Source organism: Hemiscyllium ocellatum, chromosome 31, assembly GCF_020745735.1.
Source record: "Hemiscyllium ocellatum isolate sHemOce1 chromosome 31, sHemOce1.pat.X.cur, whole genome shotgun sequence".
NCBI lineage: Eukaryota > Metazoa > Chordata > Chondrichthyes > Orectolobiformes > Hemiscylliidae > Hemiscyllium > Hemiscyllium ocellatum.
Window position 1 is genome coordinate 21,711,228 of NC_083431.1, and position 72,089 is coordinate 21,783,316.

The window sequence follows — 72,089 nt, forward strand, 5'->3', positions numbered from 1 at the left end:
TATATATTGAACACTCTCTTGAAATCTCTTATGGAATCAACCTCTGCCGCTTTCCCAGGCAGCACATTCCAAATCCTGACAATTCACTGAAGTTTCTCCTCATCTTTCTCTCCCAGCTGTTGCTGACAATCTTGAAATTGTGACTCCTAGTCACCGACTTACTAACTCATAGAAATAGAATATCCTTCTTTTCTCTGTCAAAACTGTTCATAGATTTGAACCCCTCAGTAAGGTCACCTGGTAATCTTTTCCGCTGCAAAGCGAACAAGCCCAATCTGGCTAATCTTGTATCTAAAATCCTTCATTCCTGGCATCATTCTAGTAAATCTCCTTTCATCTGTCTCCAGGACTTTTAACACACTTCCTTAATTATGGTGCCTAGGACTGAACGCAATACTCCAAATGTGGTTTGACCAATGATTTATTGAGGTGCAGGATCGAAAAGGATGGTGCTGGAATAGCTCAGCAGGTCAGGCAGCATTGGAGGAGCAGGAGAATCGACATTTTGGGCATAAGTTCTTTATGGTGAATGTGGAGGGAGGAAGGGGGATGGGAAATAAATAGGGATTGGGTCTGGATGGAAGCTAGGCTGGAAAGCGATATTTGAATGCAGGTGGGTGGGGTAATTGTGATAGGTCGGTGGGGAGGGTGGAGCAGATAGGTGGGGAAGGAGATGGACAGTTCAAGAGGGTGGTGCCAAGTTGGAGGGTTGGATCTGGGATGAGGTGGAGGTGAAGGGAGATAAGGAAGCTGGTGAAGTCAATGTTAATGCCGTGTGGTTCAACGGTTCCAAGGTGGAAGCTGAGGCTTTCTTCCTCCAATCGTTGGGTGGCTTGGATTTGTTGGTGGAGGTGCAGTATCACTTCCTTACTTTTATACTCAATGCCTCTGTTTATAAAATGCAAGTATCCTATAAGTTCCTTAACAGCTGTTTCAACTTACCTGGTCACCTTCAGAGAATCATGTATGGAAACACCAAGGTCCGTCTGCTCCTGTACTCCCCTTAACATTGTACCATTGAGCCTGCCTTGTCCCTCTGTATTTCTTCTACAAAATGGTTTGCCTCAAATTTCTTTGCATCGAATTTCATCTGCCAGGTCAATGTCCCTCTGAAGTCACTCAACATCTCCTCCTCACTATTCTCCCCAGCTTAGAATCTTGTGCAGATTTAGAGATTCCAATAAACTTACACTGCACTTTCAATAATTCCCCAACAAATGTTGACATAATTCTGAACTCTTCAGATCTGTTTGCACTCATTCATGACAATGTGTTCCAAAGTGTTAATTTGGTTATTGTTTAAGAACTAATAGTGATGTATTGAAATCAGTGACCATGAAGTGACATCATACAGTGCTCAAACTGCATCAGTTGCAGTCATTATTTGCTTTAAAATGATCAGCAACTTCTAACTGAAATCATAGAAAATGAACTGGCAAGGAATGAAGGTAAAAGAAAGATGTGGAAACAACTTCTCCACCTCAAAGCGATTATGGAATAAACTCTTTAAGCTTGAGATCACAAAGGATTTCAGACATTTTTCTAAGTCCAGCTGTAGTGACATGGTGTGTGTGATTGTTTGACATAGATAACTTACTCTAATGATCCTTATATATGTTAATGTTATTACATAGGATCATCACCATTTAGTTATTAAGGTGTAATATAGTTGCATTATAAGGTTATTGTTATTGTGCTTCTCCCTTGGTTTCAATCTCTCCTCTTCTCCCCTGCTGTACTAGTCCTCTCTTATTCTCTTATTTCCTGTTCTTCCCCACAGTCTTCCCACTCTCTCCTCTCCTTCCATTTCCTCTCCAGTTCATCCCTTCCCCAACCTCATCTCTCTTGCCCATTCTCCTCCTGCTCCTCATCTTCCTGTAGTGAAATCTAAGCATGTTCTTCTGTTTCTTTTAACAGAAAGTTAATAGTTACCCTTTTAATAAAAAACTTAATTATTCATAGCACAGAAGGTCCAAAATAAATAAGAAGTAGGAAGAAGGAGTTGGATGTTTAATCAGACAAACATTGGGTATAAAAGTCAAAAGATTTGATTTGAACCATTCCTTTTTCTCCAAGAGGTCCCTCATTCTGACAGTCACTTTATTGAATGCTCTGTGGCAAATGTATTTTTTTTTTCCATTTTGATGGAAAAAGGCTATCTTCAGAGCTTTGTTCTAAAAGGGAGTGTTTCCAGTCTTCTAGACTAAATGTTTAACTATGGTCCTATCGGTCTGTTCAGCTCAACTTGAAGGATTGAATTGACTATTTGATGAGAAACAAGGAACTCTGCAGTGTTCTGGCCAGCATCCACCCCTCAGTCATCAAAAGGTGATGAACTAATTTGCTATTAATGGAGCCTTGCTTAATGCATATTGCTTGCGTAACAACAGCAATTGAATTTTTAAGGAAATTAACTGACTGTGAAGCAGTTTTGTTTTGGACATTGAGATCTTGATAATGGGCATTATGAATAATGCAAGTTCCATACCCCTCTTTATTCTAATTTCTACTATTTTGGTGTAATATAACTTGAGAAAAAATAGACCCATAAGTGAATAATTACTTGGCCTTTACTAATATTAATGGTTTAGCATTTAGAAAGAAACATCTGCAGCTTGCAAGTAGAAATCTAATATGATACTGACTGCATTCACTTGGGGAATTTTGCTGTTGTTCACTCATTGTTCTCTCCTACCCAACTTGTCACATTGCGTGTCACTGTGGGCACTTACCATTTTCATCTGGAGATAGGCTTTTTTTCCCCCCATGGCTCTAGCAAGACCTGCTCTGTGACCAGCTGACAGATTTCATGTAGAACACTCTTTGAATTTTTTTTTAAATTATCTCTTCCTTTCTAAAAATGCAAAGCATATTTTTTAAAAAATTCAAGATCTCTGTTAACCAACCTGATTAAGAGCACTGGAGTTGAATATATTTTAGTCAGGATTCTGAATTATGGGCCAAAGTCACCTGATTCAGCAAGTTAATGGATAATCTAGTGCTATTTTCAGTGTCTTAACTCATGCTCTTGATTGAAGAGTATCCAACAGATATTGTGGCACAATTACCCAAACACAGTGATGCAGTAGGTTGTCTACATATTCCAGTGACGTCTATTAATCTCGACCTGAAGAAAGAAGCAATAATAGAATGAATTCCAGAATTGGTAGTACATTTTTATTTAAAACTCTCTTATCCTGACACTCAGATCTCTATTGAACTGTAAGAACATTTGCCAGCATTGAAGATGAGCTGAAGAAGCTTTCAACTTAATTTGTGACCTACTAGCAGTCTTCTTTAGAGTCACTGCATCTTCCACAGCCCCTGTTAAATTATTAAAACTGCATTTCCTACACTATTTTCTTTTCTATGTCGAGAGTCTCATTTTAATGAGTGCCTGAAAAGAAACTCAAATTCTGCCTCACTTTTTAATTTTAAAAAAATTGTTCATCTATTTTTGGAATTTGCTCATTATCAGGTGATTGGTTGCTGTTGTTGCGAAATGTTCAGCATATCTCCTGCGATGAAGTTGTTGCATTTTAATTGGTCAATAAACAAGTAGGAAGATATGGAGTTGTTCTTTTTTTCCCTCCAAACTGCCTTTTTACAAAATTCCTTAATTCCTAACATTAAAAAAACTGTATAGAATGAGCGAATGTAAGATCCGGCATTGGTGATCTTCCAAAGGAGGCTCCTCAACTTCCTCAGGTAAAATAAAGGGGATTTTACGAAGAAAACAAGCTCCTATCTTAAATTATACTTCGACATTTTATACAGAAACCTACAACAGTGTAAATGTCCAAGTCTTACTTCTGGCTTTTTATAGCTCTGCGACTGGGGAATCTTACTTGTGGGAGCATTGACCTACCTTGAACAGATGTAGAGTTTTGCTGCTGAACTTATGCACACCAATTTTCTTCCAATCTTCCTTTTATATTAGATTAATCCAGAGTATTAAACACGAATGTGTTCACCATCCAGCACGTGGTGGATGACGAGCTGTTAAATGTTGTGGGTTGTTGTTTCACGTTCTCTCCCTTTCTCTGACCACTTAAGGCAAAAATGGGTCACAAGCTTGTTCTGCTGTCCTGAGAGCATTTGAAAAGGAAACTGTCAAAATCTCACTGTTTCCAAATGGTATACCAATTCCATGGTGAAGCTATGGACTAGGGCTCTTTACAGGACATGCTTAATTCAAGGACACGAATGGAATTGGCAAAATTAAATATCCATTTTTAAAACTTTTATGTTTCATTTGGGATCGGCTTTCTTTAATTTTCAGTCCCGGAACATTGCTGGTGATGATGCTTTTTCCTAACTGGCCTTGAAGGTGGTTGTGGGTATTCTCTTTGAAGATTAAGTACAACCTACTGGTTTGTTAAGCCACTTCAGAGGATGGTTATGAGTCAACTACTTTGGTATGGGACTGGAATCATATGAAGAATAGCAAGTGCCCCGAAAGGATATTAGTAAATTGCTTTTGTAATGATGATCTAATAGGTTATTTGTAACTTCCATGAATACCATTCTAGTTTTTGAAGGGTCTTGATTCTGGAACTGAATCCAGACTGCCACTGGGAGTTTGAAACTCATTCTCCAGATCAGTAATCCAGTGACGGGACTACAATACTACCTGAATGCATACACAAAGCTGTGAATCCTGCCATCCCATAGTATTCTTATTGACAAGTTCAAAAACGTAACTGACTGAGTGGCTATTTGTATTACTGCTGTGAATTTTGTAAAATATAGCCAAGACGACAACAGTATCAATATCTGTAATTTGAGGTTGCAGAAAACATTTGCAGTTTCTCAAGTGCTTTTAAAGTTAATCACTGGAAAGTGACTTCAAGCCAGGGGATCAACTCTTGGGATCAATGAAGAGTGCAGGAGGGCATGTCAGGAGCAGCACCAGGCAGACCTGAAAATAAGGTGTCAACCTGGTGAAGCCACCAATCAGGACAACTTATATAGGAGATAGTGAGGACTGTAGATGCTAAAGAGTAAGCTTTGATAAAGTGTGGCGCTGGAAAAGGCACAGCAGATCAGGCAGCATCTGAGGAACAAGAGAGACGACTTTTTAGGCAAAACCCTTCATCAGGGCTACTTATATAGCAAACTGCATAAGCAGCAAGTGATAGAGCTAAGCAATCCCACAATTGATGGTTCAAATCTAAGTTCTGCAGTCCTGCCACATCCAGTTGTGAATGGTGGTGGACAATTAAACAATCCACTGGAGTAAGCGGCTCCACAAATATCCCCATCCTGAACGATAGAGCCTTGCACATTGGTGTAAAAGATAAGGCTGAAGCTTTTGTAGCAGTCTTCAGCTAGAATTGCTGAGTGGATGATCTATCAGTGCCTCCTCCAATTGGTCCCCAGCATTACAGATACCAGTCTTCAGGCAAATTGTTTCACTCCACGTGATATCAAGAACTAATTGGAGACACTTGATACTGCAAAGACTACAGGTCCTGTCAACATTCTGGCAATAGTACTGAAGGTTTGTGCTCTAGAACTTGCTGCTCCCCTTGTCAAGCTGTTCCAGTACAATTACAATGTTAGCATCCACCTCATCATGTAGAAAATTGTCTGGTTATGTCCTGTACATAAAAAACAGAATAAATCCAATTACTGCTCAATCAGTCAACTTTCGGTCATCAGTAAAGTAATGGAAGGTGTCATTAATAGTGCTATCAAGCAGTACCTGCTCAGTGATGCCCAGTTTGGGTTCCACCAGGACCACTCAGCTTCAGACCTCAACTGAATTGCAAAGGTGAGATGGACAGCTCTCGACATCAAGGCTGCATTCAACTGTGTGTGGCATCAAGGAGCCCCAACAAAATTGGAATCAATGGATATGAGGGACCAAACTCTCTGGTGGTCATAATGACACATAGAAAGCTGGACGTGATTATTGGAGGTCAGTTATCTCACCTTTAGGACATCCCTACAGGAGTTCCTCGGGCCCAAACAATAATCAACTGCTTCATCAATGACCTTCCCTCCATCATAAGGTCAGAAGTAGGGATTTTTACTGATGATTGTGCACTTTTCAGCACCACTTGCAACTTCTCAGGTGCTGAACCAGTCCATGCTCAACTGAAACATGCTCTAGATTATATCCAGACTTGGGCTGACAAGTGGCAAGTAACATTTGCGCCACACAAATGCCAGGCTGTGACCATCACCAATGAGAGCTAATGTAACCATCACCCCTTAACACTCAATGGCATTACCATCACTGAATCGCCCACTATCAACAAGCTGGGGGTTACCATTGATCAGAAACTCAACTGAACTCACCACATAAACACAGTGCCTACAAGAGCAGCTCAGAGGCTAAAAATACTGCGGCCAGCAACTCAGCACCTGACTCCACCATAGAGTAGGGAAAAGTGAGGACTGCAGATGCTAGAAACCAGAGTTTAGATCATAGTGGTGCTGGAAAAGCACAGCAGGTCACGCAGCATCCAAGGGGCAGGAAAATCGACATTTCGTTCAAAAGCCCTTCATCCTGATGTTGGGCTTTTGCTTGAAACATCAATTTTCCTGCTCCTTTGATGCTGCCTGACCTGCTGTGCTTTTCCAGCACCACTCTGATTTAAACTCCACCATAGAGTCATCGAGATATGCAGGACAGAAACAGACAGCTTAGTCCAATTTGTCCATGCTGACCAGATATCCTAAATTAATCTAGTCCCATTTGCCAGTATTTAGCTTGTATCCCTCTAAACCCTTCCAGTTCATGTATTCATTCAGATTAAATGTTGTACTAGTACCAGCCTCCACCTTTTCCTCTGGCAGCCCATTCTATACTTGCACTACCCTCTGCATGAAAAAGTTGCCCCCGAGGATCGTTTTAAATCTTTCCCCTCTCATCTTAAACCTATGCCCTCTAATTTTGGACTCCCTTACCCTGGGGAAAAGACCTTGTCTATTTATCTTATGCCCCTCAAATCTTTTAAACCTCCTATAAGGTCACCCCTTAGCCTCTGATGCTCCAAGGAAAACAGCCCTAGTCTATTCAGCTTCTCCTTAAAGCTCAAACCCTCTCACCCTGGCAACATTCTTATAAATCTTTTCTGAACACTACCATGTTTAACAACATCATTCCTATAGCAGATTATGCAGACATAATCATCAGTAACTTCAAATCTCTCCCTAACCAAGAGGAGCATATCACTCTACTAAAGACCATCTTTGCACCTTAACAATTGATAGACCTAAAAAAAAGCACAGTTTTACTGTTCTAAAAAAACTGCTCCAGGCTGGCTTAATGTACATATATTTCAGTTTAATCAAGAGACAGATCTCAATAAAAACATATAATCAAAGAAAAAAACCCACCTCACTCATTATTGTAGATTTACAGAAAAAAACACAGTAAGGTTACAATTTAAAACTAGCTACTTAGTTGCTCCCCTGCTATGAGCTCTCCTACACAGGTTTTTCTCCAAGATCAGCTATGAATTTTGCTGTTTCTTTATTTTTCTTATAACAAACTCTGATGTACAAGGCTACATGAAACCAAACAGAAATGCAGCAGTTGTGCAGCTCGCTTCTGGGTCAGGCAGCTGTGCAGGTTTACTGCTCCATTTGAATCACTTCCATGTGATCACTACCTTTGTCTCCATCCCAGCTTTTTAAAGTACCATGGTTTTGATTTTTTTCCCCCAAAGTTCCAAAGCAACACAACAGCTTATAAAACACTAATTACTGCACTGAGAATTCGAGGAACTCTGTTCCAACGCTGAAAATATCTCAGAAAAAGGAGCAGCTCTAACATGCGCAATTTTTTCCCGTCGTAGTGGCATATTCAAAGGTGATCAGGTACTGTTATAGTTCTGACCATTAATGATGCCGACTCATGGCGTTACCCTCATGACCTGCCAAGCAGCTTCTGGGAAACTGAAGTCTTGGGTTCCAGACATGGGGAAAGGGGAGGGGGTATGGTTTCAAAGTTGAACTTAAGGGAATAGGTGGAAGGAGTGGGGCCTGCGGCTTAATTTGACCATCTACAAGGTACAAGTCAGGAGCATGATAGAACACTCTCTGCTAAGAGTCATGGAGTCATTGAGATGTACAGCACGGAAACAGACCCTTCAGTCCAACTCATCCATGCTGACCAGATATTCCAACCAATTCTAGTCTCATTTGCCAGCACTTGGCCCATATCCCTCTAAACCCTTGCTATTCATATACCCATGCAGATGGCTTTCAAATGTTGCAATTGTACCAGCCTCCACCACTTTCTCTGGCAGCTCATTCCATACATGTACAACCCTCTGTGTGAAAAAGTTGCCCCTTAGGTCCCTTTTTATATCTTGCCCCTCTCATCCTATACTAATGCCCTCTGGTTCTGGACTCCCCCACCCCAGGGAAAAGACCATGTCTATTTATCCTATCCATGCCCCCTCAGGATTTTATCAACCGCAAAGTTCACCCCTCAGCCTCCGATGCTCCAGCCTCAGCCTCTCTCTATACCTCAAATCCTCCAACCCTGGCGCATCTTCGTAAATCTTTTCTGAACCCTTTCAAAATTCACAAATTCCTTCCAATAGGAAAGAGACCAGAATTGCAAGCAATATTCCAACAGTGTCCAATGCCCTGTACATCTGCAACATGACCTCCCAACTCCTGTACTCAATGCACTGACCAATAAAAGAAAGCATATTAAAGGCCTTCTTCACTATCCAATCTACCTATGGCTCCACTTTCAAGGGGCAATGAACCTGCACTCCAAGGTCTTTTTGTTCAGCAACATTCCCCAGGACCTTACCATTAAGTGTAGACATCCATACCATAGTGGGGTACCTGTAAAAAGCTCGGCCAAGTTTAACACAGGGTTGAAAACCATGGCACAAAGTAAACCATTATGGCAAAGAATTGACCATTCTGGTACCATTCATCATCTTACAAGATACTAAAAAGACCACAGATATTAAACATCTATGTTTTGTCTGCAAAATGGCCATGAGCTTCCATTGCCTGGCACTTCAACACACCACCCATGTTCCCTGGCCAGCATCTCTATCCCAGGCTTACTACAGTGTTCCAGCAAAGCTCAGTGTGAGTTGGAAGAACTCTATCTCATTTTCCATTTGAGGGTCTACAACCTTCAGGACTCCATATCAAGTTCAATCATTTTTGGGCCTGAGCACCTTCTCCCATTATCCTATCCCAACCCTCATACACCAGGTCTTGTTATAACATGTGCTGCTACCACACACAGCACATTGTCAGCCAGTAATGGTCCCCATTAGCAGCCACTGATTACCCAATGCTGACCTTCACCCATTCCTTTGTCCAATTGTATTTTTTCTTCTGTTGCCCCAAAATATTAACTCTGACTTCTCTCCACAAATGCTGCCAGAACTGAGGAGCTTTCCCAGCAATTTCTGCTTCTTTTGTCTTATTTACTTAAACTGTTTTTTGCTCATCAGGCGCAGAGGAAGGGTCTTAAGAAATGGCATCAAATGTGTTCAATAATAACTCCCCATAGTGACTGCTCAAAACATCCCAATGCTAATGCAAAGCCAGAGTCCCTTCCCCTGGAGGTCAAACTTGTCTGAATGAGTGCAGTTCCAACAACTCTGAAGAAGCTTGACAGCACCCAGGACTAAGTAGCCCCCTTGATTGGCACCACTCCCGTCCACCGAGGCTTAGTAGCAGTAGTGTGTACTATCTATATGATGCACTGCAGAAATTCGCCAAACATCTTCAGACTGCACCTTCCAAACCCATGACTTCTTCCATCTGGAAGGGCAAGGGCAGCAGATACCTTGGAACACCACCACCCTCTAGTTCCCCTCCAAAGCACTCACCATTCCGAGTTGGAACTATATCTCCGTTCCTTCATTGTCGCTGAGTCAAAATTCTGGAATTTCCTCCCCAAAAACATTGTGGATCAACCCATAGCAAGTGGACTGCAGCTGTTCAAGAAGGCAGCTCACCACCACCTTCTCAAGGGCAATTAGGGATGGGCCATAAAAGCTGGGCCAGCCAGTGACACACTGTCATCCCACAAAAGAATAAACAAAACTTAACATATCGGTATAGAAACTAGCAGCAGAATAGCCCTTCAATCCTGCTCTGCTATTTAGTAAGATCATGGCTAATCTATTTGCATTTTGAATTCCATACTCCCATCTACTCCTGATAATCTTTTTATTCCTTTGTCTGAAAATAATCTATTTGCCTCTGTCTTAAAAGTATTTAATGACCACATCTCTTTTACCTTCTGAGGCAGAGTATTCCAAAGTTACACAATCTCTGAGAGAGACAACAAATTCTCATATCTATCATAAAAGGGCACTCCACAAATTTAGTAATTCCCAGGTTTGGACTTGCTCATTAGAGGAAACATCAGTCATACATTTTCTGTGTCCAGTTAATTCAGGATCTTGTATACCGCAATCAAGTCACCACCCGCACTTATTAATCCAGCTAAATCAAGCCCAGTGTGTCCAATCTATCTTCATCAGTGAAGCCATTCAGTCCAACTATCAATCTGGTAAACCTCTACTGAATTGTCTCTCGTGCTGTTCCATCCTTCCCAAAATAAGGAGACCAAAATTGCACATAGTATTTGAGGCATGGTCTCACCAATGCCTGTATAACTAAAGCATAGCATGTTTATTCTGGAAAGAAAACATCCCATTAGCCTTAATTAATTGCATATATATACTAACTTTGATGATTCATGGTTTAGAATACTTCGATCCCTTTTCTCCCTACTCTTGTATAGGATGTGGACAGATAATCACTTGTTACACAGTGCCAGGTTGTCCTTAACCTGATTGAGTGTCCAGGCCATTTCAATATCAACAGATGCAGATAATTAAGGATATATTTTTTAAAATTACTGTTTTTCACTCTGTCGAATACATACAGTCCTTGACAGAAGATGCTCACAAGCAATGCTATTTGAACTAATCAACCCTCAACTTTCTTGTGGTGGTTCTCTCTCTCTCTCTCTCTCTCTCTACATATTTGTTCCCCCGAATTGTGCATTCTCCTGAAGCTGCTACTGTTAAACCAGCTGTGATCCTGTGCCTGAGGATCCGTTTAATCTGCACCTTCCTTTGCTGCTGTTGAGCAAATTTTTACATCCTTGAACCAAACTTCTCACTCTGAGGAACAACATTGAAATGCATTCTGATGAAACGTTGGACGTTGTCATAAGTGTTCACCTGGCATAGTCAATTAACTTTGCTTTGCTTTCATTCTAATGTAAAATACATTAAATATTATTGGAGCAAAAGCTTTAGCAGCATTGAATAGCCACTGTGAAGGTGTACCAGTACTTTTTGTAAATTTCAGCAAATTCTGGAATCTGTCATAAAGTTGGTCCTTCTTTCTTAAAGCTGGTCCTTTTTCTCAAGGATACTGCATCCTTGCTTTTTTTCAGAGCGATCATAAAACAGTCCAGGCTCTGAAACTACTGGTTTGGTACAGAGATGTAAGGGATTACTGAGAGGACTTTGTGTTTATACATAAACAGATGAAACTTTAGGCCAAAGCCTTTATATTTCAGAAGTCATCTGTATAATGAAAGGAGATTGGTCAGTCCTAAAAGTTGAAGCCTTGTTTGAGTCTGTTCAGCTGTGGAGTTGTGTGGAAACAGGCTGCTAGACTCTGTGTCCTTCTGCTCTTCTAACTTCGACCTGTAAGCCTCAGTTTCATTTTTACTCTATGGTTATAGGGTTCGCTTATTGGGACTGTTGTGTATATTCAGAACATCATAATTAAGTCTGGTTTGGATAGATGGAGTTCTATGGGTTTTCTATATTCTGTTCTTTGTGTTTCATTCTGTAATTTTGTGAATAAATTTCTATCTGTTTTCAAACCTGGTAGTCAACCTAGCTAACTTACTCTGGGTAATTTTCACTATACACTTACCAAAACAAATTGCAAAGTTATGGTTTGGGCTGCCTGCTTAAGAATGTTTTGAGTGGTCTGGCTTAGTCCATAACAAATGAAAAAACAATGTAACATAATGTTTGGGTTTCAAGATTAACTTTATGTTTCTAAAGTATTGCCCAGATACTTCAGACTCCGTCATCCATTCTAATGGATTTTAGCAAGTATTTGTTTTTGCTATACAAGCCTTTACATATCTAACAAGTTCTTTGCTGCTGATAAATAATAATGAAATGAAGTGATAAGTTTCAATTAAGCATTCTTGTAGCTCATGACCTGTGTGGGGATGTCTCATCCATGCCTTTTGTTATCTCTCAACTTGACTTTCCCAATGCACTCCAGGTCACCCACTTGCATTTTACCCTCCGTAAACTTCAAGTCTTTTTTTTAGATTAGATTAGACTTAGTGTGGAAACAGGCCCTTCGGCCCAACAAGTCCACACCGACCCGCCGAAGCGCAACCCACCCATACCCTTACATATACCCCTTACCTAACACTATGGGCAACTTAGCATGGCAATTCACCTGACCCGCACATCTTTGGACTGTGGGAGGAAACCAGAGGAAACCCACACAGACACGGGGAGAACGTGCAAACTCCACACCGTCTGTCGCCTGAGTCGGGAATTGAACCCGGGTCTCAGGCGCTGTGAGGCAGCAGTGCTAACCACTGTGCCACCGTGCCGCCCAAACCAAAGCTGCCTAAATCTTAGCTTGCATCTTGTCTGATTCACCCATCACCCCATCCTTGCTAACTTACCTTGCCTCCTAGATAAGCATCTCCTTGACATTCAAGATTTCATTCTTGTTTTCAAATTGTTTCATTGCTTTGCTATGTTTGTAAGTTCCTCCACAGCCATCAGAGATGTCTCGAACCTATCTAGTTCTGACTCCATGAGCACTCTCACCTTTTATCATAGTTCCATCACTACGTGCAGCTGCCATGGTCCTTAGCTCTGGATTCCCTTCACTAAATCCTTTGCCTCTCTGCTTTCATCGCTGAAGAAGTTCCCGAAAACCCACCATTGCCCAAGCTTTTTATCATCTGCCTTAATGTGTCAAATTCTGCTTTATAATGGTCCTGTGAAACCCCTTGGAAAATACTGTTTTAATATTCGTTGTTGTAAAGGCGGATCTTGTCAGTGTTGCCTTTTACTTTTAGAATAGGCTAATTATACCAAGAAGATCCTAGGCTCAGTGAATACTGAGTGAGTAGGTCGCCATTGGGTGAAAGATTATAGTCAGCTTTGGAACTTCTTCTCCTGATTACAATTCATTCCCCAAAGCAGGATTTTTCTTTGTATCCTCCCTGATCAGTTGCTATCAGTAAAACAATTAACTGGTCATTATTTACATTGCAGTTAGATGTTGGTGATGGCAATCTCTGTATTTAAAATTTATTCAGTGTATGAAGTGCCTCTATGATTCAACATGATGAGCTGTTATTTAAATATAACTAATAGTACCAATTGTGATAATGGTTGGTGTATACTTGGCATCCATAAAAACATGCTGCAGAAAATAGTCAAGCCCTTATGAAACTTGATAAAATCAAGAATTCTAAACCACATTTAGTACAAACAGCTACACAAGCTGTCAAAGGCAGCAGAGCTAATGACACCATCTGAATCTGTAGATGTTTCCAAACTAGAAAGAGAAGGACGTCCTATTTGCAACAGTAACTACTTGTTCTACCTAAAGGAAATTTGTCACACTTAAATGGAAACAAAAATACAATTTAACGAGCCGTCTCTACATATGTGTCTACAGCTGTCACCCAACCAAGGTCACATTAATCAGCTCCCTACGAACGCCTCTTAATAGATCTGCTTCTTGGTTGGGTGTGATGTTCAGGAAAACTGCCAAGTTAGGAGATGAATTGTAGGAGCAAAAGTAATCATAATTGGGTGCATATCCGAGATCGTGTAGTATTCATGTTCACTGTATTTCTGTGGAGAAAGAAATTCCAGTGCAGCAGTTAATGTAATAAAACAACATTTCAAAGCCATTTTCTGATGTATGAACTTATTTTGGAACAGAAGTGGGGCTGGTTGGTTAGTGGTTAGTTGTCTGGAAACTGCTCCAATTTAATTGAGTTTCTTCATTTCAAATTGCCTCACTGTCTACGTCTCAGCATAGCCAGCTGAGTGTGCTCTTTCTCAAAAGGAAACTAACTTCTTCTGAAAGTTCTTGCTTCATCCAACCCAAGTTCTGCTCTAACAGATCCAGTTTTTGTCATTATGTTTACTGATTGTGTTTATTCACAGTAACAGTCATGTTGTCTGATAAACCTTCAGGGCGACAAACTGAAAGCTTTGCTTGGACATTTAACCAAGGTGCTCATGTCAGTGTGATTCAGTACTGTACCCTTCTCCCTTCCCTGGGACTTCTATTACTGTCTCTCCGTGTGCACAGTGAATGTCATCACCAAACTATTTCATACAGAAGTAGGGCATTTTCACACTGTATCACAGCCAGTAGGTTGGTATGATTCTTTAGCTATAGAATGTAGTCATCCGTTGTAATGTGTAGACAATTGTACAATTGAAAGCCCTCTGTAACAGCATCCACATTGTGTCATAGAGATGTACAGCATGGAAACAGACCCTTCAGTCCAACTCATCCATGCTGACCAGATATTCCAATCTAATCTGGTCCCACCTGCCAGCGCCCAGCTCAGACTGAGAGCTGCTGACCTGCCCAACACCCCCACTTAAACTTCCAGCTTATCTGCAGTCTTCACTTTCTCCCTGAAGACTAGCCCCTCCCAGTTTCTAACATGGTCTTTGGTTGGAGTACATGTTTGTCATGCAGACAACTGGCACATATTGTCTGTATTAAACTAATATCTCTGAGGTGAACAGCAAGCTGCAAATGAGCATGATGTCAGCCTGTCAAGTGTAAAAGATTTCTTCAATATGGAAGTGCTGAATTGCTAATGCACTAGCTGGCATGACCTGCATGGATGCTGTAAGCAAGTGTGCAAGCACTAAGGGAGCATGCAAGTTGCCCTGAGAAGCAGCCTGGTTCAATCTATGGACTGAATTTGTGTCCCTTGCTGCAGTTTTTCAATGCTAGTTGCCTGTGGACTTGCATTGCAAGTGTGTGCTGCCTAAGTGACCTACAAGCAGATCAGAGAGAGGGGTGGGCATGTCTCAGATGCCAATATCTGTGAATGACTCTTGCATGCAGCTGGTGCCCGTGGATTGTGCCCTGAGATGCTGTTTAGTGCTAAGCAACCTGGAGGTCCTTTGGAGCAAGCAGCAAGCTGATGTCACCAGGTGCCCGCTCTGATTTTGATTTTGAGATTTTTCCATGTCTAACTCAGTCATGTTTGGGAAGATAGGAAGCTAAATATTATTGATTTGAGCTGGGCCATTAATGAGGCTTCTAACAAACCATAATCCCCTTCAATTGGCAGCACACTGCTCTGTAAAATCCTAAAAGATGGTGCAAGGCTGTTTTGACATTGAAATAAGTGCCAGTGGATTTGTCCATTTCTGGCAGATATCTCTCCCTAGCCCACATTGCTTAGGCCCCTATAAGATTCTCTGCCTGAGTCTGAATGCTTATGCATGCATTTGTTGCCAAATTATTGAGACTAAATGCTTGCTGAAAATATATTGCAGTGGGGTTTTCATGTAAACAGCTGTAGGCTGTTTGTAATAACGTACAGTAATAATGGTACAATGTTGCGTGGACATTGAGTGTAATGGCCTGTAACATCGGCATCCAGTGGCCAGAAAGCAATACTGACTTAAGTATCATGTCATCTGAGCCCTTGGTTAGACTACAGGATAATGTAGCTGTACTATTGGCAGAGCCAACCAGTAAAATGAATCCTAATCACTTCTAGTCTAGCCGTATTATCCAAGTCGTTGCTAACCATCAGTGGATTTCTGCTGCATTGCCTCTGCTGTATTATTTTACCTTTGTTTAGGTTATCTTTGAAAGTTACAACTTTATGTTATAACGATAATGAAGCTAATGGTGTCCTTAGTGTATCTTATACTAACGTGATGGTTTTGTTTGTTTTTCTGACTCGGATTATTTTTTCGACCATGGGAGTGAAACATCATTCAGTGTGAACCTCAGGCAGGAAGGTCTGCCCACTGAATGTAACTGGACAGAAAATTGAATGGGTGACATTGAAGATATGTAGTCAAACTCATCTAATATCCCACTGTGTGCTGCTTGCATTAATGGTTACTGAGAGATCTCATTCCAGCTATTATTTTAGCCTCAAGCAAGGTTCCTGAATTTGATTATGCCTAAGCTCCCAAAGTTTAATATTACTCATTGTGATGGGTACAGAGATCCTTAACCATTTTATCTGACAGTACTGTGCTTGCTGTTTTTAGATTGTTTAAAGGTAATGTTGATTACATACATGGAAATAATCAATAAAAATCTTATAAACATGTGATGCAGTTTTAGGCCAATCTTATATATTTTATTTCATTATAAAGTACTATAAACTAACTGCAACAACATAGATTTGGTAAATGTTTCCCTTTTTCATCAATCTTAATTCATTCACAGTATTTGAAAATGAGGCAATAAAGTTTCACATGTAATTTTGCTTGTTTTATTAGGGTGGAAAATGCATGGCCAGTCAACACTTGAGCCCTCTAATGCTTGAGTCTCCATCCTTGATCTTTGTTAAGATGGCCGATGTCAGTCAGAGTTTTTGCTGAAGTGTTAAAATTGCCCAGAGAAGGAAAAAATGATCAGGTTTTCCATTGATTACAAAACAGTGATCTCAGTCTTCAGTCAAGTACTTGTGCAGATGGTGAAGAGCAAAAGAATAAGCTTGGTTTTCAGTTCCCTGTGTTAAATCAACCACTGACACTTATTGCCTTGGTTGTACAAGACATAATCTTCTTCTACATTTGATAGGTTACTTGACAGTTCAGAAATGAGAATATTGAGAAATAATGAGCACGCTCAAGTATCTGAATTAAATATTAAGCTTTATGAGATCAGACATAAGCCATGCAAAATTCTATTCTACTATTGTCTATATAGGACTTAGAATAAATGATTTAAACTGATCCAGATAATAAACAGAGCTCACACCAATAGTTACTCGGATGTCCGTGCAGCCACCAACAGACTGCACATTTATACAGAGTACGAAATCTATTTTAGTGCCTTTCTTAATAAAGTACCTCTCTCTGTGCCATTGGTGTAGCAATGCAAAACCCAAATATGTTCTCAGCAAACTATCTCACAATCACCTCAGAATGGTGATTCCCTGTTAATTCATTGCCCCATATGTTTTCAAAAATAAGTTAGGCCCCTTTGTTTTTGATTCTGAGCAGAGAAAGATATTCTTTTGACTATGGGCGGAGTTTCCTTTCATTTTCTTGTATCTCAACCATGGCTCTCCTGACTGACTGACTGGTTAGGTTCCTTTCTTGTCTGCAGTCAGGGTGAACAACTCTTATGAAGGAAAATAAGGGACACTTCTGCCATGACGTTGGGTGGGGGATTGCTGTTGACCAATAGGAGCATGGTGATAGAGAGATGTTGAGGATGGCCAGCAATCAGAACACCCCATGATGCCATAGAAATGGGGACAAAATGTTCCCTTTGGGTCCAGACTTATAGATAAAATAAGTGACAACCCTGAAAGGACAGGACAGTTGGTTTGCAGTAATCAAGTCACTTTAACAGCTTATTTTATATCTCCTTTCAACTGATGGACTGGATTTTACACATCATCAATGATCCATTCATGACAGCCTTTGATCTTGATGACATATTTTTGTTTAAAACGTAAGCTTAAAGGTCACAGAACACTACCAATTTTCAATACATTTCATCTGGTGAAGACCAGAGAAACAATTGCTTGTTTGGAAAGCATGAACAAATATCAAAAATACCTCTGGTTTGGAGATGCCGGTGTTGGACTGGGGTGTACAAAGTTAAAAATCACACAACACCAGGTTATAGTCCAACAGGTTTATTTGGAAGCACTAGCTTTCAGAGCGCTGCTCCTTCATCAGGTGGTTACGGAGGACACAATTGTAAGGCACAGAATTTATAGAAAAAATTTACAGTGTAATGTCACTGAAATTATACATTGAAAAATACCTTGATTATCTGTTGAGTCTTTCATCTGTTCGAATGCCATGATAGTTTCACTTCTTTCATGTGTAAATCACAAAACCTTTTTTTAAAAAGTTGCATTCTCAGGTTAGCTGTAACAATTGGGCTTAGCTAGACAATATGTTGAAGGTGTTAGCCCCCGTGTTCTCTGTCTATACCATGGTGTTTAAATTGATTCTAATCTAAAAAGTGAGATAACAGAGTTTTACATGAATTCATGCAGTTTTTGAGCAAAGTGCAATATTACTCTGCAAGTATAAATTCACCCCGCAAAATATATGTGTGCATGTAGGTCTTTGCATCTGTCTGTGTGTCTATCTGTCTGGGTTGGGGGTTGTGAGTGTGAGAGAGAGTGTATATGTGTGTGCATTAGTGTAGAGTGGTCAAAGTCTCTGAGAGGATGCCTATGTGAGTGTGGGAGTGCATCTGTCTGTAAGGTTGTGTGTGAGTGTCTGTGTGCATGTGTGTGTGTGTGTGTGTGTGCATGTGTGTGTGTGTGTGTGTGTGTGTGTGTGTATAGTGCAATGATGGTCACCTGCACTGTGACATGAACCCAAGGTCCCGGTTGAGGCCCTCCCTATGGGTATGGAACTTAGCTATCAGCCTCTGCTTGGCCACTTTTTGCTGCTGCCTGTCCCGAAATCCACCTTGGAGGATGGTCACCCACAGAACCGAGGTCAAATGTCCTGAACCGCTGATGTGTTCCCCAATTGGGAGGGAACACTCCTGTCTGTTGACTGTTGTGCAGTGCCCATTCATCTGTTGCAGTAGCCATTGCTCGGTTTCCCCAATGTACCACGCCTCAGGGCATCCTTGCCTGCAAAGTATAAGATAGACAACGTTGGCTGAGTCACATGAGTACCTGCCACGTACAAGGTGGGAGGTGTCCCCACATGTAATGGTGTTAACCATGTCCACAGTCTGACACGTCTTGTAATGCCTACCATGACAGGTCTGTATGGAGTTGTCCTGAAAGCCAGGCAGCTTGCTATGAAGAATGATTTGTTTGAGGTTTGGCAGTTGTTAAAAGGCAAGTAGTGGAGGTGTGGTGAAGGTCTTGGCGAGGTGTTCATCCTCACTGATAATGTTTTGCAGGTCACAAAGAATATGGTGTTGTTTTTCAGTTCCTGGGAAATACTGAACAACGAAGGGTAGCCTGTCAGTTGCAGCACGTGTCTGTCTCCTGAGGAGGTCATGACGGTTCCTTGATGTGGCACATTGGAATTGGTGGTCAATGAGTTGAGCATCGTATCCCGTTCTTGTGAGGGCACCCCTGAGTACTTCCAGGTGCCCGTCACATTTCTCCTCATCTGAGCAGATCTGGTGTACGCATAGGGCTTGTCCATAGGGGAAGGCTGTTTTAATACGTTTTGGGTGGAAGCTGGAGAAGTGTAGCATTGTGAGGTTTTCTGTGGGTCTGTGGTAGAGTGTGGTGCTGAGGTGTCCATCCTTGATGGAGATGCATGTTTCCAAGAATGAGACAGATAGTCGAGAGTAGTCCATGGTGAGTTTGATGATGGGATGAAACTTGTTGATGTCACTGTGTAGTTTTATCAATGACTCCTCGCCATGGGTCCAGAGGAAGAAAATGTTGTCAATGTACCTGGTGTATAATGTTGGTTGGAGATCCTGCACAGAGAAGTCTTGTTCGAATCTGTACATAAAGATGTTGTTATATTGGGGTGCAAATTTGGTCCCCATGGCTGTTCCATGTGTCTGGATGAAGGACTGGTTGTCAAAGGTGAAGACGTTGTGATCGAGGATAAAGTGGATGAGTTGTAGGATGGTGTTTGGAGATTGGCAGTTGTTGGTGTTGAGTACCGAGGCTGTTGCTGCGATGCCATCATTGTGGGGGATGCTGGTCTAGAGTGCTGACACATCCATTGTGATGAGGAATGTTCCCAGTTCGACTGGTCCATGGGTGCTGAGTTTCTGTAAGAAATCCACACTCTCGACTATCTGTCTCATTCTCAGGCACATGCATCTCCATCAAGCACACCGTGTTCTTGTGACCTGCAACACATTATCAATGAGGATGAACACCTCGCCAAGACCTTCACCACACCTCCACTGCTTGCCTTTAAACAACCGTCAAACCTCAAACAAATCATTCTTCATAGCAAGCTGCCTGACTTTCAGAACAACTCCATACAACCCTGTCATGGTAGGCGCTGCAAGATGTGTAAGAGTGTGCACATGGATACCACCATTACACGTGGAGACACCTCCCACCATGTACGTGGCAGGTGCTCATGTGACTCAGCCAACATTGTCTATCTTATACGTTGCAAGCAGGGATGCCCTGAGGCGTGGTACATTGGGGAAACCGAGCAAAGCCTACCGCAACGGATGAATGGGCATCGCACAACAATCAACAGACAGGAGTGTTCCCTCCCAATTGGGGAACACTTCAGCATTTCAGGACATTTGACCTCAGACCTTTGGGTGACCATCCTCCGAGGTGGACTTCGGGACAGGCAGCAGCAAAAAGTGGCCGAGCAGAGGCTGATAGCTAAGTTTCATACCCATAGGGAGGGCCTCAACTGGGACCTTGGGTTCTTGTCACACTACAGGTGACCATCATTGCACTATATACACAATCACTCACTCACTCCTATACACACATATACACACAGACACTCCTACACACACATATATACACACGGACACACATATACACAGAATTGCACCCAGACACTCTCACACACTCTTACAGGCACACACACTCCCACACTCGCACAGGCATCCTCTCAGATCTTAGACCACTCTATACACATATACACTCTCTCTCACAGACACTCATAACCCTCACCCCAGACACACTCACACATTCCCACACTCACACGTGCACCCCCTCACAGACTTAAGACACTCCACACTCACTACACACACACACATACACTCTCTCTCACACTCACAACCCCCAACCCAGAGACACACACACACACACACACACACACACACCTAAATGCACACATATACATATATTCTGTGGGGTGAATTTGTACTTGCAGAGTAACATTGCACTTTGCTCAAAAACTGCATGAATTCATGTAAGACTCTGTTATCTCACTTTTTAGATTAGAATCAATCTAAACATCATGGCATAGACAGAGAACACAGGGGGGTAACTCCTTCAACATATTGTCTAGCTATCACCCATTGTTACAGCTAACCTGAGAATGCAATTTTTTAAAAAAGGTTTTGTGATTTACACATGAAAGAAGTGAAACTATCATGGTATTCGAACAGATGAAAGACTCAACAGACAATCAAGGTATTTTTCAATGTATAATTTCAGTTACATTACGCTGTAAATTTTTGCTATAAATTCTGCGCCTTACAATTGTGTGCTCCACAATCACCCGATGAAGGAGCGTCACTCCGAAAACTAGTGCTTCCAATTAAACCTGTTGGACTATAACCTGGTGTTGTGTGATTTTTAACAAAAATACCTAGTTGGCAAACTTTCTGATTAGAGAGGCCCATTGTGTTTTGTGTAATCTTGCCAAGTCCTCATTCACACTGATATCTTCTTCAGCTTCACAAAGTCTTTTTGTGCTTCTTGATAGCACTGTCTGGTTTTGCTGTTTTACAACAGCTCAGCAGGCTTTGACCTCCAATGGGGGTTCACCTTCCCATCAGCACTTTTCCCAGCTTGTATATTGGTTGAATGTCCTGCTTGGAAATTGTCAAGGACCCATTCTGTTCATACAGGAAGCATGACTATTAAAGTTTAGAACTGAGGAACTTCAAGAATAAAATGAGGAAGTTGAGGAAGGTGCAGGGGTTATGCAAATGTATGTTTCAGCATTGTTTAAGTCTTTCACTGATTTTCATAATTACCCTGTACTCTGCTTGAATAGCCTTGAACAAAAGATTTTTGTTTTTAGCTGATTTGGTTAGGTCTACATATTATTGAGTACAGATTTACTTGAGGACCTTGTTTGAAATATCATCTTGTATAACAATTTCTTATTTGTTTGGACCTGTTCATTCTTACATAAAATGAAAAAAAACCAGAATCGCTATAAAAAAAAAATGCAATGTTTCCCCTCAAGCCTTAAATGGCAACTTGAGAATCTTGCTATTCAGTGGTGATTACATTACTTTCATGTGTTCACATCTCATTACGGTAACTCACCACAGTTATATACTAATTCCAGTTCCTCTCCTTCTGCGAGGGATGAGACGACACAAGTTACTGATGTAGATCAGAGCTGGTGGCTGTAGCTCACCAAATGCTTGTCTCAATCATCATCCAACTGCTGCTTCACGACAACAAGTCTAAGTTCAGCAGTGGCAAACTACCAGACTCAAACCTCATGAACGCTTTGGGACTAACACTGAAATGATTTCAACATTTTACTGTGGAACTGATGGTTACCTACAACTTGTTTGCTTTGAGCAGGTTACTTTACACACAGGGGGACACACAGTTACTATGCTTGATTCACTTGCACATCTTACTTTGTGAGCATTCACTCACTTTGTGCTTACTTGGAGGCAACTAGTCTGAATACTTCACATAGGTTTTTTTGCATATAGAGCAGGGTCTTCAGTGCTAAGTTACAGGTTATCATCCTGTGTGGCTTGCATTGCTTTTTTTAATAGATGTTTTTATTAGAAATTTAACATTTTAACAAATTTACAAAAATAAACAAAACTCTCAAGTACAAACATTGATATAGAAATAAATCTTAAATATACAATAATCAAAATTTAACAAAAGAAAAATACCAAGAGAGAAAAACAAAACTCAATTAATTACTAATCTAACCTACAATTAATCAGAGTGTATACTTGAGTCACTTACATCTTTCAAATAAGAGAAAATGAGAGAAAAAAAGAAGTGGGGGGAAAAAAACCCCCAACGATTAACATAGAAGTGGGATATTAAAATACTTGCTCGGAATGTGTTAACATCATATATAACAAAACCCGTATTCGTATGGGATTCCTCTTCCAAGGGGCCCCGGACCAGCCATGTTTGTAATCTCAATTAAATAAAAGCCCTTGTTAGGATAGCCAAAATATCTATGTAAAAGGGCTGCCATATTTTATAAAAAATAATTCGGTCTTTCGGTGCACCATATTTATAAGGAAGTCAAGGGGAATACATTCCATGATTAATCTATGCCAATTTGAAAATCCAGGGGAACCTTCAACCACCCAGTTTACCAAAATATTTTTCCTTATATGGAAAGAGAGAACAGAAAATAATCTCTTCCTATTTGACATTCCAGATGCACCACTTAACCGACTGATCAACCATAATCATCCGGGTAAGTCCGAGACCCCCCGGGAGGGGAAACCTTATCTAAAACATCCCGAGCAAAGAGCATATAGAATTTACAAAAATAAAGGTTCTCTAATACACTCATAACAGTATGATAAAAAGGAAACTATTTCTAAATAATAAAAAAAAACATTTAAAGTCTGGTTGAAGATTTGTAGCTCGGGTGTCCGTTGTTGTGGTTCTGTTCGCCGAGCTGGAAGTTTTTGCTGCAAACGTTTCGTTCCCTGGCTAGGGAACATCATCAGTGCTGTTGGAGCCTCCTGTGAAGCGCTGCTTTGATGTTTCTTCCGGTATTTATAGTGGTTTGTTCTTGCCGCTTCCGGGTGTCAGTTTCAGCTGTAGTAGTTTGTATGTGGGGTCCAGGTTGATGTGTCTGTTGATGGATGTTCTTGCCGCTTCCGGGTGTCAGTTTCTGACGAAACGTTTGCAGCAAAAACTTCCAGCTCGGCGAACAGAACCACAACAATATAAAACATATTTGAATGGAGATTATCCCCCTTATTCCCAGGGGGTATCACTTCTTTTCCAACAGTCCATCATATCCTCTCCCAACCAGTGCCCCACCCTTGACCCAGGCGCTCCTTAATAGGATGAGGAGAATTCAGATATAATAGCGAGCTAGAGTTAACAGTGAGCACCCTACCCCCCCACCCACACCTGAGTATATTTGGTAGTATCAATACCATGTATAAACATATATAACTATAAAATTACAACTTCAACAAATTATAATTAAATATAATAATATAAAATAGCAAGGGAAAATAACCCCGCTCCTAGAGGCAAAAATAAAATAGAATAAGGTAACCACCTCTCCCCACCAACATTAACTAAACCCCCCAGTTTATATATATACATATATACACATACATACGTATAATAATAAAATAAAAAAAAACCCTAAGGGGGCGGAGAAAATCGTTAAATGAATCGTTAAATAATTCCCTCTCCCCCCTCCCCCAGATAATAATAAACAGTAAGATAGGAAAAAGAACAAAAAAGGGGGATATAAATCGGAGTGGGGAAAAGGCAAACCAACATACATTGTCTCTTACGATTTATTTAAGAGAGTCCAAAAATTCCTTAGCCTTTTCTGGCAATCTAAAATTATACCCGGATCCTTCGTGGTTAAAACATAGCATCGCTGGGTAGCGTAAGGTGTATTGAATATTTAAGTTCCTTAAACACTTCTTCACCTCATCGAACGCCTTCCTCCTTTGGGCCAGAGCCGGGGAGAAGTCCTGAAATAACATGATCTTGGATCCTTGATAGATCATGGCTTTAGGATCTTTTCCAAGATTTCTAGAGGCATCTAGGAGTATCTGCTTCTCCCTATAGCTCTGCAGTCGGAACAGGACTGGGCGCGGGCGCTGGTTCGAGCCAGGCCCGCGTATTGCGACCCGGTAGGCCCATTCTACCCACACCTGGCCTGATCCAGCCTCCAGATCCAAAAATTGTGGCAACCACTGCTCCAGGAATGCTGTGAGCTGGCCTTTCTCTTCCCGTTCGGGAAGGCCCAGCAAACGAATATTTTTTCGGCGACCTCGATTATCGAGGTCGTCGATGTAATTCTCTAAGGTCCGGACTCGCTGCTCGAGAGTCCGGACCTGTTCCGCAGCCGATTGAGCTGCAGTTTCGGAGGTCGCAGCCTTTAACTCTGCCCCTCCGACTCAGCGCTCGAGTTCCTGGATGTCTCGGCCGTGCTTCTGCAGCTCGGCCGAGAGTGATTCCCAGCGATGTCAGGACTCTTCGATAAACGCGTCGATCTTCGCATCCAGCTTGGTAATCATCTCCACAAGGCTCGTTATTGTCGGTAAGTCCCCCGGGGCGGCTATGGACTCCTCAGCTGCAGCTGGAGAGGGAGAGGGTGGGAGAGGGGTTCCTGCTTGCTGAGAGCTGTGGGCTCTCCTCCCTTTAGCCATTTTTCCTAAGAGATTAGATTATTTAAATTTAATACTAACACTACCAAACAACTAATTATATAATATTAGATGATTTGGTGAGTGTGGTGGGGGTGGGAGATCCACTTTGCCCAAGTCTTGGAAGGAGCACTGTAGGCTCAGACTTGCTGAGTCGCTGCCATCTTGAACCTCCTGCATTGCTTTTAAGTGCACCATGAGGGACAGGAAGCTTTTCACAGTGGGCAGTATTGAATAGTCAAGGGGATGACCATCTTGCTGTGTGGCACGTACTATGTCAATATCACATCTGCATGTACCAACTGTTTAAATAGCAAACACAATGCATGCACTTCATTCAAGTAGCCATGTGTGAACATTGAAGAGGCAATATAGACCTTAATGGTGTAAAGGACACTATGGTCTGTCATGGGTATCACCTCAATTAGTCAAGGGGCTTGATCAGTGCTAGTACTGAGATTTGGCCATGATTACAAGCATTTGGCCCAACAAAAGTCCAGGGCTCTGTATCCCTGCAACTCCAAGATTAGGCACCAGTCAGTCCTGCAGGTCCAGTGCAGCCAGTCCAGGCATTACAAGTAGGATATTCAGGGTACTGTGGAGATATCCGTTGAAGGAATGGGACAATTTTCCTGCAGTGTGACAAAGGGAATGTTTGAGTATGATGAGAGTAAATGGAGGAGCTGTTAGTGGCGATGCATGAGATGAAGAAGTGATAAGATGTCCTTGGTGAGTTAGCAGGATGGGTAGAGGCAGGAAGGGGTAGTAGTTTGAGGATGAGATAGTGAGAGCTGCTGAGCAGACACGATGCATTTAATACTGAAAGTTATGGTCCACGGTCCTTGATGAATGGTATGACCGCTGGAAGAGTTAGTGGTAGCTCTGAGAGTGTAAAGTAGGAAAAAGAAGGTAGTAACACTACTACTATGTTGTGCACAAGATCGTTGACTTACTTCCTGCAAGGATGGGTATTCGGCTTGATTAGATTCCCTACAGTGCGGCTCAACAAGTCCACATTGACCCTCCAAAGAGTAGCCCACCCAGACCCACTCACCTATCCCTAGTAATGCACCTAACACTATGGACAATTTAACAGCTGTACAGGGCCCTGGTGAGACCACACCTGGAGTACTGTGTGCAGTTCTGGTCTCCAAATTTGAGGAAAGACATTCTGGCTATTGAGGGAGTGCAGCGTAGGTTCACGAGGTCAATTCCTGGAATGGCGGGATTACCTTACGCTGAAAGACTGGAGCAACTGGGCTTGTATACCCGCAATTTTAGAAGACGGAGAGGGGATCTGATTGAGACATATATGATTTTTAAAGGATTGGACATTCTGGAGGCAGGAAACATGTTTCTGCTGATGGGTGAGTGCCGAACCAGCTTAAAAATATTGGGTAGACCATTTAGGACAGAGATGAGGAGAAAGGTCTTCAGCCAGAGAGTGGTGGCTGTGTGGAATGCTCTACCCCAGAGGGCAGTGGAGGCCCAGTCTCTGGATTCATTTAAGAAAGAGTTGGATAGAGCTCTCAAGGATAGTGGAATCAAGGGTTATGGAGATAAGGCAGGAACAGGATACTGATTAAAGATGATCAGCCATGATCATGGAGCCCACAAGGGAGCATGCTATGTAATGAACCAGACTTTATAAAAGATCTTAAAGTAAGGGAACACTTGGGAAGCAGCAATCATAATATGGTAGCGTTCAGTCTGCAGTTTGAAAGAGAGAAGGCAAAATCGGATGTAATGGTGTTACAGTTAAATAAAGGTAATTATGAGGGCATGAGAGAGGAACTGACGAAAATCGACTGGAAGCAGAGTCTAGCAGGGAAGACAGTAGAGCAAAAATGGCAGGAGTTTGTGGGTATAATTGAGGACACTGTACAGAGGTTCATCCCCAAGAAAAGAAAGATTATCCGGGGAGGGATTAGACAGCCATGGCTGTCAAAGGGAGTCAGGAAATGTATCAAAGAAAAAGAGAGATCCTATAAAGTGGCCAAGAACAGTGGGAAATCAGAAGATTGGGAAGGCTACAAAAACAAACAGAGGATAACAAAGAGAGAAATAAGGAAGGAGAGGATCAAATATGAAGGTAAGCTAGCCAGTAATATTAGAAATGATAGTAAAAGTTACTTTCAATACATAAGAAACAAATGACAGGCAAAAGTAGACATTGGGCCACTTCATACTGATGCTGAAAGGCTAGTGATGGGAGATAAGGAAATAGCTGGAGAACTTAATAAGTACTTTGCATCAGTCTTCACAGTGGAAGACATGAGTAATATCCCAACAATTAAAGGGAGTCAGGGGGCTGAATTGATTATAGTTGCCATTACAAAAGAGAGAGTGCTAGAAAATTGACAAATCTCCTGGCCCCGATGGGCTACATCCTAGAATTCTGAAGGAGGTGGCTGAGGAAATAGTGGATGCGTTGGTTGCGATCTTTCAGAAGTCACTGGTGTCAGGGAAAGTCCCGGATGATTGGAAGACCTCTGTTGTAACCCTGTTGTTCAAGAAAGGATCAAGACGAAAGATGGAAAATTATAGGCCAATTAGCCTAACCTCGGTTGTTGGTAAAATTGTAGAATCCATTGTTAAAGATGAGGTTTCTAAATTCTTGGAAGAGCAGGGTCGGATTAGAACAAGTCAACATGGATTTAGTAAGGGGAAGTCGTGCCTGACAAACCTGTTAGAATTCTTTGAAGAGGTGACAAGTAGATTAGACCAGGGAAACCCAGTGGATGTGGTCTATCTAGACTTCCTAAAGGCCTTTAATAAGGTGCCTCACGGGAGGCTGCTGAGTGAGGTGAGGGCCCGTGGTGTTTGAGGTGAGCTACTGGCATGGATTGAGGATTGGCTGTCTGACAGAAGGCAGAGAGTTGGGATAAAAGGTTCTTTTTCGGAATGGCAGCCAGTGACAAGCGGTGTCCCACAGGGTTGGGGCCGCAGCTGTTCACATTATATATTAATGATCTGGATGAAGGGACTGGGGGCATTCTAGCGAAGTTTGCCGATGATATGAAGATAGGTGGACAGGCAGGTAGTACTGAGGAAGTGGGGAGGCTGCAGAAGGATCTAGACAGTTTGGGAGAGTGGTCCAGGAAATGGCTGATGAAATTCAATGTGAGAAAATGCGAGGTCTTGTCCTTTGGAAAAAAGAATACAAGCATGGACTACTTTCTAAACAGTGAGAAAATTCATAGGCAAAGTACAAAGGGATCTGGGAGTGCTAGAGGAGGATTCTCTAAAAGTAAACATGCAGGTTGAGTCTGTGATTAAGAAAGCAAATGCAATGTTGTCATTTATTTCAAGAGGGTTGGAATATAAAAGTACTGTTAAAAGCTACTGAGACTTTATAAAGCTCTGGTTAGGCCCCATTTGGAGTACTGTGTTCAGTTTTGAGCCCCACACCTCAGGAGGGACATACTGGCACTGGAGCGTGTCCAGCGGAGATTCACACGGATGATCCCTGGGATGGTAGGTCTAACATACGAGGAACGGCTGAGGATCCTGGGATTGTAATCATTGGAGTTTAGAAGGTTAAGGGGAGATCTGATAGAAACTTACAAGATAATACATGGCTTGGAAAGGGTGGATGCTAAGAAATTGTTTCTGTTTGGCAGGGAGACTAGGACCCTTGGGCACAGCCTTAAAAATGGAGGGGGTCAATTCAGAACAGAAATGCGGAGACATTTCTTCATCCAGAGAATGGTGGGCCTGTGGAATTCATTGCCGCAGAGTGCAGTGGAGGCCGGGACGCTAAATGCTTTCAAGGCAGAGATTGATAAATTCTTGATGTGACAAGGAAGTTAGGGCTACGGGGAAAATGCGGGTGAGTGGAGTTGAAATGCCCATCAGCCATGATTAAATGGCGGAGTGGACTCGATGGGCCGAATAGCCTTACTTCCACTCCTATGTCTTATAGACTTATGGATCATATTAAATGGTGGTGCAGGCTCGAAGGGAAGAATGGCCTACCCCTGCATCTAATGTCTATTGTCTATGGCCAATTCATCTGACCTGCACATCTTTGGACTGTGAGAGGAAACTGGAGCACCTGGAGGAAACCCACGCAGACACAGGGAAAATGTGCAAACTCCACACAGTCACCCGAGGCTGGAATCAAACCCGGGTCCATGGTGCTGGGAGGCAGCAGTGCTAACCACTGAGCCACTGAGCATTAACTTGAGCTACAACTCCTGCCTGGGCTGACTTGGGCTGGTGCTGCAACCTCCTGTGGAACTCCACAATTAAAACGACTGTCCTCCTTTCTAGCATCCGAACCACCAGGCCATTGTCCAGAAAGTGGAGATCAAACTGCCCTTTCCTTCATGCCATGTTTTTGTTAATAATGGTTTTGTTAATAATAATAACACACACCATAATATGTGTGGAAGTTTCTGGCTTGCATCATCTGAAGTGGCTTGCAGCTAGGCCTTAAACATGGAGCCAGGGACATGAAAGCCAAAAGGTCCCTACAGGAATCCTTCGCCGTGTGATTCTTGTGAAAGGAACTCCAGAGTCTGGGTGAAGAGTGGGTAAAATCACTCAGCTATTGCAGACAATAAAATTACACTCAATAAAACACAAATTGCAAATGGTAAAATTCCTCCTCAACTAAAGTTTGATCACTTCCTTCAATGCTGTCAGCATTACAAATTCTTACTGGTCACAAAGGCAGCTATGTTGGAATTATAAATGCACATTGATTACCATACCCTCTGCATGTGGATTGCCAATTGATTGATTTTCTTGGTTAGTAAGTAAAGTCACCGTCGTCATGGCAGTAAAAGAGTCCTTCTAGGTAACCTCAACTAGTGCAGGAATTGAACCCAGTCTGCATCACAAACCAGCCGTCCAGCCTACTGAGCTCACTAGGGTTGCCTAGTTAGCAATGCAGAATTCCGCCTACAGCATGGGGTTCAATCCCCACACTGGCTGAGGTTACCATAAAGGATTCTCCTTCTCAACATCTCCCCTCACTTGAGATGTAGGGACTCTCCAGTTAAATGACTTGCCTAAAAAAAGAGCAGCGCTTTTTCTTTGATTATTATATCGCAAGTGTTGTATTTTTCTTTATTGATAATTACACTATGTCCAGGTGAATAAAGGGCAGTAGGCAACCAAGTCTTCTCTCAGTTCTAGTTCTTTTTTTCTACTGACAGAAGACATCAAGAATACTACAGCTGGTTCCTTTTAATTTTGACTCGGCCTCTTCTCTTTCACCCTTATCAATTATGCTCAAAAAAGTGGAGTGTGGCAATAATGGAGCTGGTGGTATTTCATTTCACATGACTTTCAGGGCTATTAAATAATGCATACCCCCCAAAACAGCAACAGGACATGGTGACCCTAAGAAAATAAATGATCCTCTTGTATTTGACCTATTGTGATATTCCAGTGTAAAAGAAACTCAACTGTGTGAATGGAACATTTTTTTTATCACTGAGCTAGGTTTCCAGAAAGCTGTGGAATTTTCCATCTGAAAATGCTCGGCAATTTACTTCAGGTTTCTATAAGGACCATCCTATCAGAGGTCCCTGGAAATTCAGAAACCCCACAGAAACAAGTGTTTTTCATTGGGTTTCCAAATAGTATGCCTGTGGGAGAGGAAACCGATTGAAATCCAGCAAACCAGAGACAACAGCAACAAATTCAACTGATCTGTCAGAAGGAATCTTTGTAGTTGAAAGGGAGATAAAACTCTTGAGTGGGGAAGTTTGGGGAATAGATTCAAATTGAGCAGCTGGTTTTGGAAGCAAAAACTTGGGCACAGTTTATTTGGGATGTGCAGTAAAGTATAAAGACTGCAGATTGAAATGGTGATAGGCAAGTAGAAGAATCCAGCAAAGTGAATACATCCAAGTATATGGAACTGTTAGACTTGAGTTAAAAATAAAATAGCATCATATAATTTGACAATACCGAGGGAGGCCATTTGACCCATCATGTCTGTACCAGAGTTGGCATGGTGGCCACATGGATGGCAATGATGCAACAGAGACTGAGAGGAAATCCAAATAACTCATGTTTGAAATTTGGTTATATTTGAATAGATCTTGATGTGTCATATGAATTGTAGCTAGATTATAAACTGTGCATTAACCATGAAAAGAGATTTGTTTTTATTGCTCGTAATTGTGATCTTCCCTGTTTTCGTAAAACATTCATTTAATTTTCAGAAACATGATTGTAGTCTTGCCATTTACAGTAGTAACTTAAATCTGCTCTGATTGCAGTACCAGCCCAAAGCGGTTAACTAAACTCAAATTCTAAATTGCTGGAACTGGGGACTATTTCTGGAACAGAGAGCAGCACTCCATTCCACAATTAAGTTAAAATGTCAGATTTAAAAAGTACAGGTTTGGCATTGGATGTAACACTTTTCGGTGGTTGTAGTACAAGTGCAGCCATGAATTACTTAAGCATCGCATTCAACTAGTATCAGTGAAAACTTTATAGAAGCAAGGGATAATTGAGCTGAAATGTTAACAGGGTGTTTTTCTTTCTCCACACATGCTTACTGATCTTTGCGATTTCAACATTTTCTGTTTCTGTTTCACACGGAATCTGCAGTTCTTAGCTAATTCATTGTGAAGGTTAATATCACTATCTACAGAACCATTTGACTGTGGCCATGATTCTTTAACTTGGATTACTTTATAAAAGGCAATATATAAAACATTTTGTCAATTAAATCCATCATGTCTTTCTCTGTCTCATCAAGTGCATGTTTTAATATAATTTACAATAATTATTGTCATGCTGCTGGTAAAAATGGACTATCAATTTTCAAATTCCATCATCTGAGTTTAATACCTTGGCTGTCTTGCTTAACAAAAGGAGAACACTGATTAAGGTGGCTGTAGTGGTCACCTGACCAGACTGAACCAAGCTCATAAAACTGTCAATAAGGACCATTGAGATTGAGGCAAAATTATTCCAGTTACTAAAAGGCTTTGAAAGTGCAATCTGTATCTCTTGTTTGATTTGCACCTTTCTGGAAGTTTTATGTGTTAAGGTGAAAGCTTCCTACAGAAATTCCAGCTTGAAATATAATGAAGCCTGACATAGGAATGCATTAGTGAACTCTATTTCACGTAAGAAGAGAGAAATCTCTCTCCATCTCTTTTCTGTTCTGTCTATTCGATGAAGCAAATTGAAGGGCTATTCATTCACTGAGCACTCCAAAGCTACCTAAATTTAACTGCTGCTGAGGAAGTCAGGTCAGATTAAAACCTGTCATCTTAAGCACTTGAAAGACATTTTTAAACTGCCTTTTGTTGACCTCTTTTGTACTGGACGCTCATCATTTTAAAACTTTTATATCTGTGTTTGTTGCAGTTTATTTTTTTCTCAGAGCTAGTAAGTAATAAATTTCATCATTCATTCAATTTCTTAGGGAGACAATTTAAGACATCTTGGGTATTAGAATCAGATGATTGAATTTGAAAATTGGTAGTCCATTCTTAACACCATGGGGTAAAAAATGAGGTCTGCAGATGCTGGAGATCACAGTTGAAAATGTGTTGCTGGTTAAAGCACAGCAGGTCAGGCAGCATCCAAGGAATAGGAAATTCGACGTTTCGGGCATAAGCCCTTCATCATCATAATACCATGATGACAATATGAAAGTATAGCTTCAATTATAGTAAAACATGCACTTGATAGGGCAGAGAAAGTCTTGTGTGTACATTAGACTACAGGCCCTTCGGCCCAACAAGTCCACACTAACCCACCCCCACAACACTACGGGCAATTCACCTGACCTGCACATTTTTTGGACTGTGGGAGGAAACCCACGCAGACATGGGGAGAATGTGCAAACTCCACACAGTCAGTCGCCTGAGGCGGGAATTGAACCCGAGTCATTGGCGCTATGAGGCAGCAGTGCTAACCACTGTGCCACCGTGCCGCCCACTAATTCCCACTAATTACATGATTGGCTTAATAGACAAAATGCTTTTGAAATAACTCCACAGAGATCTGTATCCCATCACCAAGTCACTAGGTCAGAGCCAGTCCCGAGAGTGAAGAGAATCCCAGAGACTCCTGTTTGTTTATTTTTAAAATGTGTTTTCCCATGTTTGTGCACGTGAAGGTGCATGATACAGATACAGTGAAAACACCAAGTGAAAATAACTTTATTAACATTCCACCACCAGGAAAGACACCTGTTGGCCAATGAACCAGTGATAAGCAGAGCCCAGAGTGAGCAATGCTTATATGAAAATGGTGAAGGGGAGGCTAGGGATTAAATTGGAATAGAATTAGAGGGGACAAGTAAGCATTCCACTCCTCACGGTGCCCATCTCTCCCTAGACACCGTGTGCTACATCTTCAGGAACACCCAGGTCCAAACCTAACAGTGGAAGGAGACTCCTGTCAACCAGGGTTCCCTGATGTGGGCTGTTAACCTGGGCCAGTCAGAGAACTAATACTCAATGAGATCCACCTGGCCAACCTTGGTCCAATCACTACATTTTTATATACAGGACGGGGAATGGCTTAGTGGTATTATCACTGGATTGTTAATCCAGAGACAAGAGTGTGGTGCAGGAAAAGCACAGCAGGTCAGGCAGCATACGAGGAGCAGGAGAATCGACATTCAGGAATTCAGAGACCCAAGTAATGATCTGGGGACCCGGGTTTGAATCATGCCATGGCAGATGATTAATTGTAAGTTCAATAAAAACCTAGAATTAAGCATCTACTGATGACCATGAATCCATTGTCAATTGTTTGGAAAAACCCATCAAGTTCGCTGTCCTTTAGGGAAGGAAACTGCCATCCTTATCTGGTCTGGCCTACATGTGACTCCAGACCCACAACTGTGTGGTTGCCCTCTGGACCATTAGGGATGGGTGACAAATGCTAGCCTAGCCAGAGAAACCCTCATTCTGTGAAAGAACAATTTTTAAAAAAAATGACTTTTAAGTAATCCAAGTTAATAAATTACGGTAAAAAAATTATGTAGATATTTTATTAAGGCAGGGGGTTTAGAGGGGAATTGAGGAAAACATTTTTCACCCGGGGGTGCTGGATGCTCTACCTGGCTGGGTAATAGAGGAAGGAACCTCACAACTTTTAAAAAGTGCATGGGTGAGCACGTTAAATGTCATAGCTTGGCTATGAGCCAAGTACTGGAAAGTGGGATTACTGTAGGTTTAGAGTAATTGTTGAGAGTGCAGACTTGATGGGCAGAAGGGCCTTTTCTGTGCTGTATGATTCTCAAACTTTGTGAATGGCTCCTTTGTTTAGCCATCTGATGTGATATGTTTTAACTGAAGTGAGGAATAGCTGCAAACTAAAGAAAATTTGAAAAAATTCTTTCCAGCCAGCTGAATTGGCTTAAAAAGAGGGGAAGTCAATTTACCCTTTGTCACCTGGTCATAACAATAGTATACAGCATTTCAAATTTGTGTCTTAATCCTCCTTTAACACTGCATTTTACCGAGAATATTAGTTTAATGAAAATATATTGTTGCATATCTTACTGACGCACTTTTGTTCTACAACAGCTAAACAAACGCAACAGAGACACATATTTAATTAGTTTGCTTGGTTCATGTCTTGGTTAACATGAAACTCAATTACCAGACAGAAGAAATTGAGCTTTTTGACGTGCTTTCTCAGCTCAAAACATGATTGCATCTTTAAATAAATTACATGGAACACTTCACATAAACAGTATTAGAAACTCAACGTAGTGCAAACCATAGCTATATACCATTGCCCTGAGGCAGCTTAACAAAAATGGCATATTGCCAATGTTGGTATTGTTATGTATCTCTTCCTGTATTATTATGAAATTGATGTTCATGAATATTGAAATTTTATTTCTGCACAGAGTTCCATTTATGTTTTTGTATTGGTGAACCTGCTGTTTCTCAAATTGCTGCCAGAGAACTTGTTTGCAGCAGATGCACACTGCAAATCCTTTTCGGAACAATTCAGTTGTTGCAGTCGGGGCAGATTAACTGATTCAGCGTTGATGCTAATCTGCTGCCAATCTGTGGCCCTGTTGTACAATAATCATCTGACAACATGAGGACAATAACTCATATCCTATTTGCTATCCTACTTTTCTGCCGTTTATTTTCCAAAGGAGTGTTCAATCACTTTGCTTTCCCCACCCACTTAATTCCCACTGACACGAGACCTTCTGACTGCAGGGAGGTCTGCTGAGAGCCTTCATGACTGTGTCTAGTATCAAGTCTTTGATCAATTGTACAAGGATAATACATTGCAATAGAGTTTTTTTAAAATCCCTTTGGATCTATTATTAGTGATGTCTAATTTAGGTTTTTGAATCATCCTGCACAACTCAATTTATGAAGCGTTAGACTAGACACTGCTTGACCACCAGACGGACTGAGAGACAAATGCCAAATCAGCTTAATTCAACTCTAAGGATCTGAGGGGTGAAAAGGCTGCAATTTAAGTGTAATATCAACAACTATTTGTGTTTAGTTACATTTTACATAGTAGAATGAGTGACACTAAAATAGTTACAAATAGAATTATTATTTATTCATTCATTTGTGGGATGTAGGCATTGTTGGCTTAGCCAACGTTTATTGCCTGTCCCTAGTTGCCCTTGAGAAGATGATGGTGAGCTGTCTTCTTGAACTGTTGCAGTCCACTTGCTGTGGGTTGACCCACAATGCTGTTAAGAGTTCAGGATTTTGACCGGGTGACAGTTAAAGAACGGCAATATTCCTCCAGCTCAGGATGGTGAGTGACTTGGAGGGGAACTTGAAGTTGGTGGTGTTCCCATACATCTGCTGCCCTTGTCCCTCTAGAGAGAAGTGGTCGTAAGTTTGCAAGATGCAATCTGAGGATAATAGCTAAATGTATGCACTGCTGCTACTGTGTGTCTCTGGTGGAGGGAGTGAATGCTTGTGGATGTAATACCAATCAAGCGGGCTGCTTTGTCCTGGATGGTGTCAAGCTTCTTGAATGCTGTTGGGGCTGCATTCATCCAGGCAGGTAGGTTTTAGATTTTGAATAAGTCTGAGTGTAAGCAGTTTCACTTTTGAGTAAGAAAATTAACCAGTTTTGAAAATTAAATAGTCTAGTCATGTAGTAAATACATAGGTAACATTAGTGATTTTTCTGTTTTGTAGGTGAATGATTTACTGTTTTAAAAAATATACAACCTCTTCCATCAGGCAGTAATTTAACCACTTCCCCCAAATAATTATCTTCCTTCAAAATATAGTAGGCTGACTCTGACTCCTGAGCGAAGCCTATGGGCAGTCATCCGTTCCCTTTCTTCCTGGTTCTTTGATAGTTGTCATCTCCTCACATCTCGTTGACCCCTTGCAAATGTTAACAAGGGTGTAATTGTCCAAAATGTAATTGTCTAACTGGAATCTATGAAAATAAAATTCCAAATCCACACATTTCCAGTCATAGTCTAACCTAAAGCAGTTGGAGGAAAAAAGCCCCCACTCTGCTCATGGTAGCTGAGGTTCCCTGCTTGGAGCATAAAATCAGTAAGTTATCCCTATGGTGATGTATACTACTCCTGCCTCAAGTTTGAACTTCTCAGCTGCATGGGAATGATGAGTTTCCATATAATATGACAACCTGTGACATCATGATACTCTGAATAAAACCTGGACTTTTCCTAAAGCTTTAAGTGCGCTCTGATCTACAGTCTTCCACACTTCTTCCAACTTCAGAAATTTCGGGCAGGAACTCTCTTTCTATACATCAATTGCTGAAGATGAAAATGTAATTTGGATTGAGATGACACCAAATTGCTCAAGATGGAGATGATAAGCTGTGAAGACGTCAGTTTGGAAAACTTTATTGTGCTTATAGAATAGAACCATGGGACATCTACGGCACAAATGTTTACCCATCATGTGTGCACCAGCTGAGAAATGAATCACCCTAACTAATTGCATTTTCCAGCTTTTAGTCCATAAATTGTGTGTAAATCCACAAAGACTTTATGGTTTCTGTCTATTCTTAATACAATAGTGTGGAGTACTTCAACCAATTGAACGAGAAATGTTATCTGACTGAACCTTTGCTTTATTTCCTGCTGATAGCGTTAGTATTTCATTGCTGAGACCTTGGTGCCAAAATTGTGGAGAAATTTGAGTTTTAGTTATTACCACTTTTATTACTTGTAAGATGCAATTTAAATGATTAGGGATTGCAATCTTTCCACCTCCGTCTCTTTAATAAATTGTCTCTCATCATGCAGCAGTCCGGATCAGGATTTGATGTGTGAGATTAATTATGTTTGGTAACATGGATATGTAGTTTACAAATAGAGCATTCTTGTCTGTCTGGTTGTCCCATGAGTTCATCTTTTTTTTTTACTCCATACCTTATATGGAATTTTTATTCAGCTACTCTTTTTCTACCAAGCATTGTTGCATTGATTTATTCAGCCAGCAAGTACAGCAAAGAATTTGTATGCTCTGTTCATTTAGAGAAGAATGGAAAGGATTATATGCTTTGTTCGCTCAGAAAATCATTCCTTTGTGGTTACTTACTGGCCCGTCCATCTGTTTTTATTTGTGCAGTGAGGTTCAGGTTCATTGCGTTATTGAACCAATGAACGCTCATGCATCATCGCTGATGTTTGAACGTGGAGTCTTTAGCAAATCCCCTTCCAATCTCAGGAGTTGTATTATTGCAGAAATCCATCATCTTTATGTGGCAGACGAGCTGTAAAATAAGTGGGATTTGACACACTCATTAAAGTTTCAATGAGTCCTTTTTAACAAAATAGTGAATGTGGTGCAACTCATAGTCTCTTATGTTAGTAATCATGGTTCCCTAAGAATGTCAGTGAATAAATAACACTAACTAATGTGGTTTTACTCAAGTGTGGATTCAATCTATTTTGGTACACCATGCTGGACGGTTTCTTCAAGTAGGAAAATCCTCTTTCCATCTCATACATGGCAAACTGGACGATACTTAAGTTATAGAACTGTGCAGTTTTAAGTTAAAGAGTTCATAGTTGCAACAGTGCAGAAGCAGTAACTACTGTGATTCAGCAATAAAACGGGAAGATATATTGCTGCCGCTCAGTCATTTTTAATTAGTTATTTTAGAAGGCTTACTTTGAAAATAAGACTACCTTCAGCTACAGTTCAGTGACCTGTTTCCCAGAAATGCAAGATTTTTATGGATCTTATTTTTAAAGTCCAATATATTGTCAATATTTTAAGCTTTCTAGTTCATTTTGCAGCTTGTGTTTGCGCTCTGAATGAATGGTTGCTGTCAGATACTAGCCCATAGCTATACTTCACAATGTATAAATGGAAAATATTTAAATAATGGCTTGAACTAATGAGTTACCAGAAACTGAAAGATTAAGAGAAATACATTCTGAGGCCATGTTCCTGGTGGGAAGCTCGACCTTTGGGATTGCTTGTCTATTGTGCACAACGTTATGAATGAAAGTGTTTCATGTGATATCTTTCATGGCCCCAAGATGTGTCTCAGTGATTCACAGCTGAAAAGCACTCTGTGAAATGCTGTCTTGCTGGAAAGTTGGAAATGCAGCGGCAATCTGTGTGCAGGGAGGTCCCATAAACTGCAACACAGTGATAAAAAATTATTTTCTTTAAGGTAAGCTAGTTTGAGGATGCTGACTAATATGGATCCCTTGATCAATATCATACAAAAACACAATACCTGGTCATTATTGCATTGCTGTTATGGGAGTTTACAGTGCATAAAGTAACTGCCATGTTTCCTACATTACAACAGTGATTACGCTTTGGTAGTACTACATTAGCTGCATAATACTTTTGAACATTCCTTGATCATGAAAGGCACTATAGAAATGCCAGCCTTTCTTTCTTTTTAGTTTTGAATGGACAGACAATGATGACTTTAGCAGCTGAGATATTGTTATGGATCAGACTAAACCACCTCCAAATATATTACGAAGATAGTCGAGACCCTAATGTTTACTTACTTTTAAGGCAAGTGTCAGGCATTGTGCTTTGGATGCAATTCAATTCTTTCAATTGTACAAGCAAAAGTAAGAGGAATTAGAATAACGTAACTCTATTGGGAAAACGTAGCAGAAAAATAGATTGTTTAACTACTAAACAACAACTGTTCCAATATAAAAACATCCCAAAAACACACACTTGGCAAAGGCAAATTCAAGTAAAATAGGTGGTCTCACATGCAATTCTTTCAGCAGGAAGAGAATCTAATCCTTTAGCTGTAACAGAGAGGAGGAATAATCGCTTTCACAAAGAACAAACGAACAAAGAACAAAGAAAATTTACAGCCTAGGAACAGGCCCTTTGGCTCTCCAAGCCTGAGCCAATCCAAATCCACTGTCTAAACCTGTTGCCTATTTCCTAAGCATCTCTATCCCTCTGCTCCCCACCCACTCATGCATCTGTCCAGACGCATCTTAAATGAATCTACCTTGCCTGCCTCTACTACCTCTGGCAATGCATTCCAGGCACCTACCACCCTCTGTCTAAAGTACTTGCCGTGTGTATCCCCCTTTTAAATGTTTCAGCTCTCACCTTGAAAGCGTGACCTCTCGTTATTGAATCCTTCACCCTGGGAAAAAGCTTATCTCTATCTACCCTGTGTATACTTATCACGATTTTGTAGACCTCAATCAGGTTCCTCCCCAATCTCCTTTTTTCTAATGAAAACAAACCTAACCTACTCAACCTCTCTTCAGAGCTAGCACCTTCCATTCCAGGCAACATCCTCATAAACCTTCTCTGCACCCTCTCCACAGCGTCCACGTCATTTTGGTATTGTGGCGACCAGAACTGTACACAGTATTCTAACTGTGGCCGAACCAAGGTTGTGTACACTTTTAATATGATGCCAGCTCTTATACTCAATACCCCGTCTGATGAAGGCAAGCATACTATATACCTTCTTGACCACTTTATCCACCTGTGCAGCAACCTTCAGGGTACAATGGAACTGGACTCCCAGATCTCTCTGCTCATCAACTTTCCCATTTACTGTATAATTTGCTCTAGAATTAGACTTCCAAAAGTCTATCTATATTCTCCTGTATTCTTTGACAGTCCCCTAGGTTTTCTGCTACTCCACCAATCTTTGTGTCATCTGCAAACTTGCTGATCATACCAACAGTGCCCTCTTCAGATCATTTATGTATATCACAAACAACAGTGGCCCCAGCACTGATCCCAGTGGAACACCACTGGTCACGTTTCTCCATTTCGAGAAACTCCCTTCAACTACTACTCTCTGTCTCCTGTTGCTCAACCAGATCTTTAACTACCTAGCTAGAACACCATGCAACTTCACTTTCTCTATTAGTTTACCATAGGCAACCTTATCAAACGCCTTACTAAAGTCCATGTATATGACATCTTCCTTCATCTGTCAACCTGGTCACTTCATCTTGATCTATCCCCATCTAAACTCAGCAACTGCAGAAAATTAAAGTAAAATTCTGGTTCTGTGGGAGTTTGACCCCACTCCTTCATGCTGCTTGTATTGTTTCAAAAAAAATCTCAAGGCTTTGCAAGCTGGTTACTTTATTGGCTTTGAACAGACCACTCATCACCTCTGTCTCAACATCTCTTCATAACACCAGGACAAAATATACCTCTTAAAGCCATAGTGTCGTCACACCTCCCACCTTAAAAAAAATCAAAACACAAAAATGATTTCATTTTTAAAAATGTTTAGTCTTACACTATTAGTCCAGAACAATGCACGTACATTACATATACTCTAAGCATGCAAACATTCACTACTACAGTCTAGTCCAGTCTGTTTTTCCATCACCAAACACCTGTCTTCACTCAGCAAAGTCGTGACAATGCGTCGACAGTTATGATCTCTCGCCCTGCCTCGTTTACAAATTGCAAATTGAATGGTTGCAATAAAAAGTTCCATCTCGATAGTCTGGAAATTTTATCCTTAAATTTTTCTAAAAACTTTAAGGAGTTATCATCGGTATATACAATTGTCTCAGACACATCATGGGCACTGTAAGTGTTAAAATGTTGCAATGCCAGTACCAAACTCAAGGTCTCCTTCTCAACTGTGGAATATTTCTGTTGAGCTTTTTGGAAAAATACCCAATTGGTGTTTGTCTGTGCTCATTGTCGTCTTGCAAGAATACAGTACTGACACCCACATCACTCACATTGATAACCACCTTGATTGGCTTTGCTCAGTTAAGTGTGGCTCACACTGGAGCAGAGGTTTACACAGCTTTCAGGTTCTTGAGTACCTTCTGAAACTCCACTGAAATTTTCTCTACTACTTCTTCATCAGGTCAGTTATTGGAGCAACCACACTGCCAAACTTCAGCATAACTTCTGATAAAACCCAAGCAATTCCAGAAATCATAGTACTTCCCTCTTCATTAATGGTACGGGAAACTCACCAATTACCTTTGTTTTCACATCCTGTGGGGCAATCTGTCCATGTCCAATAACGTTGCCCAGGTATGTGACTTGGGCTTTTGTGAACTTACTCTTAGCCAGATTTGTCACCAAGCCTGCCTGTAGAAGTCAATTCACTTCAATAATTCCGATAGATGCTCCAATGTACCTTCTGTGTAACTAAAGATCATCAGGTCGTCATTGTACATCGCACCATTGGGTAATCTTGGAATAACTTTATGGTTGGCACATTCTTCACATCAAATGGCATGATTTTAAACTGGTTCAGTCCATTCAGTGTACAAAGGTTGAAATTTCCTTCACTCTTTCCAATAAAGATAACAGCCAGAATTCCTTAAGTCCAACCTAAAAATATAAGATGCTTGTCCCACCTTCTCAATACAGTCTTCCAAATGTGGAATAGGATATGAATCATACTTTATAACTGCTTTGACTTTGCGATAGTACCAAACAACTGTGTATGGATGATCTGGTTTTGGCACCATTAATATAGGTGAGCTCCATTTGATGCAACTCACTTGATTATATTGTCTTTGAACATGCTTTCAATCTGTTTTTGAACTTGTGCCAACTTAAGAAGACTAAGTCGACAAGGATGTTGCTTAATTAGAACAGCATTTCCATTAACTACATCATGTGTAATCAAAGGGATATTTCCCAACTTATTTCCACATATTTTGTCATGTGATTATAATAACTCTTTCAAGATCATTTAGATTTCCCTCTGGAAGATAACTTATCATTTCTGTCAACTTTTGAAAACTTCCTCACTGTCCAATTTAATTTGAGGAATGCCCAATTCAGATACCTCCATTATGGTCAACAAATACTGATTCCCACTTTTTCTTCTAGGCAGAGGTCCTATGCAATCAATTAACCCTCTTGTAAAACGTTCCTCCAATGTGGGGATGGGTATTAAGAGTGCTTGTTCTATCACTACCTGAGCTTTTTCCATTTTCCTGGCATATGACATGACCAGCAAAATTCAACCACATTCTTATGCACTCTCGGCTAATAAAAATGTTTTATATTTTGGCTTAAGTTTTCCTCAGTCCCAAATGAACGCCTCAGAGAGTCATAGAGATGTACAGCAAGGAAACAGAACCTTCAGTCCAACTCGTCCATGTCGACCAGATATCCCAATCTAAACCAGTATCACTTGCCAGCACCCAGTCCATATCCCTCCAAACCCTTCCTATTCATATATCCATCCAGGTCCCTTTTAAATGTTGCAATTGTACCAGCCTCCGCCACTTTGCTCTGGCAGCTCATTCCACACACGTACCACTCTCTGCATGAGAAAGTTGCCCTGTAGGTCTCTTTCTCCTCTCACCCTAAACCTATGCCCTCTAGTTCTGGACTCCCCCCACCCCAGGTAAGAGACTTTGTCTATATATCCTATCCATCCCTCTCTTGATTTTATAAACCTCTATAAGGTCATCTCTCAGTCTGCGACGCTCCAGGGAAAACAGCCCCAGCCTGTTCAGCCTCTCCCTGTAGCTCAAATCCTCCAACCTTGGCAACATCCTTGTACATTTTGTCTGAATCCTTTCACATTTCACAACATCCTTCCGATAGGAAGGAGACCAGAATTGCACGCAATATTCCACCAGTGGCCTAACCAATGTCCTGTACAGCCGCAACTTGACCTCTGAACTCCTGTACTCAATACTCTGACCAATAAAGGAAGAATACAAAATGCTTCTTCATTATTCTATCTCCCTGCGACTCCACTTTCAAGGAGCTATGAACCTGCACTCCAAGGTCTTTTTCTTCAGTAACACTCCCTAGGACCTTACCATTAAATGTATAAGACCTGCTAAGAATTGCTTTCCTAAAATGCAGCACCTCGCATTTATCTGAATTAAACTCCATCTGCCACTTCTCAGCCCATTGGCCCATCTGATCAAGATCCCCTTGTAATCTGAGGTAACCTTCTTTGCTGTCCGCTACACCTCCCATTTTGGTGTCATTTGCAAACTTACTAACTATACCTCTTATGCTCACATTCAAATTATTTTTTTAAATGATGAAAAGTAGTGGACCCAGCACCTTGTGGCACTCCACTGGTCACAGGCCTTCAGTCTGAAAAAAAACCCTCCACCATCACTCTCTGTCCTCTACCTTTGAGCCAGATCTGTATCCAAGTGGCTGGTTCTCCCTGTATTCCATGAGATTACTAACCAGTCTCCTATGGGGATCCCTGTCAAATGCCTTACTGAAGTCCATATAGATCTTGTTCACTGCTCAGCCCTCATCAATCCTCTTTGTTACTTCTTCAAAAATCTCAATCATGTTTGTGAGACATGATTTCCCATGCACAAGCCATGTTGACCATCCCTAATCAGTTCTTGCCTTTTCAAATACATGTACATCTTGTCCCTCAGGATTCCCTCCAACAACTTGCCCACCACCGATGTCAGGCCCACTGGTCAATGGCTTGTCCTTACCACCATTCTTAAACAGTAGCACCCCGTTAGCCAACCTTCAGTCTTCTGTGACTATCGATGATACAAATATTTTGGTCAGAGGCCCAACAATCACTTCCCTAGCATCCCTCAGAGTTCTAGGGTACACCTAATCAGGTTCTGGGGATTTATCCACTTTTATGTGTTTCAAGACATCCTCCTCTGTAATACGGACATGTTTCAAGATGTCATCATATATTTTTCCACACTCTATATCTTCCATGTTCTTTTCCATAGTAAACATTGATGTAAAATACTCGTTTAGTATCTTCCCTCATCTCCTGCAGCTTCACACATAGGCTGCCTTGTTGATCTTTGAGGGGCCCTATTCTCTTCATAGTTATCTCATGTCCCCTTTTTTGCCCTCCTGATTTCCCTCTTAAGTATAATCCTACTGCCTTTATACTCTTCTAAAGATTAATTTGATCTATGTTGTCTATACCTGACATATACTTCCTTTCTCTTCTTAACCAAACCCTCAATTTGTTTATTCATTCAGCCTTTCCCTTCACCCTGACAGGGAAATACCGTCTCTGGACCCCCATTTTCCAGCTGCCCCTGTACCTGCCCCCAATCAGCTTTTGAAATTTCTTGCATAATACTGTCAAAATTAGCCTTCATCCAAATTAGAACTTTAACTTTTAGAACTGGTCTATCCTTTTCCATTACTATTTTAAAACTAGTGGAATTATGGTCACTGGCCTCAAAGTGCTCCTCCACTGTCACCTCAGTCACCTGCCCTGCCTTATTTCCCAAGAGTAGGTCAAGTTTTGCATCTTCTCTAGTAGGTACATCCACATATTGAATCAGAAAATTTTCTTGTCCACACTTAACAAACTCCTCTCCATCTGAACCCTTAACACTATGGCAGTCCCAGTCGATGTTTGGAAAGTTAAAATCCCCTGCCATAACCACCCTATTATTCTTAGAATCTATTTCTCAATTTCCTTCTGACTATTAGGGGGTCTATAATACAATACCAATAAAGTGATCATCCCTTTCTTATTTCTCAGTTCAACCCAAATAACTTCCCTCGATGTATTTCCGGGAATATCCTCCCTCAGTAAAGCTGTACTGCTATCCCTCAGAAACGCCACTCCCCCTCCTCTCTTGCCTCCCTTTCTGTCCTTCCTGCAGCATTTCTATTCTGGAACATATAAGCTGCCAGTCCTGTCCATCCAGAGCCATGTTTCTGTAACTGCTATGGTATCCCAGTCCCATGTTCCCAACCATACCTTGAGTTCATCTGCCTTCCCTGTTAGTCTCTTGCTTTGAAATAAATGCAGTTTAATTGATCAGTCCTACCTTGTTCTCTGCTTTGTCTCTGCCTGTCCTGACTGTTTAACTCGCCTTTGTTCTCAACTGTACCAGTCTCAGATGATCTCTTTCCTCACGATCTCCCTGGGTCCCACATCCCCACCAGGAAGTTTAAATCCTCCTGAGCGGCTCTAGCAAATCTCCCTGCCAGTATATTAGTCGCCTTCCAATTCAGGTGCAATTTGTCCTTCTTGTACAGGTCACTTCTACCCTAGAATAGATTCCAATGATCCAAAAATGTGAATCCTTCTCCCACACACCAGTTCCTCAGCCATGCATTCATCTACTCAATCCTCCTATTCCTACCCTCACTATCTCGTAGCACCGGGAGTAATTCAGATATTACTACTCTCAGGGATCTCCTTTTTAAATTCTTGCCTAACTCTCTGTAATCTCCCTTCAGAATCTTATCCTTTTCCCTTCCTCTGTCATTTGTTGCCCTGTGTACAATGGCTTCCTGCTCTCCCCCTTGAGAATATTCTGCACCCTCTCTGAGACATCCTTGATCCTAGCACCAGGGAAGCAACACACCATTCTGATTATTCGCTGCTGGCCACAGAAACATCTGTCTGTGCCGCGTACTAGAGAGTCCCTTACCACAATTTGTCTCTTGGAACCCTACCTACCCCTCATTGCATTAGAGCCAGTCTCAATACCAGAACTTGGCTGTTTGTGCTACGTTCCCCTGAGAATCCATCACCCCCTACATTTTCCAAAACAGCATGCTTGTTTGAAATGAGGCTAGCCACAGAAGACACTTGCACTACCTGCCTATCTCTCTTACCTTTCCTGGAGTTAACTCATTTATGTGGCTATATCTGTAACTATTTTCCCTTCCTATAACTGCCATCCATCATATCCCCTTGCTCTTGTAAATTCGTCATTGCCTCGAAATGTCTCTCCAACTGATCCATTCCATGTGATAGGATTTGCAACCAATGGCATTTATTGCAGATATAATTCTCAGTAGCACGTAAGCTTTGCCTAAACTCCCACATCCGACAAGAAGAGAATATTACTCTACTAAGGGCCATTTTTGCTTCTTCCAATCGACAGACCTAGAAAATAGCACTGTCTCATTCCTCTACAAAACACTGCTCCAGGCTAACTTAATACTTATGACTTATATTTTTATGTTTAATCAAGAGAAATATCTCCATAAAACATATAATCAAGAAAGAACCCACTCTACTTACTACTGCATACTTACTGTAAGGACACACTTAAAAATATTCACTTATCTGTCTTAGTGCTGTGACCTCTCCCAAACAGGTTCCTCCAAGATTGGTTATGAATTTCAATGTTTGTTAATTTTCCCAGAAGCATTCTGATGTCTAGTGATATGTGAATTCAAACAGCAAAGGCAGGAACTGCGCAGGTTCACTGCTGTATCAGTTAGCAATATGGGTTTCTCTCTCTCTCTCTCTCTCTCTCTCACACACACACACACACACACACACACACACACACACACACATTTTTTTTCCTCCAAAGTTCTAAAACAATGCAACAGCATAAAAAACAGTAATTGCTGCTCCTGGAATTCGAAGATGTTACCTCCACATCTAAAATACCCCAAAAAAGGAATACCCTGTTCCAGCCAGAAATTTTTCCAGTCCTCCATCTTGGATAACCAAGAATCTTGGATTCTAGTTTACTTCATGTGCTACCCACAACACCACCTTTCTATAAGCTTTTGCTAATATAACTTGATGAAGTTCTGCCCATTTCTCATCCGGCTGAATATGTATTGGTAACATTTCCTTATCAAGACTTCGACTTTAAGAGAGTAACATTCTGAGATACACTCAGATTCTTCTTCCATGTATGCTTTTTGATACAACTGCTTTAGATTTTCATCTTTGTGTTCTAATTTAGTTAATTTCTTTGAACTAAAAATATTTACTTTGTCCTCCATCTGTGTTTAGAGTTAGTAAGGTATTGAATAATCCTCAAGAAATGGGTAGAAGCAGACTATGCATCCGCTGCTTGAAGAGAAGTGGGTAATTGTTAGAAAATTCTGTAAGATGATTGGGAAAAGACACAGAAGTTTGAAGGAATTGTTCATTTAGTCAAAAAGCTAGCATAAAGCCACAGTAGTGACAATATTACCCATGTTGCAAATCCCCCATAACCGATCCTCAAGTCCATTCTAACTGTTGACCCCTTTACAGATGGAGGCGGGTTAATCCTGAATATTATTACTCAATATTATTTCATCCTGGTGTTTTCTGTTTCTGTTTTACATTTGCAGCATTTTTCTTTTGTTTTATTTACCTTTTGAGATTCCTTTTTTGTTACTTTGTTGAGTCAGGAAGTATTCAATGTTGCCAATCGTTTACAAGGCAGTGTGACCAGACAGCTCTCTGATTTTCAATGAAATCCCTTTTGCTTTAGTAACACAGTTTGACAACTTTTGTTTGGTCTGCAGTGACTATTCTTGGCTGGTGCCTGATCAACAAACCTTGGGTTTCATTCAACTTCCCTCTCAATTGTTTTCATTGCAATTTGTGGAATGTACTGTTATGGAAAAAAAACTCAGCCTCGGAGTCAGAGTCGGGGTTAAATGACTGAGTTTATTGTACGAGGACATTCCGGAGCTCCGGGGAGAGAGAGACACCAGCAGCACTGTGGTCAGCTGTGATTCTTCTCTCAACCCAGAACACAAGCCAAGATACTTTTATACATCTTGTGATACAATAGGTCAGAGATGAGATTGCCATAAGCAAACCATGTTACAAAAACAATCAGAGCGGAATCGTTGATAGTTTCAATATTGTCATTGTCAGTTCCAGCACAGTCTTTGTTAATTTCAGCGCGGTTTGTTGTTACTTTCAATGCAGACCTTGTCAGTTTCAATGCAGCCCTTACTATTAGCATTTCGTATTGAGTCTATATCAAACTGTTAGCACTTCTTTAAAAGATGTTGGCTGGACCCAGACACTTCAGCGGGCAGTGTATGTTACTCATGTGTATTCTGTCCCCCACCCGCCTTAAACAAATCAACCAGGATGTGAGTGCATTGTGCTGGCATTCTGGTGGCCCCAGACAGTGTCTGTATTTGCTCTGCTGTGTCTCTCCATATTGTGCTTTGGTGGCCATCTCATGTGTCAAGTGCCAACTGATGGCTCAGCAGCCATCTTGGTGTGTCCGTGTGCCTAGTGTCACCCTGCCCCGTGCCACCTCCCACTTCAGTACAATTTGACGATTTTATCCTTTTCTGAGAAACAGTGATATTTCATTTGCCACTCTGAATTCAATAGTCAAATTTATTGATTTCACTTTTTAAGGTTACTGGGCTGTTGACTTCAGAATCAACTAATTCCCCTCCAAAGAGACCGTAATCCTTCTGAATGTGGCAGTATTCCATTACAAAAAATGCCTTCATTCTGGGGAGAATTTCTGTTGCTGCTCTCTATCACTTTTAATGAATGAGGCCAAGATATAAGCAAGTTTTAATGGTTTTGATTCTCTTCATTGGCAAAACTGACAAACCATCTTAGGCCCAGAGAAAGTAAATGGAGTTTAGCATTGCAGGCATTTTAGCTAGAAGCCATTGCACAGTGAAAGGCAAAGTTAGTTTTTTATTTCATGCTACATTTAGTTTTGGGCAGATAGAACAGTTAAATCTCAGAAAGCATTGAGAGGAGCAAGGAAGAGCACACATGGTGAGGTGTTTCAGAAAAATCCATTACACCAGCAGCAATTAGGTGTTATTTCATGCTACATTGGCAGCATGTTGTTTTCGTTGTCTTTTTTTTTATTTTGAAAGCTTGGGAACTCTGTACAATTTCAGAGCTGTGGGAAACACCATCACATGCACATTAAGGTGTCATTGTTTTCAGGCAGCCCAAAATGGTTAGCTATATCAAAATGACATTCCAGATACACATTTTTGGAAGTAGCACAACTCAACCTAGTCCTGTTTAATTTTTAGCACGATGGTGGATCAGCGGGTGATACTCATGTCGTCAATACTTTCAAGTGTGTCTTCTCTGATACATAATGCATTGATTTCCTGTAGCCTCTGGCTATGGAGACTGTTAATAGAACATAAGTGCACTGAAATTAAGCTGTTTGAGAATTTCTGTCCAAATAGATTTGTGTAAAATGTCCTTGTCCCCCATTATAACGGAGGCATTAACCCATTTATTTGATCAGGTTTAAAGTCTTTGTTAAACCAGCAAAGTAGTTAAGCATATGCATATGCAAATATTCAAGGGATCTAATTTAATGTCAAATTTCTATGCAGGTGCCTGTAGCCTACTGTGGTTCTGATGCTTCACACAATCTGGTTAACCTGAGCGTAGTATGTGTTTTGATCAAATTTCATTCATTATTTTATTGCTTTTCACTGTTATAAAAGCTAAGTTTTTCCACTCCAATTTTACACCAAATGCTAATGCTATACCATCTGAACTGACCAAACATGGGAATCCAGGGGATCTTGCAGCAGTACACAAATACCTCTGTCTCTGTTGGTGAGAGGGGATTCTGCTAGTGTAAAGATTGAGACTCTACACAAGTGCAAGGCTGGCCATTGTGTCTACAACAACTATCAAGGCACCTTGCTGCTGAGCACCATCTGAATAGTACTTGCTCATATTGCCCTTGTCAAACTGTAGATCCTGGCTGAAAGCATCAAGACTGCTTCACAATGTGATCTCAGAACTGGAAGAGCTACAATAGACACCATCATCTCAATCTGCCTGCTGCAAGAGAAAAGCTCTTAGGAAAAGGAGACTGTTATATTCTCCTTCATCAATTTCACCAAAGCACTTCGTCCACTGGACAAAACTGATTTATTTGATGCTGTTGGAGAACATTGGCTGCCCACTGAAGGTGCCCAATTTGATCTGTTTTTTTGTGAAATGATGCTTAAAATCAACCAAGATTGATGCCATTGAAACCTTCTGAGGTCCATTGTGGGGTCAATAATGTTGTGTTCTGACTTGACACTCAGACATACTGTTTCTTTTGCTGTTGTCACATGCCTTCAGGTCATTAACTGGTCTTCTTACACACCCAGAACTAATGGAAGTCTGTTTAGCCTTGCTCACTGAAGATTTGAGAAAGAGGTGCGCCAAGTCCTCGACAGAGTTGCTTTATGCTGATGATATCGCACCCACATTCCATTGTAAGGATCACCCACATTGGCAAATGGACAGACTCACGTGCCTGTAAGAAATTTAGTTTGACCATCAGCATCAATAAGATAAATGCCCTGATTGAGAATCACACCGCCATCCGTCAGTATTGATAAAGTAATGCTGGAAATTCTCAGTAGCTTCACGAGTATATGCTCCACAATCACCAGCAATCTACCAATTGACGATGAAATTATATGTACATTGCAAAAGCTGCAACTGTTTGGTCTAAGCTAAGCAAGAGATCGTGGCACACCATTAATCTGACTGAGAATGCCAACCTGCAAGTCTACCAGTCCAACATCCTCAGCTCATTCCTCTGCAGACATGAACAACATACATTAGGCTGAAGAAAAGGCTGAACAATTTCCACATTCTGCTGTCTCAACCATGGCATTTTTTGACAGGACAAGTTTGAGATCCAGGTTGTCTTTGAGTTCTAGTTTCATTAGCGCGCACACTCTCTCTGGTGTGACCAGTTTTATGGGCAGCACCTGCTCTTAGCATGATGATTTCAGAAATAACACACAGGATCCCAGAAACTTTAATGGTGATAAATGTGAGTGATGCTTGAATCCATAACTCCATGATCTTTCATGTTGGTTACACATATTGGAGGAATAGTGTAATTCAAAGGAAATACCAGGTCCTGTTTTTAATTATGTATAGTTGCCTCCAAACTTATAGGAGTATTTTCCAGAAGCAAAGTTATCATTATTTATAAACTTATTAAATCTATACATAAGTCACATTTTTATCAAACTTTTATTTTGCTTCATCTGTAATGCTGTTTATATTTAAATACAGAAAGCAATGGCTGAGATGCAGGAAAAAAAACCCTACAATCATTCACATTTGTTTCATGTAAAGTTAAAACCTGGTTCACTGTTTTCAGGCCCCCATCACATCCCTCCTCATCCTAAAGAAATCCTGGGGTACACACTCACTGGCAAAATTACCAGGCAGTGGGCTTTGTCAATGCTGTTACATAAACGACATTCAGAAAATCATAAAATATGTAGGATGACATACCTTCAGATCCAGGATGGAACTCAATGGCAATTAAATGTTTATATAGACTTTTCACTTTTAATTGTTGTATGCAAATGAATCTGTACAATATATATTCACCTTCATTCAGGTTTTTTAAATGCACAGGAAATGAGACTAAATAGTGATAATCAAACAACAGCCTAAATCTCTCCTCTGCAATGGGGGGGCGATGTTGAAATATATCTCAGTACACTGGCTTATGTTGTGCAGTCTTCTATCTGCTACCTCACTGAAACACCTGGCCTGCAAGAATTTCCTTGTATTTTACGCTCAGTCAGAGATTTATGTGAAGCGAGGGTCATAGTATTTTATTTAGATATCGCTGTTACCGCGTTTTGTACAGATCCTAGCAAAGACCAGAACAGTAATTAAACTGTACATTTAATTGTTGAATATATATGTGGGGATATGGCACGAGGTCATACAAGTTAAATTAATATTATTGAATGAAAGTTAACTCTCAAGTTTGCTAGAACATGATGGGATCTGACAATGAAAGATAATTTGAGATTTCAGTGATAGTTCATTTGATTTTGAAAATTGTAAAATTGGGCTTGAAAATATGAGAAACATAGACCTTTGAGGGAATTAAGGCAGGCCATAAGCTAGTAGCTTGATTTGTTCCAAAACAAGGGCTGCACAGTGACTCAGTGGTTAGCTCTGCCACACAGCACTAGAGATCTGGGTTCAGATCCAGTCTCGGTTGATTGACTGTGTGAAGTTTGCACATTCTCCCTCTGTCTGGGTGCTCTGGTTTCCTCTCACAGTCCAATTTGGTGGGTTGGCCATGGGAAATGCAGGGTTACAGCGTAGATTTGGGTGGGGGAGGGTGTGTCTGAGTGGGATGCTCTTCAGAGGGTTAGTATGGACTCAATGGGCTGAAATGCCAGCTTCTACACTGTAGGGATTCTGTGATGTTTAAAAGTATTTTGAGACAGAGTTTAAAATTGTGAAGGAGAAAGTGAGGTCTGCAGATGCTGGAGATCAGAGCTGAAAATGTGTTGCTGAAAAAGTGCAGCAGGTCAGGCAGCATCCAGGAAACAGGAGATTCGACGTTTCGGGCATAAGCCCTTCTTCAGGAATGAGGAAAGTGTTGAATCTCCTGTTCCCTGGATGCTGCCTGACCTGCTGCGCTTTTTCAGCAACACATTTTCAGCTTTAAAATGGTGTAGGATATCGCTTAAGTGAAATAAGATGAATATTGAAATGGAAAACCATGACAGTTCTTATTTTCTTCATAGCATTAATGGAGATGAGTTCAAACAATTGAGCTAAATCATAAAATCTGTAAATCCGATATATTGTAGAGCAAGATAGGTGGGTGAGCAGCTCAACACTGGGATCAAAACTTACCTTTACTTTGTGTTAACTCCATGCCTTGACAGACATGGTACAAATTCATGTTCTGGAGATAGTCCAGTTCAAAAAGAAACACTGCTGTTGAATCCTGGAGCTATGATATTTTATGATTTGATGCAGAGCAGTGTGAATTAAATCCCATAATAAGTGAGATGCTCTGACTGCTTAAGGGAGGGCTTGGTGTCACTGAATCCAACAAAGTGTCAGACGCAACAGGCACAGATGGCCGACACAAATCCGTCATGGAGGTTAAGTCAAAGTAGGTCAGTTTTGACAGTGACTTATTAGGATGCATGCACTGATTCATTTCTTTTAAGTATTCATTAATGGGATATGGCCATTGGTGGCTAATTCAGCAATCCCTGACTGTGCTGGAGAAGTTAATGGTGAGCTGCTGCCTTGAAAAGCTGCAGTCCTTGGGCTGCAGGGGTTTGCACAGTACTGTTAGGAAAGGGGTTCTATGATTTTGATCCAATGTCAATAAACAAACAGAAACATTTATCGAAGTCAGGATAGTGTGTAAGTTGGAGGGGAACTTGCAAGTGGTGCTGTTTACTGGTATCTACTTCCCTTGTACCTTTAGGTTGGAGAGAATACTGGTTTGGAAGATGCTATTGAATGTGCTTTGGTGAGCAGCTCCTGTGAATCTTGTAAAATGTAGACTCTGCATGTCAGTGAAGTGAATGAATTTTGAAGGTTATGGTTGGGTGCCAATCAAATAGTTACTTTGTCCTAGATGGGGTTGAGCTTCTTGCACTGTTGGATCTGCACCCATCCAGGCAACTGGAGAATATTCCATCTCAATTTTGACTTGTGCTTTGTAGATAGGGGTGGGGTGGGGGCAGAAACTGGGGAAGCAGGACCCCATGATAGAAGGAAAGTCCTTGATGAAGCAGCTGGAGATGGTTAGGCCTAGGGCACTGCCCTGAAGAGCTCCTGCATTGATGTCTTGTAGTTAAGATGTCCCTGATCTCTGACAGCCCAAACCATTTTCCTTTGTGCTTAATCTGACTCCAATGAGAGGAGAGATTCCTCTCTGATTCTCATTGACTCCAGTTTTGCTCATACTCCTTGATCCCATATTCAGTCAGGTTTAGCTTTAACGTCTATGCCACTCTTGACTCACATCTGGAGCTCAGGTTTTTTATTTGCCAGGTTTGGACCAATACTGTAATGAAGTCAGGAACTGAGTGGTCCTGTCTGAACCCAAACTGAGTGGGAGCACACAAGCTATTCCTTTGCACTGACAGCACTATTGATGAGCTCTTTCATCACTTTACCGATGATTGAGAGTGGTTTGGCAATTTTCCGAGTGCATCCAAGGGATGGTCTTCTCAGGAATTCAAAAGAAAGGGAGAAAAAAACAAAATTGAAATTCTAAAACAAGGCTGTAAGTCTTTTAAGGGTTAATGCACGTTAAAGATAAATCTTTTTACAGGCTGATGATTTTTGTATGCACTTAAAGGTTTCTATTTCCATGAAGACGACGCTGACACACTTATATTTCCACTGTTTCCAATAGCAACACATCAATTTAACCTCTTTTTGCAGCACTATAAGTTGAATGTATGTGTATGATGTGAAGTACCTGGTATTCTGATGCTGACCTTTTCGAGACAATCTTCACACATGACCACTTACTGTCTCTTTTTTATTACGTGTATTATGTCAACCTCCTTTAATTTGATGAAGACAGGCTGATGGCTTGTTAACCCGATTGTACGCTGCATTAAATCCTCTGTGTCCAATGCTCTTTGTTGACTGGGTTTTAATTAGATCAGTTGGCATTTGCAGCATGCTATCACTTTTCTGCTACATTTATTTGAGACATTGTAAATTTGAAAAAAAAACATTGATCTAGTACCCATTTACATTCTTTGCCGTAAGCTTTGAATATTTGTCCTACATTCATCTTGCACAGTTTCAAAATCTAAAGTGTTTATGTGCAGTTGTATTTTCTGGTACTTTAATGATGAATATTAGTTATTTTTAAACAGATTATTGTCCTTCACTGCCACTATCATATCAATCAGTGAAAGACTTGCATCTGTCATATTACTTTTAACTCTGAATGAACATTCAGTGTACCTCTGGCAGGAAGATGCTCTGGAAGTCGGGCTAAAACACTACAATATCAAGAGTGTGGTGCTGAAAAAGCACAGCAGGTCAGGCAGTATTCGAGGAGCAGGGGAATCGACGTTTGCTCCTCGAATGTTCCCTAACCTGCTGTGCTTTTCCAGCACCATACTCTTGACTCTGACCTCCAGCATCTGTGGTCCTCACTTTCTCCTAAACTGCTACAGTCCTATCCTTTCACCTTTTAGCTCTGTGCTGGTTCCCCAGAAGAAGCATGGAATTGACTAATCACCCATGAATATTGTCATGCACAAAGCTAGCATTTGTAATCGCATAATGATACATAATGTTGTCGAGATACCTTTATTTTCCAAATGCCCCAGGGGCAGGATTTGTTGTGAATAAGCTTTTAGATTTAATGAAGCTTTCATTATCCTCCTCGGATAATGGAACTCTTCAGAACTGAACATATTGTCATTGTGGTATAGTGTGTTAAGATCTTATTTTGTACCTGTCTTTCCGGAGTAAGCAAGTAGAAAGGTTCAGGAAGAGAATTCCAAAATTTGAAACATTTGAAGACTTGGTCACTTGGATTAGGTAAGGTCAAAGGAGGAGCGTGAATTGATATGATCCTTCAGAAGGCTGTTCAGATCAAACCATGATAGGATTTGAAGTCGAAGGAAATTACTTTCAATGTAGAATGTTGTGGACAGAGTTGGTAGGCCATGAAAATTGGGAATGGTAGATTAGTAGGACAGAAAACATGCAGCAGTTTGGAGGGATAAAAATGTTTGAAAGCTGGCCAGGAGGGAGGTGGTAACATTTAATATGATAGAGTCAAAGCAGTGGATATAGTGGTAATGCAACAAGATATGAATAGACCAAGGTAGTGATACAGAGGTGGAAGCTTGAGTTTTTTTTTGTGGTAGTCAGGCAATTGTATTTGAAACATTGTTGTCAGGCAAACAATGCTCATGTTGTGTATGGTACAGTTCATTGTGAGCAAGTAACTGAGGAAGAACACATCAGTGGCAAGTTCTGGTTGAGATTGAGGGCTTTAGTATTACTAACACGCAGTTAGCATCAAATATGTATCATATGTAACTTAATATGAGGCAAAACAACTTGATTAAAGGGAGACTTAATTTTCTGGAGGACCAGGTCTGCTTGAATGGCAGATTCAGAGAATACAAATTAAAACTCCTAATGACACTGTAAATATAATGCATGAACAGCCACAGGTCTAGGTGGACTTTTTCAAAACTATTTAAATATTCCTGAGAGGATAATTCTTCATTGTTGGATGTTTTTGTTGTTTTAGGCAAAAATCCCAGTCCATCAGAGTTCTGTACCCACTTCCACGGAATCAGAAATCAAATGTCAACCTAAACTGTGTTACTTTTGCATGAGCCATGCAAATATAGTAGTAGTTATGGAGGCTTGCAAATGTGTGCATAAAAGAATGCCCAGCATCTTTTGAATGGGTTGGTAAATGGGATGTGCCTATTCATGATGCGACTAAGATACATCATGGAGCAAGGTTGTGTAAGAATGAATTGACATGTGCATCTCTTTGAAGATGTGACTGTGGCAATATTGTGTGTACCATTTTGAATGTTTGTTGCTAGAAATATGCATGCAATGCAACAGCAAAATATTGCATTATGGGGGCTTTGAAATTAATGATTCATTCCTGATGAAGGGCTCTGGCCCGAAACGTCGAATTTCCTGTTCCTTGGATGCTGCCTGACCTGCTGTGCTTTAACCAGCAACACATTTTTCAGCTTTGAAATTAATGCATAATGAATATGGCACATAGGTGGGTGGGATTTTCAGTACGTAGTCTTGAGCATGATGCTGAGAATCTGCTAGATTCCCTGTTCAATTCTACCTGCTATCAGCTCCTGCAGGAAATGTAAATCAGATTGAGTGTTGTCACTGTGTACTGCTGGAGATATTGCACGGACAAATGGTATCCTAGTGTGTACCCACTGCGTGGGTTTCCTCCGGGTGCTCTGGTTTCCTCCCACAATCCAAAGATGTGCAGGTTAGGTGGATTGGCCATGCTAAGTTGCCTGTAGTGTTAGGTGCATTAGTCAGGATAAATGTAGAGAAATAAGGGAATGGATCTGGGTGGGTTACTCTTTGGAGGGTTGGTGTGGACTTGCTGGGCTGAATGACCTGCTTCCACACAACAGGGATTCTAAATTCTAAGTAATTTCACCAACTGTTTAGAAACCTGATCTGGGACTTCACACATCTTTCCCTTGCCTTTTGTTTTATTTTGACAGATACTACACTTATCTCTCATTTTTCCTTGTAGTTCAGTTTTTCACAATGGATTCAATGATTGCAATGGATTTGCCAATCCAATACTCAGATGTTTCCATTTTAATGGAGCAGTATTTTCTGCATTCACATTTATTATTAAGCCACTTACTATGTGCCACTTACTTTTTTTTAAGTAGTATTCTGCATTGAGTAAAAAGTGAGGTCTGCAGATGCTGGAGATCAGAGCTGAAAATGTGTTGCTGGTTAAAGCACAGCAGGTCAGGCAGCATCCAAGGAGCAGGAAATTCGACGTTTCGGGCAAAAGCCCTTCAGGCATTGCCCAACTTTTACTTTAAGTAGTTCAATTCTCAATTAAACCAACACTGGTTTTAAGGGTATTTAAGACGTGAGAATATCTAACCGATTGTGAAAACTCTTGACACAAAGCAAATTCTTGTAGGGACGTTTATATGCTGTTTAAATGAGTAATTCCTGCAATGTATAGTGGAACCAACCTTTCACACAATGCAGGCTCTCAATTAAGAATTGTCATTTTATTGGGACTGTAAAATAAATTTGCAATCAATGCATCCAGTTGAAACACAAAGGTAGATGATCATTGTGGCCAAATAAATTGTTGGAAAAACTTTATAATAAGTGCACTACCTACATGATTTCCAGGGCCTAATGTTGTCCAGGACTGGTTTTATTTAGATATTCACTTGCACCTTAGACTCTAAATGGACTCTGAAGGTTGGAAAAATTAGTGGGATGCAGCCATGTGAAAATGTGGGCAGAATGTGTAGACAGAAAATCTAACCTTTGTACAAATGCTCTTAAGTGTTTCCATTGCATTTTTACACCATTCCAGTGGAAGGCAGGAAAGTAGCAGACCCACTTGTCGATCCAATCAGCATGAGATGCTGGGATGAGCAAACTGACTGATTACTAAAATGTTCATTCCTTATGTTCTCATATTCACGTGATGCTATGGTTTTTGCTGGAAACAATCCCTTTCATCCAGTGAAGAATTTTCTGGTCAGCGACTGACTAATTATGTTCGCCATTGACCTCGAAGAAAGTTGTCCACAAAGATATAGTGATCACTATGGTTTGAGTTTCTCTCCCCACCAGGCGCTACGCCAAGGGAATCTCTAAGCAGAAATAATATTGTCAAGCAGACTAAAAAGCCAATCACATCGAGGTCTTCTTGCAGAGCAAATCAGAAAGTAAAAAAAAATCACTGAAGTGTTCACTTTTAATTAAAATGTAATGGAGAATGACAGACAATTGTGGTTAGCCAATTAGATTGAGGTAGATGTAAGCATGTCATAATACCTTTTTAAAATTATGGATAATTTTCATCTTTATGAATGAGGGAAATGAGAAAATGGCTGAGGCATTGAACACGTATTTTGTGTCAGTCTTCACAGTGGAAGGCATATATAACATGTCAGTAACTGATGACAAGGAGGCTAGGACAGGTGAGGACTTGGAAATGATTGTTATCATTAAAGAGGTAGTGCTGGGCAAGTTAATAGGGCTAAAGGTAGATAAATGTCCTAGCGCTGAGGGAATATATCCCAGAGTACTAAAAGAGATGGTGGGGGAAGTAGCAAATGCACTCATGGCAACTTGCCAAGATTCGCTTGACTCTGGGGTGGTTCCGACTGATTGGAAAACAGCAACTGTGATGGCACTGCTTAAAAAAAGGAGATAGACAAAAGGTGGATAACTATAGGCCCATCAGTTTAACTGCTATGTAAGGGAAAATGTTTGAATCAATCATTTAAGAAAGAAATAGCGAGACATTGGGATGGAAATTGTCCCATTTGGCAGATGCAGTATGGGTTCATGAAAGGCAGGTCATGATTGATTAACTAATTTACTGGAATTCAATGGGGACATCATGAGTGTGGTAAACAATGGGGAGTCAGTGGATGTGGTGTATCCAGAAGGCATTCGACAAGGTGTCACACAAAAGGTTGCTACAAACATAGTGGTGCATGTGTTGTGGGTAATGTATTAGCATTGATATAGTACAGGTTAACTAACAGAAAGCATAGAGTGGGGATAAATTGGTGTTTTGCTGGTTAGTGATCAGTGTTGGGACTGCGGTTGTTTACAATTTACATCGATGGTTTGAAGTTGGGGACCAAGTATATTGTGTCAAAGTTCATAGATGACACTAAGATGAGTGGTATAGCAAAATGTGCAGAGGACACTGAAAGTCTACAGAGGAACATAGGTAGGTTAGTGAGTGGGCAGGAGTCTGGCAGATGAAGTACAGTAGAGTCATGGAGAACAAAAATAGACCCTTTTGTCCAACTCGTCTATACCAACCAGATATCCTGAATAAATCTAGTCCCATTTGCCAGCATTTGGCCCATATCCTTCTAAATCCTTACTATTCAAACACCCACCCCGATGCCCTTTAAATGTTGTAACTGTACCAGCCTCCACCACTTCCTCTGGCAGCTCATTCCATAACAATGTTGGTAAATGTGAGGTCATCCATTTTGGAAGGAATAAGAGCAAGATTGTTTAAATGGTGAGAAATTGCAGCATGCTGCTGTGCAGAGGGACCTGGGTGTCCTTGTGCATGTATCACAATGTATCACCTTGTGCAGGTGCAGCAGGTAATTAAGAAGGCAAATGCAATATTGTCCTTCGTTGCTGTAGGGATGGAGTTTAAAAACAGGGAGGTTATGTTGCAGCTGTATAGGGTGCTGGTGAGGCCACACCTGGAGTACTATGTAAATTTTTGATCTCCTTACTTGAGAAAGGATGAACTGAAGAGAGTGCAGTGGAGGTTCACTAGGTTGGTTTCGGAGTTGAGAGGGTTGGTTTATGAGGAGAGATTGAATAGACTGGGACCTTACTCATTGGAATTTAGAAAAATGAGGACAGATCTTATAGAAACATACAGAATTATAATGGGAACAGAAAAGATAGAAGCAGGGGGAGGTTGTTTCAACTGGTGAGTGAAACTAGAACGAGGGGCATAACCTCAAAACATGGGGGAGCAAATTTAAGACTAATTTGAGGAGGAACGTCTTCATCCAAATAGTTGCAAATCTGTGGAATTCCCTGCCCAGTGAAACAGTTCAGGGTACCTCTTCGAATGTTCTTAAGGCAAAGATAGATTCTTTTGAACAGAAAAGGAACTCGGGGTTATGGTGAACAAGTGGATAAGTGGAACTGAGTTCGCAAAATGTTCAGCCAAGTGATCTTATTGAATGGTGGAGCAGGCTCGAGGGGGTCACATGGCCTACTCCTGCTCCTATATCTTTAGTTCTCATGTTATTATTTGGCACTCCATAAAATGTTAGAAGAATTTTTTTTTAGAGACAATAAGGCTGTTTATGAATAATTAAGAAGTGAGTAAATGCAAAATATAAATGTAAGCAAGTGCCAGCAAAAGAAGGGTGTGATTATAGATATTTATTTTAATTAATGTGTTCAGACATGTGAGACACTTTTTTGAACCAGTGTTACTTGAACCAGGTCCTCCTGGCTTAGAAGTAGGGACATTACCGGCACCAGAAGTGCACTCCAGCAAGATTATAAGCTTGGGAAATCCAGAATTGAACATGACATGAGGAATAAATACTGTGCTACACTTGAGGAAATCCATAGAGTCCCTAAAGTGTGGAAACATGCCATTTGGCCCAACAAATCCACTCTGACCCTCTGCCTGTAACCCCGCATTCCCCATGGCCAATGAACCTAACCCTCAGATCCCTGGATGCTATAAGCAATTTAGCATGGCTAATTCACCTATCCTGCACATCGTTGGACTATGGGAGGAAGCCCATGCAGACACAGGGAGAATATGCAAACTCTACATGGACAGACACTCGAGGATGGAATCAAACCTGGATCCCTGGTGTTGTGAGGTAGCAGTTTTAACCACTGCGCCACTGTGGTATAAATGACAACATCGTGTAGCGCACTACATGAAATATAGGGACCGATTACAAATTCACAAAGGAAGTGACCACGTTTATTGTATCATAGAAGGAAGAAGCTTAAAAGCTTCAACCTGAAGCTGGCCAAAAAAAAATGATCCACTTGGGGTCAGTTCAACCTTGGTAATCAGAATATATTGAATTGTCTGAATTGCCTTTTCAAGTACCTTCATTTTAATATGAACATCAGTTGGACAGCAGGTTGTTATCAGACTTGAAGCCTTTGGCAGAACAGTACTTACTCTGTGTTCTTAATGTGAGGTGAGAACGGAGCACATTCAAAGTTTCATTATCCGTACAATGGCTTGTCTATCACCTCTTTGCACAGCCTGCTCATTCATCTTTCCTTTTAGTTTAATTCCTTTGCTTTCACATTCTAAAAGGAGAAATCTTCAATTGCCTATGTAAAAGACCACGAGGATTGCCAAAGTAACATACTGCTGGGAATACTCAGCAGTTCAAGCAGCATATGTGGAGAAAGAAACAGTTACCGCTTTTCAAGTTCTGATTAAAATATTTCAGGTCAATAACTTTTCAAGGTTTCACTCTCCACAATAGCTGACATCTTTGCTCAATACTTTCCAGCAATTTTTGTTTTACTGAAAGGAAATCAAAGAATAGGCATAACTAATAATACTCATGCCTGCATTGTCAAACCACCTACACTGCAGTGTGAAGTCAGTGGTTTCCCTGAAAATTGGCAAGATGCTGCTTTCAATATTTGTCTTAAAAGTGAACTGTTAAGGGTAACATATTTATTTCCCTTTCATTTGCGTGGGAGGTAAACTAGATGCAGATGGCTACGCTCAGTGAACCATTTTGGGAAAATAGAAAATTGATGCCGACTTCGCCTAAACCTGCATGATGTCAACCGCGACTCAGTTGGCAGCATTTTGATTCAGAAAGTTGTGAGCTCAGATTCAACTCCAATGTAGCATGAGACCCGCTGCTTGCAGGGCGTGTGCCTTATCTGAACTGCTGTCTTTCAAGTGAGCTGTTAAACTGAGACCCAGTCTGTCTGCCTGGGTGGATGAAAATTAATCTATCACTTCTTCAGAGTATACATTTAAAGTGATAAGTAAATGGCATAGGTGTGGTGGGTCGAAGGGTCTCTTTCCATGCTGTATGACTCGATTACCCCATGAGCATGTGACTGAAACAGTCCAAGGGTGAAAGGATTCTCATGCGGGTTGCTTTTCATTTGTTTATCCTACTTGGAAAATTTGCTCTGAGTTACTATGCACCCATTTTGACTTTTACTCTGAAAATCTCTGCTGACAGGAAGCCCATCAGGAAATCTCACTGTATTAACTTTTCTGAGAGCACAAGGGAAAAAGCAAAGCCAGGCTACATCATAATTACCACAGCTCCAAGGCCACCATCCGCAGTGGGATTTGAACCTTAATTGATCTTAGGAGCAGTGCTGATGGATGCTATACTTAGCAGAGGAGCTGTCAGAGCTGTGCATCATTTGTGACTACAGTCCTTGATTTCCTCGATATGTTCATCCTGATAACCACAGGAGCATCAGCTAAATCTGCAAACTTGTGTCCGAAGATGTAAACAACAATGAGCTGATCCCCCAGTTTGAGAAGGCTAGCCATGAAATTGATGTGTCATAGATATTAAGGAACAGTAGCAGTAACCTCGCAATGAATTTCTTTTACTTGGCAAGATTCTCTTAATTTCAGAGAATAATATGAGCCTGAGTGCATTTTCTGTACCACGAGGTGGGCTGTTGAGGTTTACAGCCTTGGGTAGTAATGCCGGGTGAGCATCACTGTAACTGGGCAACTGTGTTTGCCAAGATCCAAGTACAGCAAACCACAAGAATGTTTGTGCAAGAACTCAGCTGACTAACCTCACAGAGCAGGAAGGGTGCTGTAAAATATTCATACGAAAACTTCACACGTCACCATGACGTGCTGTATTCTCCACTGCAGTAAAACATCCACAGGACTATTTTGGAAGGAGTGGAACTCAACACTGCAGGAGAAGACATGCATGAAGCAATGGCAGTGGAAGGAGATTTAGAGGAATGATTGATGAAGAAAACCTTTGATTAATTATTCAGCCAGCCGAGGCTCTGCTGTTTAGTGCTCTCAGTTCTGAATCACGAGGTTTCTCGGTCCAAGTGTCACTCCAGTGAGCCAACACACTCAGTGTATTGTCGACAGAGTGATGCACTGTCAGATGCTCCATCTTTCAAGTGGGATATTAAAGTGGCCTGAACTGCCTTATACTGGTGGTTGTGAAAGATATTATGATGTTATTTCAAGAAGCACAACACTTACCTATCCATCAACATCATAGAAAGCAGATGGTTTCGTCAACATTGTATTGTCATTCGTGGGAGTTGGTTCACTCAGCATGTTGGCTGCTGCATTTCCTACATTAAAGCAGTCACTACATTTCCAAATGTTCTATATTGGCTGTGAAGTCCTCTGAATCATTTGGTGGTGGTTATGAAGAGTGCAAAATGCATGTGAGTCTTTCTTTTCAAAGTCTTTGACATCCAACACAAAGCAGTCATTTGCTCTGTACAAGGGCCAAATGGAGTATTAGAGGTTTAGCCTCTGGCTTAGATAGTCTTTTGAGTTGCAGGTGTGCTGGACACCCTGAAAGCTATCAGAATGCCTTGAATTGAGACATGTGCCCAAATTTACCAACTACTGATCTGTATGATAGTGTGACCCAAGGATATAATAACAGGCCTCCTTATTCAAGGTTTGTGTGAAGATTTGTAGCTCGGATGCTCGTTGTTGTGGTTCTGTTTGCCGAGCTGGAAGTTTTTGTTGCAAACGTTTCGTCCCCTGGCTAGGCGACATCAAAAACTTGCAACAAAAACTTTCAGCTCGGCGAACAGAACCACAACAGGCCTCCTTATGATGTGTATTGGATACTGGGCATTTTGTGTATCCCTGCATTATGCATTTTTCATCCTATTTCAAACAGACTGACAGACTCAGTGAGATGAGCTCAGATGCTCTCTAGTACTTTGTAGATGGCAAGTAAAAGTATTCATTTTCAGCTGTGATCTCCAGCATCTGCAGACCTCATTTTTTACTTAAGTAAAAGTATTCGGCAACAGGGCAATCACAGTCAATTCACTCCACACAATATAGCATCTCTCCTCAAACCCAAAAATTAAAACATTGCATGTTCTGGCGCTTCACCCTGATTTATTTTTGGCAATACCTTTCCCAAACTGTATCTAAATGCAAGAAGAAAGGTGCTCGAACCTCTTGTTTGATTTTTTTTGATCTAGGGAGGATTAAGATTTTAATTTTTCTCTCATAATGATTTGCCAACAGAACTTGTTGTCCTGATCCAAAATAAATGTAAATTGTGGCATCTCACAAAGAGAGTTTCTGGTTTTACTGTTTATCAAGTGATAGAGTCAATCAGCATGGAAACGTACCCTTCGGTCCAACCAGTACATGCCGAACATAATCTCAAATTGAGCTAGTCCCACCTACCTACCTGTGGCCTGTATCCCTCCAATACTTTCCTATTCATGAAATCCAAATGTGTTTTAAACATTGTAACTGTACCCACATTCACCACTTTCTCAGGATGTTCACGCCACACATGAAACAAAAAAAATGCCCCCATGTCTTTTTTAAATCTCTTTCCTCCCACCTGAAAAATATGCCCCTCCGACTTGAAATCCCCCATCTGAGGGAAGAGACAATTACCATTAACCCTATCTAGACCTCTCATTATTTTATAAACCTCTACAAGGTCACCTCTGAACCTCCTACATTCCAGTGAAAAAAAACTCCCAGCTTTTCTTTACAACTCAAACCCTCCAACCTGGCAACATCCTGGTAAAACTTTTCTGGACCCTCTCCAGCCTAATAATATGCTTCCTATAACTGGGTTCCGAGAACTGGATAAAGTATTCCAGAAGAGATCTGCTTCTCTTGTATAATTCTTTAAGGGTTCTCAGTTTTTATGTCACTCAGATAATAAAGTACACACTTCAAATCCTTTCTCTGTATCTTAGAGTCAGGAGCCCCCAAACTGTAACATGCATACCATTCAGCATTATCCAATGCTGCATTTCAACTTCCTTTATTTGCTTCTGATAAAGTATTGTTCAAGACTACAACAAGAATCTGTAAACAACCACCAAAGTGTGAACAATTAATTGCTCATGTTGAGTATTTCTGTGCATGTTGGTAAGATTATGTTTGATTCAATCTAATCTTATGTTCCTTCAGTGGATGTACTGAAAAGGCCAGTGTCTGAGTTTGAACTGCAACTTTGTGAGTTTGCAGCATCTCTTTGCTTTCTTAACAAGATTCTAGACTAGTGTGGTGCTGGAAAAGCACAGCAGTTCAGGCAGCATCCGAGGAGCAGGAAAGTTGACGTTTCAGGCAAAAGCCCTTCATCAGGAATAGAGGCAGAGTGCCTGCAGGGTGGAGAGAAAAATGAGAGGAGGGTGAGGGTGGGGGTGGGGAGAAAGTAGCATAGAGTACAATAGGTGAATGGGGTGGGGATGGAGGTGATAGGTCAGGGAGGATGGTGGGGGAAGGTAGCAAAGAGTACAATGGGTGGATGGGGCTGGAATGAAGGTGATAGGTCAGAGAGGAGGGTGGAGCGGAAAGGAAGATAGGCAGATAGGACAAGTCATGGGGACAGTGCTGAGCTGGGGTGAGGTGGGGGAAGGGGAAATGAGGAAATTGTTGAAGTCCACACTGATGCCCTGAGATTGAAGTGTTCCGAGGCGGAAGATGTGGCATTCTTCCTCCAGGCGTCTGGTGGTGAGGGAGCGGCGGTAAGGAGGCCCAGAACCTCCATGTCTTCAGCAGAGTGGGAGGGGGAGTTGAAATGTTGGGCCACGGGGCGGTGTGGTTGATTTGTGCAGGTGTCCCAGAGATGTTCCCTAAAGAGCTCTGCTAGGAGACGTCCAATCTCCCCAATGTAGAGGAGACCGCATCGGGAGCAACAGATACAATAAATGATATTGGTGGATGTGCAGGTAAAACTTTTTGATGGATGTGGAAGGCTCCTTTGGGGCCTTGGATTGAGGTGAGGGAGGAGGTGTGAGCGCAGGTTTTGCAATTCCTGCGGTGGCAGGGGAAAGTGGGTTGTTGGGGGGGGCATGGATCTGACCAGATAGTCACGGAGGGAGCGGTCTTTGCGGAAGGTGGAAAGGGGTGGGGAGGGAAATATACCAGCTACCTGTTGTGCCTTCTCCAATGTGACAGGAGCTCCCTGATCCCTGGCATATGATGGATGACTAGGCAATTTCTGCCTGTGGAGCTGTCTGGAAAAAACATTCCCCTTTGTTTGTCTCGGCTAGCTGCAGCCATGCCTCCTTTTCTTTAACTGCATGTTAAACACCAATGAAATCCCATTGCAGAGGAGCAGGTTGTACAATGCAAGCCAAGGCCTCTGGTTTGGAATATCCTTGTTTACTTTTTTTCTCAATAACCATTTTTTTAGAGATTTTCAATTTCCGTAAATATTTTTCCATGAGGTGAAATACCACGAATATTGTTCCTATCCTATTTCACTTTGCTTTCGAATATCTGTGCTACAATATCAATAAGTTGAGGCCCACACCACCCATAGTGATTGATTTCATAGGCACAGATCAATTCATGACTAATGATACAATTTTATGTGATGTGGTAAAATACCAATATGTTGTCTTTAACATGCTTGTGATAGTCTGCTTGGTTTCACTTGAATGGGAATGTGTTAATAGTGGTCCCTGGAGAAATTGTGTGCCAAAACACATTGGAAACTCAGAGCGTAAATCTATTAATTTACTGATGGGAGTTCAGTCAACGATTAGTAGTGATCACAGAAAATGCTGTATGAAAGTGAATATTTTCCAGTGTTGCGACAATGCAATGAATAAAGTTACGAGGAATGATCAGTTATATTTTGCATGCTAATCAAGTCTTACTGGGTAATATTAATTTTATATTGAAAATTTTATACTGAGTTTATACTCTTCTGGTATGGTTTCAGGATCTCAGCTATATTTTCTGTCAAATGAGCTTAGGCCTGAACATTCACTTAAGTGACAGCAATGGAGCATGTGAGTGGTGGAAGAAAACATTTTGAGGCAGATTTGCTTTGCTAAAATTCAATATTGCCAGGTATATCTGTATCTGCAAACCAGTCTGCTCTTCGATGGATGGGGAGCATTGCTAATTTGGGGTAATTCACCATAGATCATGAGAGGTCAAAAAGTGTGGCACTGGAAAAAGAACAGCCGGTCAAGCAGCATCCGAGGAGCAGGAGACTCAACTTTTCGGGCATAAGCCCTTCATCAGGAAGGCATATGCCTGAAATGTCGACTCTCCTGCTCCTTGGATGCTGCCTGACCGGCTGTGCTTTTCAAGCGCCACACTTTTTGACTCTGATCTTCAGCATTTGCAGTCCTCACTTTCTGATAGACCATGAGAAGCCATAGCATACTGTCTGTTAGAGGGAAACAAACTGTTCTGTAGCTTGTGGAACACCAACCATGGATCAAAGCAAGGAGGCCGGCCTCTATGAACCATTACAGCTAGGATGGGAGTGCATTGTGGGATTGGTTGTAACCCATTTTATTGGCATCATCCTACACCACATGAGGGTCACTTGTCAACAGAGCCAACCGATCCCCACAATACAGTCTGGACAGATCAACACTTTGTAGTTACTATGATGATGGATCAGAACCCTGAAGCAGTTATCATCATTTTATTTTGCTTTTAATTCCAAAATGTACCCCTTTTAAAAAGGAAGACTACAACAGGAAAAACTGTGGACTTCAATTTATTCACTGTCAGAAAGTTGCAGATAAAATTGCCAGGTAACTTCAAACAGGGAGAGACTTGAGAAAAGATCACTCTTCTTCCCCCTTCAGCAAAAAAGCCACCTCTTTGTTTGTCTTATCCCTTCAGGAATAAACAAAGACAGGAGTTAAAAAAATCAGTTTCAACTCGACTGAAATGGACCGGAGGGACTGAGTGCTCTTGTGTGTCCCAGACTGGGGTTGAGCGTTAGCATGCTGTGAAAGTCACAGTCAAAGAAGTACCCTCTAGCTACACTTGTGTTGGAGTAAAAGACTCTCTGAATGCTGCAAACCAGTTCATCACAAGTAGGAAAACAAAAGCCTCTCAATTTCATCTGAATGCTGGGCTGAAAGGAATCAGGAATGCAGAATCTCAACTGACCTGCAGAACTAAGGATTGTGAAACTGAACGTTCACTGACCAATGTCTGTGTTAATGGTAGCCTCCATTGCAATGGCCACAATGTTCAACTATCCACTCTTTGCAAACAAATTGGACATCAATCCATCTATCCGTTTTAGAAATTTTTATCTTTTTGTACTCGTTCATTTCTAACCCATGTTAATGTGTGTTGCATTAATGATACTTTTTTTTAGTAATTAATAAAGCCTGTTTCTAAATTGGAGCATCAGAGGCTGAGGGGGGACCTTATAGAAGATTATAAAATTGTGAGGGGCATGGATAAGATGATTAGGTGAGGTAGGAGAGTCCAAAACTAGAGGGCATAAGTGTGAGGTGAGAGGAAAAAGATTTAAAAGGGACCTGCGGACCAACGTTCTCACACACAGAGAGGTGTGTATATTGAATGAGCTACCAGGGGAATTGGTGGAGTTGTGTACATTACAAAAGCAAAAAGGCATCTGGATGGGTATTTGAATGGGAAGGATTTAGAGGGATATGGGCTAAATGCTGCAAATGGGACTAGATTAAGTTAGGATATCTAGTCGGCATGGACAAGTTGGACCAAAGGGTCTGTTTCCGGGCTGTATAGCTCTATGAAGAAAGCCTGGTTTAAGTTTGTGCCATTTAAAATGTAAGTTCATTTGTATTTGGACAAAAGGCATCCACAAAGGAAGGGATTCTTCCCTAAACTTAACCTGCTGCAACCAATTAAGGAAGTGGGTGAATAAAGAAGGGTGGGGTGATACTGGGTGCAGTTCACCCTTCACCCTGAACTCAATGGTTTGGGGGATCTAGTTTGGGAATGGGGAAACCTCATCCAGGTTTGGCTTTAATTAAGTAATAATCGAAAGTGTACCTACCTGCTCTCTGAAATGATTTCCTGTAAGTCTTGGTGCAAAAGAAAGGAGATGAATTTTAGTTGAACATTGCTGCCTTGAAGTGAGATGCTTCACAGTTAAGTAATTTGTACACTGAGCAAAGTGTTGGAGAAACTCAGCAGGTCTGCAAGATCTGTAGAAAGAGGAAGAGGATTAATGTTTTGAGGCAAAAGAAAAAGCTGTATTGGATTCAAAATGTTTCCTCTGTTTATCTGTCCACAGATGCTGCCAGATCTGCTGGGTTTCTCCAGCTCTTTGTTTTTATTTCATATCTCTAGCATCCACGGTACTCTGCTTTTATTGCACTGAGTTTAGATTAGACTCACTACAGTGCGGAAACAGGCCCTTCAGTCCAACCAGTCTACACGAACCCTTCGAAGAGTAACCCACCCAGATCCATTTCCCTCTGACTAATGCACCCTAACACTATGAGCAATTTAGCATGGCCAATTCACCTGACCTGCACATCTTTGGACTGTGGGAGGAAACCAGAGCACCCGGAGGAAACCCACGCAGACACTGGGAGAATGTGCAAACTCCACACACAGTCACCCAAGGCTAGAATCGAACCTGGGACCCTGGTGCTGTGAAGCAGCACTAACCACTGAGCCACTGTGCTGCCCATCTTCTTAACTTCTGATTTCCCAACCCTGTCCGTGCACTGATCTGTAAGTAATGCTTTTAAATAAAGAGAAAATATTGGACGTGCCTAAATATGTTGGCATTTGTTGAGGGAAAGGGTCAGTTAATATTTCAGCTGGTATCAATATCACAGCCAAACGCTGAACAATAAGCTGATGGAGTTCAGAAGAAGGGAAAATGAGAAAGGACAGTTCCGCCTCTCACTGAGAAGGCATTGCATTCGATGACCTGCAAACTGTTCAGTTGGTAATTTTTAGATGATATAAAAGTTCACCCCTGTGCAGAAATGCAGGGATGTGTTTTTTAGAAGGATGCAATACACAGTGTAGCAACAAAAACTTAACCAAAGAAAAGGCAAGAATGAGAGGAAAATTGACAAACTGTTGAACAAGGTATAACCCTTTGGATGTATGAGAGCTGAATAACACAATGGCAATAATTTGCATTAGGCCTGTCAATCCCTAAAAGAGAAAAGTCCGGCAAATTGCTGCAGATACTGGACTCTGTACTGAAAACAACCAATATTGGAGATCACCAGTGGGTCAGGCAGCATTCATGGAGAGAGACCAAGCTAACAGTCATCTAGACTGGAAACCTTAGCTTGCTCTCTATCTCTGTGGATGCTGCCTGACCCGCTGTGATCTCCAGCACTCGTTGTTCTCAGTCAAACAAATGTCTGGCAATTGCCTTCTTCCTCACATTCCCTTTTAAACTTACTTGAAGGTCAGTACTACACATTAATGATATTAATGATGCCCAAAGCCCAATACTGGAAAGTTGGTGCAAGCAAATGTTTACAAAATAAAGAAATTGGCACAAAGCCAAATGGGAAATATGGTGATAGAGGTGAAATTTATGCTGGCTTTTAAAGGGGGACAGAGGTTAGGGTTAGAGTTTTGAGCGCTGAAATGAAGATCATGGAACGGGTGAAAAACGTACAAAATGCCAGAATGCTGAATGTAGAGCCATAGATTTACGGGGCAGGTTGTATTTTCCCTAGACGGTAATTAGGATCATAATGTATTTCTACAAATATGTTGGTCATGCTATAACGTGAGAATGTGCTGTCAATTTATTATTGCAGCATGTTTCCTTTTCACTTCCCTTTAACAAGTGCCTTTGCAGTTACAGTTGTAAACAATTTCAATAGTTTCTTTGACCCAGAGTGGGAATGATTTAAGTTGAAAAAAAGATTTCAAGATTCCCTTCACAATACTCCATTCAATTTTCTGTTGAAACAACATAAATGACTTCGGTATTTGTGTCTTTCAAAAGATAAATTATGAGGTTTAAGAGCAAGGGTGGCAGGGAAGCAAGTTCTGCCCTTGATGAGTAATATCAAATATTACAACAAAGGAGAAATTCCAGCCTTTCCATCGAGATGGGTTAACCTAAGTGCTATTTGGTGTGGATGGAAATGGTACTTACGTGTACAATAATTTGCTGAGGGCTTTTAGTTCAGTGAATTTCATGTGTCAATGAAGGATTACAAATTTGGTCATCAAATCCAGTAACTAATATGTCTTCTGGACAAATCAATGAAATGTCCATTTTCTATTCATCATCATGGTGATAGTCATGTGCAACAATATTTTGAACTTGCTTAGAAGAATATCCTCAATTATCAACCCTTTATTAAATTCCAAGCAGGAAAAGTGTTCATTAATTAATCACCACGGTATTTAAATTGCCTGAAATTTAAAAGGAATTAAAAAGTTAGCAACAATAAATAACTGACACAAACCCACCAGCTAAGCACACTTTCCAGACTGATGAGGTCACAGCTGATCCATTGTTATATCCTATGCACAAAGTGAGAAGATCTTCTCCAGGCAGTTATGAACTACCTTTTTTTTTACTCCAACCTTCATCTCAGCTTTAAGCATTATAATTGACAGTGTTCTAAAAATGACAGCATTTTCCCTGGATAGAAATTCTTGATCATATGCAGCCTTAAGCTAGAGATTCTGCAAAGAATTAAATAGCTTTGTGATTTTAAATTTGCATGGTTTCTTGATAACTGTGTATTCCTTTGTT